This window comes from Mytilus edulis, chromosome 2 (genome assembly GCF_963676685.1).
Source record: "Mytilus edulis chromosome 2, xbMytEdul2.2, whole genome shotgun sequence".
In the NCBI taxonomy this organism is placed as follows: domain Eukaryota; kingdom Metazoa; phylum Mollusca; class Bivalvia; order Mytilida; family Mytilidae; genus Mytilus; species Mytilus edulis.
The window spans coordinates 88926965-88986682 of NC_092345.1; the positions used below are offsets into that span (position 1 = coordinate 88926965).

The 59718-nt window shown below is 31.2% G+C and overlaps 1 protein-coding gene across 1 annotated transcript; it reads left to right on the forward strand.

The window, feature by feature from the left end:
• The first annotated feature begins 7077 nt into the window (after positions 1-7077).
• On the forward strand, positions 7078-43190 carry LOC139510701 (epithelial sodium channel subunit beta-like). The gene is made up of 13 exons (XM_071297238.1): positions 7078-7447; positions 26041-26379; positions 26963-27357; positions 28666-28743; positions 30150-30241; positions 30626-30789; positions 31830-31919; positions 33539-33680; positions 35017-35095; positions 39296-39353; positions 40404-40495; positions 40770-40845; positions 42777-43190. The coding sequence occupies exons 1-13, from the start codon at positions 7313-7315 to the stop codon at positions 42972-42974; spliced, it is 1938 nt and encodes a 645-aa protein (XP_071153339.1). The 5' UTR covers positions 7078-7312; the 3' UTR covers positions 42975-43190.
• Positions 43191-59718: the final 16528 nt, after the last annotated feature.

Here is a 59718-nt window from a genome sequence, read left to right on the forward strand (position 1 = left end):
GTTGATGACTTTAGAATTTATGATAAATGTATTTTCAAATTGAAATACAAACTCCTCATTCATTCTTTATCAAATATATAGCTTTTCAAACTTGTAACAAAAACGCTTCTCAAAATGTCATATTGTATTCTTCAAATTACGTTTTTCCTTGATTTAAAAAAAAAATTAAAAGATTTTTCTGTATTTTTTTGAAGTCAAAGATTGATATTGCGGAGTTTAAGTGCAGTCTGTGTAAAATAGAGACGAGTACATTTGAGGACGTTATCTTCCACGCAATAAATACACTTGTGAACAGAGAAATATGCATCTTGAAACGCAATGGTGACAGAAAAGTTTATAAAAGATTAACTTTCCCCAGTTGTACCCTCAACTGCTTCAATTTCCATATTCTGAAAAAGACAGTTTTGGTAGAACAAGTGTTCTTGACTCGATTGTTGCTTGCATGATTTTAACTGTATAAGGTGAAACGGTATGTGACATAAATTATCCACAGTCATTAAAACATGAAATGTTAGGTGTGGGCGAACTTTTTTGTTTGCATTGGTACGTGAAGTAGAGCACCCTTGATACAAAAAAAAAAGTTATCCGTAATGAACAGCTCGATACCAGAGGAGGATTTAGGGGGACAGGGGGTTACCCCCTTTTTGGGAAAACATTTGGTTACTTTTATATGGAATCACTGGAGCGGGCCCCCTCTTAGGTAGTCATTGGACCCCTACTTATAAAAATTTCTAGATCCGCGAGTGGATACTACCACAGAGGTCAAACAATGCACATTTGGGTAATTGTACACAACATGCATGCTACAATTCATGTTTGATGATCTTAGACCCTTTGGACCTCTATGTGGGCTATTTCGGTAACTTGGTAAAAATCCCCAAACTGGATACAAGGTTAGATTCAGCATGTCAAAGAACCCCAAATATCCATAAAGTCTTTTGTCTATAAAAATGCATGCATGGGATACATTTGTTATTGAAGGCATGACTGTAACAATAGGATGAAGATAAAAAAAATATCTTATTCTGGGGTTTCATTGGGGGGGGGGGGGTGTCTGATCCCTGATTCCGCTTACTGCTTTATCAGATTCCCGTATCCCGCTTCTACTATGCAGTTCTCATTTTTTGAAATTTTCCGTGTCCCGCTATACTTTATTTCTCGTTTTCACGACACAGTCATTTGACTATCACGTGTCACGCTTACAAAAAAATCGTCAATTCCGCGTCACGCTTATACCCCAACGCGACCCACTATTCTACTCTTTTCTGACTCATATTAAGCCCATTATAAATATATTAAAAAAGTGTGTTTTTTATCCCTTTTTATCCCGTCTTGTTTCGGGTTGAGCCACAGATAGATAAGATGTCATATGTGACAATGAGACAACTCTCAAAACGAGTCACAATTTATAAAAGTATACCTTTATACGTCAAAATACGGTCTTCAACATGGAGTCTTGGCTCACACCGAACAGCAAGTTATAAAGGGCCCCAGTGTAAAACCTTTTAAACGGGAAAACCAACGATTCAATCTTTATCAAGATGTATGTAATTAGTGGTGAAGTGTCATGGAAATGGATAAAAAAAAACAAGGATATGGAAATGGATAAAAAAAAAAAGGATAAAGATCCCTATACGATTCATAAGAAATTTTGAAAATGGAATGCATTTGAAATAAATGTTATTTCTATTGAATTTATTTAGAGTGTTTTAAAACCAAACTTTCCTCCGTAAGTTAAATTTTATCAAATCCGTCTCTTACTCTATCTATTGTTTGAGCAAGTCGGCTAAATTAAGGCTTTACATCTAATTTCCTAATGCATGTAAAGCAAAACTTTGGTTGACTTGATTGCTTAGTTTGTATAATTGTTTATACAAACTTTGTAAATAAGATTGACATCTTTAAACAATATGTATCGGCATGGTTTAACCTGTATTTATATAATTATTACGCATATACAATACTAATGAATCGCTCTACAGTGAAAATGTAGGAATAGTATCATTATTCGACAGTAAACATGACTCGCATAATGAAAGCATCATAGTGGAATTCTGTTCAATATGAAGAAACTGAATGACACAACCTATTCTACGTTATACAACTTTAATAATTGTGTTGAAATGAATATTTTTTCTGCAACAACATCTTACCTGTTAGTAATAAAACACCTGCACGATCTGTTCGTGAAATGTCCTAAATATTCACCTATTTTGGTATATATTTCACAGCTATTTAGATTTAGGCGCGAAAAAAAAACCCGTTCGCATCTCTTACTTTGTTTTATTAGTATTATGTGTTTCTTAACATATACTTTTTAACTAATTTTCTTCATTTTCTTCCAAAATTAAAAAAAAATCGTCTGTTTATTTATCATTCTACATCAAAAATTTCTGGCATATACAGTGAAAATGATATTTTAGGATCCGCACTTTACAAACACTGTCAATACTAGCTTTGAAATAAGAGTTATTAAAACAAACGACGAACATACAATGTAGTCGTTATTAAAGTCAATAAGGACAGAAACACCTTGACCAAAAGAAAATTTACTGAAATATAACAGTTTCCATCTATTTATTCGTGACTTGGTACAGACAATGTCCTAAAAAAAACCACGGTGAATTAAAAATGGTTTTTTTTAATTTTTTTAAATTTTATTTTAAAATTTGAAGTTAAAATAGATGCTTTTATTGATAGCTAAGCCTCCCTCTTGTGTGACAGTTGTTTGTAGTTCCTTTATAGGGAGTTACGTTTGTATTTACCTATGTATTTTATGTTTATATTAAAACAAGCGTTGAAGTATACTCTGCATCTTCTTTTATTCATGTCAAAGATTGATTAGTATTCAAACTGATCAAGAGTAATGACATATAAAAAAAAGATGTGGTATGATTGCCAATGTGACAACTCTTCAAAAGAGACCAAATGACACAGGTCTTTGTATGGCCTTCAACAATAAGCAAAGTACATACAACATAGCCTGCATATGAACCACTATGAATCACTATGATCCTTGGTTTTTCCCTTCTCCTTCAAATAAAGAAACTTTTGATGTGCTCAAACCACTCTCGAATTATTTTGATATCCACAGACGTACATGCAGATAGGTAATTTTTGGAAAAAATATTCTATGGCGTTACAACTTTTAAGAAGGTTGTTATTGCTAAGTATAACTACATATTATTGTTATCAAACCTGGAAAAATTGTCAGATGCTCATACTCATTATTAAGTGTATTTACTTTAATTATACTTAGTACTTTTATAATTAGGACAAACAGCTCGCAAGTTCAATTAATTCATAACCCTCCTTGGATATTAAATAATTAAAAAAAATGTTTGGAGGTGTCCCAATATAACGACTTGATAGTGTAAAGAATTTTGTACATAACTTACTGTAAGATAATTTAATTTAGCTAAAAAAACAGATTTCATTCTCCACTTTTTACATGAGAAAAATAAGTGTGTCAAGTCAAAAATATGACAGTTATTATCCATCAACATATTTTTGAGCTTTTAATTTTGCCATTTGATGAAGGACTTTCCGTTTGAATTTTCCTCGAAGTTTGATATTTTGTTATTTTACTTTTTGCAACAGATATATCTTTTTGCATACATAAACTGTATTTAAATTTCTAAACAGATTTAAGCGATAGTTCAATTTCAATTCAAAACAAATTATAGTATGATGATGGATCCGTATAATGGTAAAAGTACTGGCGTACAAGAGAGACGAGAGATACTAGAGGGACATTCAAACTCATAGATCGAAAATAAACTGACAACACCAAGGCTTAGAAAAACAAAAATATCAAACAGACAAATAATAGTACACTAGACACAACCTAGAAAACTAAAGACTTATCAACACGAACCCCACTGAAAAAACTGGGGTGATTTCAGGAAGAGTAATCAAATTCTGCTCGACATGTGGAAGCCGTATGTTTTCGAATTTTTTCCCACCATCACAATATGTATAAACTCTTTTACAACTTTATGTTTTAATTAGTTAGTGCTTGTTTGACTTACTTAATCCACTTCGTCCCAAGGGGGACATAGGGCGACTACATAAGAGGGTTTTCTTCTGTAGTCGTTTCTGTAACATAATATTTTTTACAAGTTAGGGGTGTTGGCCCTAAGCTAAACCTTCTACGTGAAGGGTCGGGTTGTTCTGTAGGGGTTTTCCATCCCTAAGACGATTGCTGTTGCTAACGAGTTCCATCTACCCGGATTTTCTGTTTGGATTCCCAAGTCACCCATAAGGCAGTGCTTGTTTAGGATTAGAGTATTTCTCCCATTTCAATATCGTCCGTCATTAGGTCAAATATTAAATTGAATATAGTATTATATAAAATACAGAATTAAAATATTCTCTTACGCTACGTATATAAAACCGTACGTTGAGTGGTTATGGGGAATTTTAATTTAGCATATTGAATCCTTTAACAAAAATCAATTCATTATCAGATACTGTCTCTATCAAACATTTTCTTTCGAAAAGGGAGAAAATTTGAATGACTTTTTCATACTGTCAGTCTAAAAGTGAAATATAAGTACAAAAGCATATAAAATACAGATTTCAAACTTTGTCTTACGCTATTGTATAAACCGTAAACTGAATAATTATTTGGGGAATTAAAATTGAAATGCAATCATCTAACACAAGAAGATGTCTGTATCAAATATTTTCCTAAGAGAAGGGAGATAACTGAAATGAGTTTTTCATCAATAATTATGTATGTCCAAACAATGTTAATTCAAACAGGTGTGGAAGAACAAATTGATAAATCTAATGAAAATTATGACCCAAAAAAATGATGGTGAAATAAATTAACCTTTGCCTAAAAAAAACATTCAACTTTCATGCGTTACATATACCTAAAGCAGAATCAAAAAGTTTTGAAAAGATAAGGAGAGGGAGATATAGCAGGTAATTGATGAACTGAAAACGAACGTCGACATAGGAACACAAGCATTAACAAGAACACACACAGACCGTTATTGCTTTGAATATATTAAAAGGAAGGTGAGAGATACCAAAGAGATATATAAAAACTCAAAGGTCAAAACAAACCGACAATGTCATTATAAAAGAACAAAAACAAAAAACTACCAATTCTCTTTTGAAACGCTTATATTATGATTTTTCTAAAACTATGAGCCCAACTGGATTTATTGAACAGTCACTGATGAGATCCGTCGAATTGTGTTAGTCATTGCGCATCAAATATTTTAAAAAGCAAAGGCAAACAAAGGGATTGATATATGAGAAAAATATACTCCACCGCTCACATATCCACATGCCTTTAACAGCACATCATATTTAGTGGTTGTTTTGTGTCTTTTCCATTTGAGTTTTTGTCTTGTTGACTTATGTTTTTTGTTATTCATTTTTCTATTTATACGATAAAAACATATCAACAAATTGACAATTCATTCAATGCATACTTCTTAAAAATATTACCTGTTTCCATTTAGAAAACAGAATTGTGGTTTTAAATAATTATGTAAACTTGATAGTTTTGAAATAATTATTATGTTACAGAAGTATCTGTTCAATTGATTGTACTATATCACACTGATAATAACACTTAATCGACATCTATATTTACCGTAAAACACTTTTATAAAAAGCGTGACATACATTGGAAAATAAAGATAATTATACGCAAAAATGAAGATTTTGAATGTGATTATGGTGTAATTAAAGTAACATTTGTATAACCTTAAAAGTGTATACGAGGTTGACGAATCTTTAGTTAATTAGGTTCTTTGTATAATTAAACATTATTACAGAATTGCACGAAACGTGTTTGCATATGCCAAAATTAATAAAGTACTTACAATCAGGCGGACAGGCCTAAGTATTTCAAACATGAACCCTAATACATTATTTTAAGTTGCCAATACATATATTTTGTAATTCATTATAATTACTTGTGAAATACTAAAACAATTGGGACAAAATGATGTTCATAGAAGCGGTGGAATAAGAAAAGTCATTTATAGGCAAAATTCAGTGCTTTGAAATAGGCAACTGATTATTCCGGAACTAAATATTTCCAGCTAGGAATTTCTTTTTAAAAATTGATATTTAATATTTTAATGGTAATATTAAACAGGATGGATTCCACATGTGAAGCAGAATATATACTTAGCCATTCGGAGAACCTACGATCTACCCCATTTTTTTTTGGAGGCTTCGCGTTTCTCGATCTGTGTCCCCAAAAGTGCTGGTCTTTTTCAAAAAATATTTTCATTATATTTGTGTTTTTCATTAATTCAATACAAAATCGTTGTATACTATTTCTATGTAATATCTCTCTTATCTGGAAGGCAGAGGATTACAATTCAAAGTAATTTAATGAGTGAGAAGGTGTGCCAATTTATTGAGTTGCAATAACATCACTGATAGTGCCTTGCTGGAAAATTTGTTAAAAGATGAACGATTTCAACTCGGAATCTCTGTGGAACTTATTCAAATCTTCTTTGTATGACACTCATATATTTTGATTGTACAATTTCCAGTTGTTGTTTAAAAGATTATTGTGATAATTCGTTCAGATTGGTTTTTTTTTCATTTGTCTACTCGCATAACAAATAAGAAAATAGATTGCAACCAAGCATTGATATCTGTTTCTAGTTGTCTAGTATTTCCCCTCATTTACTGAGAATATGAAAAACAAAACAAGCTTCAATTGCCACCATTTCATAATTTGTTTAATTATCTTAAATATTTTCAAGGAATTTCATTGGTTGGCATGGATAAATTGATGTGTTCTTGGTCCTGGTTGACAGATATTACAGAAAATAATATTTTCAGTGAATCACTCTCTTGATGATAAAACAAAGTCATTGTAGTTATGTTTATTCCTTTATATTGTTGCGGCAAAATTAGTTGTTATCTTGTAATGGGTTAGTTAAAAATCATTTCTCAGAATTATATCATATAAATATCTTTCTGTTGACATATTTGTTTTCAATAGGTTACCGGTCATTCTTTCGCATTTACATGTCATTAGCGACCGTTATAAATATGATTTTATATCATATTACCCGAAAGATTCAGTGTCACTTAGGTTAATTGTTACTTTGAATGAATATATCAGAAGGCATTTGTGGAAGTCTAAACAAAAGTATTTGATTAATATTTCAGTATTAACTATCTATTACCATGATTACCAACTAACACTAAGATCATGGCTGTAAGGCTTCAGTTTCATAAATATTGATAGATTTATTTTCAATAAATCACATTTTCTGTAAGTACATTCGCCTCGAAAACAACTATATACGACGTCGTGACTAAAATGACTTTGCAGAAGATAATCGTCAGGAAACTGTCATCTGTGAATATTCCTATGCATGCAGGAGCTGATACTTTTGACAAACCTTTATTTGATGTTCCTATTAAAAATGGATCAACTAATGAATCAACAAAAAAGGTAAAGTACATGTATTTCATTTGATATTGTATTATGGTAAAGTGATTAAGTCTCTGTCACACCGCCGAACCACATATCATGGTACAATGGTTACTTAGTAAGTTTATACACGAAGTTGAAAAACTGAACAGATTCGTATATAGTATATTGCATGTTTTGGCACATATTGTTGCTACATCGAGCGGGAAAAATTAATCCTGTGGAGTTAATTGCTAGGTAAAAGATACATTTTTCAAGGTATCATTTTTACGTTGGAATACGAGTAACTTACCTTTTACATGAGAGCAACTTTTCCGTGATATGATATGTCTGCTAATTCGTTTCTTGCTTCGCTTATATCTGCTGTAAATGTTTGTTTTAAAAATTTTCTTACTAAATTGTATTGTTCTCCCGGTAGACCCTAACTAAAACTTAATGTAATATGCCAACTTTGATCCAACCGAAAGTAAAGATAACGGTTTAAATATAAGAGTAACATACATTTTGATAATAGAATTGCATAGTCTTAACCCTCATATAAGAAAATGATTCCACTAAAGGGACATCCATTGCAGCACATTGTCTGTCTAGAGAGGATTCGTTTTTTATCACTATTCATCTTTTCATAAAGAAATAACTCATTTAGTTCCATTTATCTATATAAGAGGGACTTTTAAAATCAACAACAATCAGGAGAAGGCCTTATTAAAATTTTTATCGACACTTTTTCGCGGTTTGAAAAAAGCACCCATTGAAGTTTTCTTGAAGTATATACCATTTGTCAGTGTATTTTGTTTTCGATTTCTTTCCTCAATGAACAGATAACAAACTCTTGAACGATTAACTGAATACTAGAAATCAAAATTGAGAATGGAAATTGGAAATGTATCAAAGAGACAACAACTCGACCAGTGTCTTCAACCTATGCCAACACTTAATTAAAATATGTTCAACCTTTGCCTACTAACAAAATACAATAGGTTTTGTTTAAACAGTTATTAATTTATATCAGGTAAAAGTAAGTATTTCAAAGCACTTAATTTTACTCTTTAAAAAATTTAAAAGCAAAAAATAATTTTTTTTGCAAAATAAGGTTGCAATTTAAAATGCAAATAAATAATAAAAAATGATTACTTCTTTGACAACTCACGACACAGGTCTCATCTACATTGTGGATGTCCCTAGGCATAAAGACAATACATATCCTTGATCTGTGAATTACAAACAGCAAACCATATAGCAGAAATGTGAGGAATAAGCATTTTTTTCGTCACTTCATTTTTGTTTCTTTTAGCATTTATTTTTCAGACGTAGAATACGTGTCTTCAATTAAAGATTGTAATGTCATATGTACATTTACCTACTTTTAGCATCGAATTTTTCTATTATTTATTTGCAAACGTTAGAAAAATCTGCAGCAGTTCTGAATCATGATATTTCAACTATTAAATAAAAATAAATGACAAAGTTACTCAAGTACATTAAAGGGAAAGGAATATAAAATTTATCAAACCTTTGGGTGAGGTTAGATGAGTTTGTCTTGGCGTATCTTCACATATACAAATTGGAGCCATTTTTTTAAATGATGTCTAAAAAACAAATGTTAAAGTATACTATATCACACTCTTCCCAACAACAAAACACATTATAATAACAAACAGGTCTTTAGATAAACACACTATATAATGCTACTTTTTTTAAATCCCAAAATATAATACATAATGAAAAAAGAACGGGTATGTCGAAACGCTATCATTTCCAATTGATCAGTGGAAACATAGAATTGTTCATCAAATACTGGTCAAATAATGTCGGATTTTATTATTTTCTTGCTTTTGATTTCGTATATTACTTTTTATCCTATTTGTCCTTTTTTTTTTTATTGGCAACATAATAAACATCGTATCAGCCCTATCATTTATTATTTTAAAATACTAGACTTATTCCCATACTCTATTTTGCTGGTTCTATTATTTTACGTTTTCAACTCTTCGCTATTTCAAGGAGGTAAACGATTACTATAAATACTTTTATTAATTTTGTTTTCTTGCAACTCGAAAAAGTTGGAGGTTGTTATAGCTTCAGTCAGTCGATACAATTCCAAGTAATAGCTTACAACTAAGTTTAATTCAAAGATTGTCAACTTCCACCAAAGAAAAGTCCAACTGGTCTTTATTGATCCAAATACAATTCATAATGACAGTAGATTATTTCATGCTTTAGATAAACCTTTTTGATTGTGTCAAGAAATCTGTTGATAGTTGTCGCTGGCAAAACAAAAAGTCTTGGTTTTCATTATGTTATTCACCGTTAAACAAGTGTGTCCCCCTCACATTTGAAAAAGACAGGCAATGTGAAATGATTAACATTTTTGGATGATTATTCACACATTCATGTTAGCTGTGATGAAAACTGTTGTCATCTTAGTCTATCAGTCTAAACAAAACATACAGTTTCTCAAAAAAAGTTCCACTGCAATGGAGGCTAAAATTGTCTTTTTTCAAGATTTTTATTCGGAAGTGCTCCTAGGATTGTTAAATGTTATCTATCTTTCCTAATCGACGTCAAGACTTGCATTAAATAGTAATAACGTTGAAATACAAATAGTTATGTTGTTGCTGTTCCGAATACACGAATATCCCTCGCTTGCGTTTGTCCATTTTTACAGTATTTCTTTCTCATTCGTTATTCATCGAGTGGCATATTTCTTAAATATTGAAAAGTTAACAAACATTGACAAGCAATTATATGACTTTATGATCAACGTCTGTTTCTTCAATCATTATCACATGTGTAATGTGTTAAAACGTGTTAAAACATATTTTCATATTCTATAGTGTGTACAGGAATTTACGTTTGTAAGCATCAATAAAAAAAGTAAAAACAGAACTTTTACTAGGCAAATGTAACAGTGTTTGAGCATTTATGTAATACAGAATGTGATTTTTTTGTCATCATATCAATTACAAAGTAATGTCTATCTTCGTTTTACAATTCTTCCACCTACAACAACTTTGCCAATTTAGATAAACATCCTTACAACATCTTAAAAAAATTTGTTGTAGATAGAAGGTCCAATGTTTCATTATGAAATAATATCTTTGTCCGTGATATGTTGGCACCTACTTTTGGATAATATTTCATGTGGAAACATTGTTTATAATATAAAAAAGAAGATGTGGTATGATTGCCAATGAGACAACTGTCCACAAAAGACTAAAATGACACAGACATTAACAACTATAGGTCACCGTATGGCCTTCAAAAATGAGCAAAGCCCATACCGCATAGTCAGCAATAAAAGGCCCTGATAAGACAATGTAAAACAATTCAAATGAGAAAACTAACGGCCTTATTTATGTAAAAAAAAATGAACGAAAAACAAATATGTAACACATAAACAAACGACAACCATTGAATTACAGGCCCCTGACTTGTGACAGGCACAAACATAAATAATGTGGCGGGGTTAAACATGTTAGCGGGATCCCAACCCTTTCCCTAACCTGGGACAGTGGTATAACAGTACAACATAAGAACGAACTATAAAAATCAGTTGAAAAAGGCTTAACTCATCAGATGGACAAAAATAAAAACCTCCTTTTCATGTGACACAATTTATTTTTGAAATCTTCTCTCTTCTCTCATTATACACAATATGCAAATTGAATAACCTCCCTTTAACAAGACAAAATGGCAAACTATCAATCTATGAGATATTGTCTGTTTTTGAACATTTGTTCTTTTCTGCACATTATTTATGGACAAAATTTGATTTGAATAAAAATATTATTGCTGTAAACATTTCTGTTTTATGATTTGGAAAAAAGGCTATGATCAGGTTCGTTTATGCTCAGGTAATTCAAAAATGGCAAGAATTGAGAAGTAAAGAATATGAATTTGATGTCGTATGTTGTATTTTCCGCTATAGGTGTAAATTTTGAGTTGAAATAATTCAATTTCTTGGAAAACGTACAGCATGAAAATTTTGTACCTTTTACAATTTCGATGTTTGAACCGTTATATTCAAAATGTAGGTTTCTAGGTTTTATTCATCGATCAAAGAAATTGTAATTTTGGTAATGGGAGTAAAGTCTGTGTGCAATTCACCCTAGGGGGTATACAAATTGTATGTAACTGCAGATGAACTATACATTATCATTTCCTCAAAAAAAATTACAATGAAGCACAACAGAATCGGTATTGTGTGCATTAAATGCCTAGAACAACTTACATATGTATGTTCGGGCAAAACTAAGTTTGGGAAAGCAAACCAGGTGACATTTTTCAGACCGCATATAAATAATAAAAAAAGATTCTGAATAAACAGACAAAACCTGGGGTCAACTTTGTTTGGTGACGTTGCATCATTAGCTTTAGTCAAATGACATATGTACTTACCTGACATTTACATACAAAATGAATTGGTAAAATAATGTCAGTACCTTATAACAAGCTACTGTTTTGGTATTGCCAAGCACGAACAGTCAATTACCGATAAAATGAGGATATCAGCATTTGATACTGGCTTTCATCTTCGCGACACTCGTATTACAAAATTTGATAATTGATGTCTTTTTTGTTTTATCTTATTCAACCCCATTTAAATGTTCTTGATGAAAAAAATATAAATTGTCTTCTAGACTAAAGTCTATACAAAATGTCGAGATATAAATCCCCTTACGTCTATGAGTTAAAGATAATTTACACGCCGACAACAAAAACAACGAGCTATGCTCATCAAAATCCCTAAAGGACTTGTTTGAGGTGAAACTAAACGCTCTCATTTTATATCAGTGGAATAATTAACTTTTATTCCTTCATTTGAACACTGATGGATAGTTGTCACATCTCAATATCACTGTATTTATGTATTCAGAATAACGGATAATAAAAATAGGTTTGAAAATACTTAACTTTAATATAGATATGATAGGCAAAACTTGCACAGGTGCAAACATAAATAATACCTAACGGATTGTCATTGATACTACCAGCAAGCTTTAAGTACGTTATTCAAATATAAGAAATTGACATGTCCGTCTATATTGTAAATAGAATCGGTGGTTGTACTTCAGGCATTAATGTCGTAAACATTGAAATCTTGAATTAACTCCCAAAACGCAATGAATGAATCAATGAAATAATTATATTCTGTATCAATTGATCTTTAAAGCCAAAAGCGACACATGATTATATCTATATCTCTAATTTCACACATGACAAAATAACTTTGATCTTACTATGCTGTAATCTGGATATTGCAGGTTTGCATCAAATGATTAAATGTGATGCACAGTTCAATGTACTCCAACTTAAGATTACGACATGCGTGATCAGTTAACGACTTCAAGCTTCAATAAACAGCATCGTTTTGAAATACAAAATAAAATTTAGGCTGCAAGAGGTGCGGAGAATATGGAAGAAACTCTTAAATTTCTTTTTGACATCTGGTATATACATGACATCAACATAAAACACCGATAGATCAAAAAAGGGATTAATCATTTCATTTATATAAGTCCAAAATCTTAGTTCTAGAACACCAAAGACGAAACAAATCTTGATTCGGGTATTTGTTATATAATCAAACAGTTTTGAATTGAGTTGTAAACAGCAATACACTCATAAATTGTATATGCAGGTACATACTCCGACAAATACGCCGTGTAAAAATGGGAGAGGGGACACTTATTTTCCATATCTTAACAGCAATATACCATTTGTACCTCCATATGGGATAATATACATTTATGTGAAAGAACGTCTCGTCCTTTTTCTATTAAAGTACCAGAAGATACCAAGTTCATGTTGAACATGTTCCATATCAACATTACTTATAAAGCATGATGGTCTTGAAATATAGATTCTAGTTACTGACGTTGTTTATCATTTAATTACGAGTTACAATAGTGCTTAAATGGTTTTTTCATATTTCTAATCTTACTGTTTTGTCCATTTTTGGTAATATACTTTTGAAGGTATTTATGTATCATGCCATTGGGTATTGTTCTATGATATTTATAAGTATTCTTGTGTAAAAATGTTTGCTTATGGACATTGTCTATATGCTATTTTCATCTTTGTCGAAATAGTGATTTGTTATTATAGTGATTAATATTTTAGTATAATGTTGTCCCCTAAATTTTGACACTTTTACCCATTATGTCTGTTTGTTTTATTCACACATTGTTTTCAATAAAATGGACTTCTATGCGACTGTCCAAAAGTCACAGGTTTAGCTAGTTTTAAAACCAGGTTTAATCTACCATTTTCTTCATGATGAAATGACTTTAACAAGGCAGGAAATTTACAGCTTTACATTTTGCTTTTTGATAAAGGACTTTCCGTTTTAAATTTTCCTTTAAGTTCGGTTGTTTTGCAAATTTACCTTTAACCGATGAACATGTGCTTTAATTGTCAGCTAGTATAATTTTTTATGAGGATTTTAGGGGTCGCCTGATGTCCAAACTTTTATATTAATTATTATCTGTACAAAGAAAGACTTTATTCTGGATGATTTTAGTTAGAGGGAGATTCTTCTTCACCTAAAGGGTAAAAGTTTCATTGATTAAATTTAATTCTTGGTCTAAATTGAGTCCATGTAAAACAACAACATGGAAGATTATAATAAGTCCTAGCCCTTTTAAGATGAAAAAGAAAGATAGATACACATATTTAGATATATCATAAAGGCTTGTGTAGTAGCAAAATGGATAAAGTTGAAGATAAAGAACATTTTATGTTACTAGAATGTCCAATAAATTATTTTTGAGTAGAATTTCATCACTATAGAACAGAAATACATTATTGTTACATGAATATAATTTGTTGGTAAAAATACACATGATATGGAAAAGTATTTACCAATATGTTATAGCAAATAGAATTTTTATATATTTAAACTTTAAATGTATTTTGAGAGTGAACTCTGTTCTGGCTATGGCTTCAAATTTTATCAAATAACATGATTAACTTTTCAAAAACATTAGAAATAAGTTGTATTTCATTTTTTCTCAATGATATATATATACTCACTTGGAGGTGTTACCTTTAGGAACCATAGGTTTTTATTTGAAAATACAATTAGCGTTAAGGCATAAAATAATTACCTGTGAAAGGTCGTTATTTATCTAGAATAAAATGCGTAGTGCACTTTCTTAAAACAAGATTCAATTCTATTGATGCGCAAATTTGGAATGTAACTCTATGCAGAAATAGTTTTCTTCTACCATTAACTGGGTCTTAGGAAATAAGGATTCTTGAATCGTATTTATGGTTATCGTGTTGTGTTGCTAATTTTAATGTATAATTTGTCAACTACAAAAGTAGTTAATGGTTTATCTTTACTTTGGATATTAGGAAATGAACACGAAAAACGTCGTAAACAACGGTCCTTTCTTTTGCACCGATTACCATTTATTTGCACAAAATAAACGTGTCATCTGCACCAAATGAATAAAACAAAAATATTATGTGTATGATTATTTATTGATAAATTAAGCTGTTACATTAACATTATAAATATTTCATTTGTATCAAAAATATATTTAAAATAAATTATTTAGAATTATTGTTCTTTCTTTTCTTTGCTATATGTATTTCCTGTTCTTCTTTAAAAATTGACAATCAGAAAAGAATGTTATACCCCAATTAGAATACAGGACTGTTTAAATATAGAACATAGGAATATTGGGAAACAAAGGATAGAAGGTTATACTTCTATTAGATTGCATGACTGTTTAACTATAGAAAATGAGAATGTTTGGTAATTTGATGATGGAAAATCACGAACTAGGACGAAGAAAAAAATAAAAAATCGTAATAATCATATAACACGAAAATGGATATTCATAGGTCATTCCGATTACCGACACGATATGAATCAACAAAATTGTATACGTTAGCTTTTTTTCTAATAAAATAAAGCAATATGTGACATTTTCTATAGTTAAACAGTCATGTAATCTAATTGAAGTATAACATTCTATCCTGCGTCAATTTTTTAATAAGAAATGGGAAAAACATAAGAAGGGAGAGAAAACAATAACTCTGCATAATTTATTTTAAATTGTTCAAAAAATCAATCTGTTTTTCTGCGATAAACATGTCAAATAACATTATTACTTAAATGATGCTACGATAATAAGTTACTTGGATAGTGACTTGTATTTCTTATACACCACAACAATTCATTTAATGCTATGTAACAATTCAGTTTATGAATTGAGAAATGTTGGATTTACCCAAATATCAACGAATTTTATGGATTGTCGAAAAGGAAGAGAAACTGCTGCTTTAGTCAGAGGTATGGCTAGCTAAAATAACAGGTTCAATACACCATTATCTAAATAAGGAACATGACAGTTAATCAGTTGATGTGTTTGCGCTTTTGATTTTTCCATTTGATTAGGGACTTTCTTTTTCGACTTTTCCTCGATCAGTATTTTTGTGAATTTACCTTTTATCTCTAAATCATTACACATGTATACGCTTTATGTTACTATTCATTGTCATAAGATTTTGTTCATGGGATAAGGTGTTCATTTAACTGTACAGGTTGTATAGACCTTTTGCAATCCGTTCAAGACATTTGAGTAAACTACTTTGATATTATGTATACTACTCATTTAGCTTCTATGTAATGTGGAAATATGTACATGTATGTGTCTGTTACTTGTAAACGCATGCATTGTGCATCTGGGTGTATTTTGAATAAACAGTAACATCTATAGTGAGTTTTATCTCACGTTAGGCGTGGTTATACCTCTATATATTAGAAAATAATATCCTACTTTCAAGTACAATGGGATAGAATTCTCCATTTATATATGACAATTCTTTTTTTATATTTTTTTTTGTATAACTCAAATATAAGTATCAGTATTGATCAAAGAAGTAAGACCTCCCCATCTCGTAGCTGTTATGTGTACACTTATTTTCAATTTCTTAACATACACGTATTCGTATAAGAACTTGGAGAGGGTTCATTTTTTTTTCCATTTTGGTCATAAGTGTCAACACTGAAAATAGTACGTTATTAAAATATTGTCTTGTAATCATTAAATCCTGGTAGCCGTTCTAATAATTTAAATATCAGAGATTTTCGTTTGTTTATTCCAGCCCTTGCTTCATTTAACGTCTTTTGTACAATGTTATTTTCTACAACATTGATATTAGAAAACATAATTTAACCTTTTTTATTATATGACACCAGTCACTATCCAAAAGGCATAGGTATGCCTGGCACAAAGAAAGTCAGAGTATGATTGTAATTGTACCCTAAGTATGTTTTGAAGTTATGTTTACCTCAAATTGTAGATTTTTCTAGTCACATTTGTATTTAGTTAATCAATTCAAAATTAATCAAGTTGCCGTCCTGATTTTTTTTTTGGAAGCTCATATGGGACCTATAAAACTTTAATTGGTGCCATCAAAATTTCTACTTTCTATTATGAATGATATCCTAGAGTTAAACAATAACATATTGATAGTCATAATAATGAATTCTAGAAATAACAGCCCAGAGAGGTCTAATTGGGATGTGAGAATATATGATAGGGAATAAAAACTACCAAGATACAAAGATAACAATCAAAAACCAATGATAGAACGAAGGCAGAAAATTAGATGACAACAGTTGAAGGCCTAACAAAATTAACAAAGTCCATTACACAGACAACAAGGAAAACAGGACAAGATTATGTAAACAACTATGAAAGTAATATAGACAATATAATAGTTCCATGTTATAACAAACGGGATACAACCAATAATTGATTGCTTGTTCGACTGATGTTTAATGTCACTTACAGCACTTTCGTTGCGGTTTATGGGTGGAGAGAACAACCGACCTTCTGTACAAAATAACTGACAGCACAATATATTATGACTGAAGTCGCGCATACCTTCCACGTGAGGGGCTTGAACTCACATTTCCTGTATGACACGATTGTGATACAGTAGTAAGACTATTTTTTTTCTTGAATTATTTCGACTGCTTAGAACACCGTTATTAATTAGAACACCGTCATTAAAGGTATACAATGTCAACTGATAACGCCAAACAAATAAAGGCAAGAGAAGTATATCGCTGTTCAATAGTCATAAAGCGAAAACAAATCCAAGTTACAAGCGTAACGAGGGAAACACATCAATTTAAAAAGGAATACAACGGAACAATATAAACACTGAACTGCAACTACAAAAAACACTCTCTTACATAGAAACGGGGTATTCATTAACTGTTATATTCCTGACTTTGTACAGGATATTTAACGAAAAATAGTGGGTTGAATCTGGTTTTTAAAATGACCAATATGGTACTTGTAATCCCTTCCACCCCAATGATATATTTCGAGTATAGCATAATTCGAAAGAGTTGAATTGGTGTTACAGGTATGTATTAGCTTTCAGATATGAATGAATTCATTTGTGTCACAGATAAGAACAACCCCAAGGGTTGATGGATTGAGATATTTTGTCACCTGAAGTTCTTACAAGTAAACAGTTAGTCACATGCTGAAAATGTCACATGTATGTATGTGAGGTGTATGGATACCGAGTATTTATACTTCAAGACTTGTGAAGTTGATATGGAATATTTGTTAATAATCTCTTGGTATCTTCCGATGAGTTTGTTAGGGAAAAGGACGAGAATCTTTGACATTGGTTCATTAAAAAGTAAAATCACAAAAACTCCGAGGAAAATTCAAAAAGAAAAGTCCATAATCAAATGGCAAAATCAAAAGTTCAAACACATCAAACGAATGGATAACAACTGTCATATTCCTGACTTGGTACAGGCATTTTTCCTATGTAGATAAGGGTGGATTGATCCTGGTTGTATTGCTAGCTAAACCTCACATTTGTATGACAGTCGTATCAAATTCCATTATATAATTTACGACTCGTGAACGGACACAATAGGTAAAAAAGTCGAAAATAAAATAATGAGTTATCATTTTAGTCACTTTAAAAACAAACAAATATAAAAGAGAAGCACAAAAAGGCATACATCAGATGGTAAAAATGAAAAACAGTTAACATGATTTAAAAAGAGTGTGTTCTCAGCGTCAAAACCTGTATATTACTTGAAGTACATACGATAAAACCAATGAAACGTCTCCTCACCATATGCATAGACTGACCTACCGACAAGTGGAGCATTATTTAAATAACACATGGCTGTGAGGGTGATAAAGCAGATTGTTATCCCGAGAAAACATTGTCAACCGCGGCTTAGCCAATGTTTGACCATGCTTTTTCAAGAGGTACCAATCTGCTCTATCACCCTCTAAGCTATGTGTTATTTAATTTATTATACTGAATGTCCTATCAGTATGGTCTTTTACTGATTAATTTTGTTTTAAAGGTATTTTCTATGAAGTCACGTACATAACAACATTGTTTTTAATATTTGATGTGAATTCAATTCATTGTCCTTTAAATTATCAATTTTTGCTTGGTCTGAACGAGAGAGTAACTTTTAAAAAAATTGTCACCCGCTCAGCCTGGTGATAGAGTGACGAGAAGTATAATAAAACTTTACGTTCCGTTGGTCGATTTGCAATAAACAACATTACTACTAAAACAAATGAGATTTTTACATATGAATTTTACAATTAACCTGTATCTAAAAATTGGACAATTTGTTTTGTTTTTGTATAAATTGGACAATTTGTTTTGTTTTTGTATAAATTGGACAATTGGTTTTATTTTTGTTATTAGATTTTGTATGGAAACACAAAATTATTGCATACTTAATCAAATGTTTAAATTTGATGAAAAGGAATATACTGTTGATATTAGTTTTATACGATTGTTTATGAAATCATGTTATATTCATATTTTATATTAACAAAAGGAAACCATGGATGGATGGTAACAAAGATGAAATATCTATATATGTATTTTTTTGAAATCATCACACGGGTAACCAATACATTTTACATAAACCAGTCACATACATAGTTATCGAACCTAATTATGACTTGAATAGTTGCATATGATTATTATGTATATTTCTGAGTCTGCGCTAAGTAAAGATATATCAAGATTTTTCACACGGTGTTGTTTACATTGCGAAGGAAGCACGTCATATTAGACTTTTAAATAATTAACATGATTGGAAGTACATATACATCACTGGGGTAAAGCTGATGACCGTAACTGCATTCACGGTCATCCCAAGATGTCGGATGAAAAATTAGGTCAGTTTCTGTATTGTCTGTTAAAGTGTTTCTATATCATTTTCTTTACAAATCATACATTGAAACGATGTAAATTTATAAAAGAATCACTCGGAAATCACTAATTACTTCTGAGAAATGTGCATGAAACGGGAAATTCGATTTGAAAAAATCGCCAAGATGACCGTAAATCACAATCGAGATGACCGTAACAAAATCAGCGATTCATAACAAGGCTGACCGTAACTGCTTTTAAGATGACCGTAATTTGTAAATGATGACCGTAACTTTTAAAGGATGACCCTCAATTCTAAGAAATATCCGTATTTATATAACCATCTTTTTGTATCAAATGATTAATCGTGTTGGTATACACATATTAATATGAAAGTTTTATCCTATAGGTAGAAGAAAATAAGACGTGCTTCAAATGCAAAGATTACCATATGTATCTTTTTTTACAGTAGAGGGTTCAATTTCTAAAATGAATTTGCCAAAAGACATGCGGTGCACAGCCTTCAACTGCTCGACAAAAGATGTTTTTTTTTGTTTCTGGGATTCCTTTTAATGACATATAATAAATACACATTTTTAAAAATGCCAAAAAATTGCATGTACACCCATTGATATTATATCGTCTTTCATTTTGTCGTGCAAATAAAATAACAGAAATATTTTGAAAATATCATTCGAATAAACTAGTGAAGGTGAGCTCCAGCAAAGTAGATCCTTAAAATAGTATTGTACGAAAAGCGTATCACAAGGCGGAACGTTGTCAATTTGTATATATACAGAAATGTTATTCATACAGTCAGGATTCTACTTCTTCAAAATTATCTCCCCATTACGCCAGTTCATGCTCACAGTCGTAGAAATGGAAGCCATTGTAGGGATGACGCTCTGCCAATTTTGCTCTTGAAAACTGATAAATTTATCCACATAGCACCATTACGATCGATCGTTATATGTCAGTTATATTTTAAAATACAAATGTATCTACTAGCTAATGAGCATTAGTTAATGATCTTGTCTGCATTGATTCAACTTAAAAATATTGTCTGTTTGGATGTCAGATGGAATTTTTGAAAATTCTTAAGCATTTAAAAAAATTCTAATTAAATATTTCGTGGAAGGGCAGACTAAACATTTTCAGTGGTTGAAGATTATAAACCCTAGTTATCACACACACATTTTCATCATCAAAATTAAAAGACTGTCGTCAAGTACTTTTAGAAAAAATAGCTATTTGAACACACCTACTCTGTTTTTGTGATTCATTAGATAGGTATCTCAATTGACCCATATATTTCATCTTTTCGTACTGTCATTTTTTTACGTTATAAAGTCAACCTGTAGCTTTGATATATAATAATGATAGAATCTGAAGCGAGATGCTATATAAAATACTTTTGCTTTGTACGTTTTAAAGACAAAATATACACCCCAAACATGCCCTAACATAAAAAGGTGCACTCGATTTTTCTCTTTTCGATACAATCGTTACCTGTTTTGGGGAATTTTTTCTTGATTCACATAATGAAAGGGCAGACACGAAAATTTCTGAACTAAAAGATTGATATGTTCTCCGTCCGTGATAAAAAAAAAATCGGAGGTTATGCATTTTCTACATCCAACTTATAGATCATTCTATATATAAAAAAGAAGATGTGGTATTATTGCCAATGAGACAGCTATCCAGAAAAAACCAAAATGACACAAACATTAACAACTATAGGTAACCGTAAGGCCTTCAACAATGAGCAAAGCCCATACCGCATAGTCAGCTATAAAAGGCCCCGATAAGAACCATGTCGTCGACTTGATATCTTATTGTTTTGCATTACTATGTAATAGATACATTGAAAACTTATGCAAATGGTGTTTTTAAAATAAGAAAATTGTCGTTTTATTTGTTTCTATTAACTTTTTAAAATTTTGTTACTATATTAAACATTACAGTTAATATTTATCGCTTTCTCGATAAACACAGAGCTTCGATTCTTTTGTTCTATTTCAAAAGTGTTTCCGCCTGCATATATCAAGACAAATTAAGATTTTAATCTGTTTCCTCTGGACCCATACACATGGGCTCGATTACCAAATATTCGTATGTATTATTAATGTTTTTAATGCTCCATTTATTGGCATTATGTTTTTCTGGTCTGTGCGTACGTTCGTCCGTTCGTCTGTTTGTTTGTCCGTTTGTCCAGCTTCAAGTTAAATAAAATTGAAACTTAGTACACATTTTCCCTATGGAATAATCTTTTTAATTCTAATGCCAAATTACAGTTTTATCCCATTTTCATAGTCCACTAAACATAGAAAATAGGGATGGCAACGAGTACTCGAGTACTCGGGTACTCGATCGGAAGGGCGAGTACTCGAGTACAGTTTTAGTACTCGCATACTCGTTTGCCTGTTATACATCTTGAGATATTTCTCTTCACATTTTCACTCACTTTAGTTCCGTTGAAATATCCCCTTTTTAAAATACTAAATAAAATCAGTTTACAACAAAAATATGTTTATCCTGATGCTACTAAGTTATAGTAGTACCAGCAACGTCCTTTCGTCCGAGGTAATGTTTTCATTTGCACTACTTGTAACAAAAAATAGAAAGTCAAACAGTCTTTCGTCTGAAATTGTTGACAATCATATTTCTAAACAAGAATAAAATCAAAGTGATCTGCGGTGCACCCCACGCAACTGATTAGAGAAATTTTTAACGGTGTTTGGATACGGATCAACACCTTCATGGATTAATAATTAACTCATCACAAGCCGTAAAAACTTACCTTTGTTTGTTAATCAGACTTCTTGTAAACGTGATTGGTATGATATGTACATTTGAATTAATTTAATTACTCTGTATTTGAAACTTAACTACTATTGTTTATTTTTTACAATTTAAAGATAGGAAAAAGTACGAGAGCGACATTCAAACCCAAAAGTTGAAAATAAACGGACAACGTTATGGTTAAAAAAAAAATATGACAAACGAGATAGTGCAAAAAAAAAAAAACACAGAAAAAAGATAAGACTGAGCAACACGAAAAAGCACAAGTAATTTGAAGTCCAATATTGTTTTTGACAAATTAATGGACAAGTCGTATTATGAAAAATACCAACTCATCAGGAACAGATGATACATAAATTGTCTACTTTGGCGGACTTTATATGCAAATATTTTTGAGTTTATTTGAATTAGGTTCAGGAACACATACACAAACAATAATTGCTATTTTGATGGGTTATTTATAGAACAGCGATCGGTAATTCATTGTTAAATTGACACAACAAACAGAGGATAAAGCTGTGTTTTGGTACGTTTGTCTTTCGTTAATATGTTTATGAAAGGTACTGACAAAAACACTGCATCCCGCCTACAATCTAAACTTTTCAATAGACGTAAAAGATTCATCCGAGTACTTGCGAGTACTCGAGTATCATGACCGAGTATCCGAGTATTAAATTTCAGATCTTTTGACATCCATAATTGAAAATGATAGTGTAGATGAGGCATCCGTGTACTAGGGACACATTCATGTTTCTTCAAATTTTCGTCGTATCGCTGTAAATTTGTGTTAAAATTTTAACGTCGATATCAATAAATATTTCATTGTTTACGAGAAATATGCAATTTACTATCATTGTTATAAATCCTAAATATGGCCAATTATATTATAGTTTAAAAAAAGAAATTTATGAAACATATTTATATCCTCTAACCGAGCCCCTATTGAGATCGACAAACTCAACAAAAAAGCTTTGAATACAATACGGATATTTCTTAGAATTGATGGTCATCCTATAAAAGTTACGGTCGTCCTATATAAATTACAGTCAGTCTTTACAAATTACGGTCATCCTTTACAAGTTACGGTCATCTTTTTACCAATCACGGTCATCCTTGTTTTATGTTACGGTCATCTTGAAAATATTGTGATTATGATTTACGGTTATCTTAACGATTTTTTCAAATCGAATTTCCCGTTTCATGCACATTTCTCGGAAGTAATTAGTGATTTTCGAGTGATTCTTTTATAAATTTACATCGTTTCAATGTATGATTTGTAAAGAAAATGATATAGAAACACTTTAACAGACAATACAGAAACTGACCTAAATTTTCATCCGACATCTTGGGATGACCGTGAATGCAGTTACGGTCATCAGCTTTACCCCAGTGTACATGTAGTAGACATTCTGAAATTTGAAACACTTTCCTGTCATTTAATTTGTTTTTTCTTTGGTTATAAATTTTATAACGACTTACTGTAGGTATACATGAATTAGTTTCTAACGTCAAATTTATGTACTTTCGAAGTTGCAAATATTTCAGATATGTGTTTGAGATGGGTTTAAGGTTGCAATTTTTTAAATATAGACAATGCAATTTCCCATTGGGACTGGACTCCTTGTGTGGCTAAACTTGTGTCACCTTTACCATAAAGTTCATGAAAAATTCCCAAATTATGTCTCTATGAGATTAAACACAGAGATGATATCTTGGAACCAGTACGTAAACAAATAACATATGTATGAATATATCTCCCAAAAAGAGGAATGGCTTGTGAAACAGCAGTACTTACAAAGTGCCATCTTAATATGTATACATTTGAGTCATGTTTTTTTAATAAAAGTTTCATGTAGATTTATGTCGTACTTTTTTACTTTTGTCGCGTAAGTTTTGAACAATTAGTGATTTTATCAAAAAACATATCCATTCTCAATTGTATTCAACCGTGTATCTGTGCATGCATATTATTAGTTTCGATTTGTCTCTTACTTCTTCTAACATGATAAAACCAAGTGTCCTTAGATACCTCTTTTGAATTCTTAATCTTTTAGTAAAATAGTAAGAAAAAAAGAAATAAAAAAATTTGAATGTGTTTCTCAATCTTTAACATGGATATTCCAATAAATTGCATGTTTAAGTGTAGAACAAAAGTGTATCTTTATTTGTTTTTATCAGATCGATCATTCTAACTCCCAAGATATCTGTATCCAGTACTTCATGGCGAATAACATCGACATAATAAACACTTATACTTCCAGACGACTTATTGTAAATATTTACGATGTATCTAAGATATTAAATTACTATTTAACCTCCCCATTTATATTTCAATTTAGGATTTTTTATTAATCACACTTGAGTAAACGACGCTTAGATATTGACTATAAGTATTCCCCATATCAGTATGCTTGGGTAAACGACGCTTACATATTGACTATAAGTATTCCCCATATCAGTATGCTTGGGTAAATGATGCTTAGATATTGACTATAATTCTATCCTGTATCAATAAGCTCATATAACAGATCCCATTATTACTTCCTTTCAACAAACACAAACGGTTCAAACATAACAGCAAATGCCAGATGATGGTCTCTGTCGTATCAACGTATTACATTACCTTCTGACACGAATAACACGGTTTATCAGATGGATCTCACAAATCACTTTAGGTTAACCCAGCCGACCAAAGTTACAACTTAGTTACAATTAACAAGAAAAAGATCAGGAACAATCTGAAGTCTAAACTAACAGAAAGATATTGGCACTACCATTAAGATACAATCTACAAATAAATCTGACAGATTACATCTATGATTAATTGAAAAAAACAGCTAGTTTTTGTACACAGATTCATAACGTTACCAGTACCATTTAGAAATTAATATTGCTGAACAGAAGTTAGGAGCCTGTAATTCAGTGGTTGTCGTTTAACAAGGGAACAAATCCAGTGACAAGATTCCAACAAGTTATAAAAATGATATCTTTTACCTTACTCAATCATGGATAAACCATATGAAGAAGTAACCAATTGCTTTACATGCATTGGATTACTTTTCCAAAAAACAGTTTAGATAGAAAAATCAAAGGATTTGCTAAATTTTATAACATATGCTGCTTGATCATAACATTATCAGCTGGTGCCTGGAGATCTTTTGATAAATTATTAAGAAAAAGGAATGAACAAGACGATAAATAAAAAAAAAAGTTTTGTTTTATTTAGATTTTTTATTATCCTTTAGTAAAAATTTCCAATAAATGATGTTTAAAAATTAGTTTGAAGATGCTATTGCATGAAGTTAAAGCAGAAAGAGAGGTTTTAAACATTTTTTTAAATATAAGAAAATAAAAAAGAAATCTTTAGTTATTTCGCTAAGGAATAAAGTTATTTTCATTTAATAACACTGATTTTTTTTACCATGTTACTTCGACTAAATCAGATTTGTTTAAATGTATTTGTCGTGAACCAAGGCCAAAATATATGTATTCTCTATATGCATACTAAGCAAAGTATATATGTTCACAAGTGTGTCAGAAATATAAACATTTTATTGTTTACGTTTATGTTTATGCGTCGTATGTCTAATATTTCAATCGATTTTCTTAAAAATGTTTTTTGTTAGATCAATGGCAATGGTGGACCTAAGGAAAAAACTTCATTGCGGAAACTTCTTTCGAATCTAGCAGGGCAATCAAATGTACATGGTATATCTTTTCTGGCTGGATCTAAATCAGCCCCTTTGAAATGTGTGTGGACAGTCGCTTTCCTTGGTCTTTTGTCATTCGCCGTATACCAGCTTTATACCATTGGAATGATTTATTATTCGTATCCAGTTAAAACCAACGTGAAGATGGAATTCAAGCCTCTTCCCTTTCCAGCAATTACTATTTGTAATATGAATACAATACGCATGTCCAAAATACATGAAATCAAAAGTGAAACATTGCAACAGATTCTCAATGTAAGTAAAATTGTTGAATTGACTTAAAATGAAAGAAAAAAACTACACAGGTAAGTTTCTGGACTTCTTGATTTTTTTCAGGTTTTTCCAGGTTTTTTTTCAAATAAACTTCGGGTTATCTCAAATGAGGATATTTTTACCTGTTTAAAACACAAAATGTATTCATTTTATCATTTAATTAGTTCTACAAGGGGAGATAAACAATTTTATCGATGATGACAAATTGGACAGATTAATTATTGATCATACCAGTATAATTGTCTTAGACAACCTCAAAAGAGATTCTTTAAACGTTCAAAGTGTGTTTATTTTTAAAATTACAGATATTACATACGATAGGCATAACAGACTGATTCCTCTTTCTTGTGTGAGGAAATAGGTAAAGGAAGGTTAAAAGCGATTTTTTTTATTTCATCCATGAGATCTTAGATACAAAGGCAAGATATGTCACTAGCGAATGAACAATGTAAACACATTTCAAATTGTAGTCGTGGTAGAATAAATGTTATATTCTTGTTTTAACATTAGAAATTAATTTGAAAGTAACATCGAATCTAAACAGATTATAGTTCTATTATATTAGGGGACATACGAACAGCCATCACCAAATTATTCAACGCATAGTTCCAAACAGCAATCAAAGACTACCTCGATTACCACATCTGGTCGTACTGCATCATTAGCATCAAAAACAACTGCCTCAACAGCTACACAAATTACCCCTTATTTTGACTATACATCTGTAGTTCAATCGCCTCATGATACGTCTAAATCCCATAATTTTACCACAACCACAATTGAAGCGGATCACAAAGATTATGGATTTGATAGTGACTTCTGGGATTATTGGGATTATGGAGTTCAAGATACAAATTATGATTACTCTTGGGATCCCTGGCAAGATTACTACTCATCTCCCTTGAATCATGATGCTACTCAGTATGAATATTTTCTAGAAGAATACTTGCAGATTGACAGGTACATGTGTAGCTTTGTCAACGTATATTTGTTCCGCCTAACAGAAGTTCCAATGATAACTTTGTTGTAAACATTGTCGTAATTATTCCTGTTGGAACAAAAGTTATATACCATTTATTCCGTTAGAAACATATACTGTAATATTGATTCCTCTGGAAATAATATTCCAGAATATTCTTTTCTTTTGGAACTTATGTTATGAAGGAACTTCTATTCCGTGACAGCTTGTATACATAATCTCAATTCATAGAATCACTTCTAACAATTAAAGGAGACGGACAAAACGCATTCATAGAAAAGTAGCCTATCACAAACACATGTGTAACATGAGCAACACGACGGGTGCCACATGTGGAGCAGGATCTGCTAACCTGTCCGAAGCACTTGAGGACACCCCCAGTTTTTGGTAGGGTTCGTGTTGCTCAGTCTTTAGTTTTTATGTTGTTTCTTGTGTACTAATATTTGTCAGTTTGTCTTTTTAGTATTTAGCCATGGCGTTGTCAGTTTATTTTCAAGTTATAAGTATGACTGTTCCTCTGGTATCTTTCGCCCCTCTTTTACACTCAAACCTTAAACAACACCACTGGTCAGCAAGTAGTCTTTACAATAAATTCATGTTATTTATCTTTTTGAAAAAAGATGATTCACACGCTAAAAAATGTCGGGAATGATTTTTCTTTCACCTTATTTGATTTGGATCAGTTGACAAAAATATAAATAGAAGAACAACAACAAATGTAAATATGACAAAATACTCAACCATACCGCACCATACAAATTGAATGCCTACAGTTTCTGAAATCTATCAGATGACATAGTCTGCTGCTGTAGAAATTATGACGCCTTACACAAATTATATTTCGGTTGTTGTAATAATATTTTTAGAAACAGATGTAGCCAATATCCAACTTGACAATTTTAAGTTTAAACTTGATGTCTCTCGAGCTTACATTTATTACTTCTTAGTTAGAACTTCGAGATGGCAACTTGTAAACCAAATTACCTGTGTATGTAAATTTTGAAATGAGAAATGCCGAGTCGGAAGTAAGAAATATAATGTTTGAATAAAAAATGTCGTAATGCAAATAAAAAAATAATATCCTTATCAGTTTCTACTTATTTCCGATTTTTTTCTTACAAAATCATAAGAATTTAAAAAAAAACAAAGCACCTGGATGAACATGTGTACGCTAGGTATTACAGTTCAGTATTATAAAACGCAATACGTATAGAAGAATTGTAATGTTGCATAGTTTTGATATAATTGATACATGGGAACTGGTAATGAAAATTTGTATCTCATTTAAGGAAAGAAAAAAAGAAAGTTGGTCATCAGCTTAAAAATATGCTCCTTGACTGCCAGTTCAATGGAAGAAAATGTGACCCGTAAGTTTTAAATCATTTTTGCAAACGAGAAAAACGCATAAACATAAGAGGATGTATGTCTTTTATCTGTGAATACTCTAACGACACAATATATGCTTTCTCAGTGAACATGTTATGAGTAAGTTGGTAATTCAATTAAACGTAAAAAAACATTGAAAATATAGACGCTTTGTTAGATTTAAGATATATTCTGTTTGTTCTAAATTTTAAAAAAAATAAGAAGTCTACCTTTCAATTTACAAATACGTTAATTAGAAACTAACATTATTAAAACGGCCTAATATTAATATTCTCCTTGTACGTTTCGGCAAAACAGAAATAAAGTTATACGACACATGTTGCTCACATTCTTATCTGAAAAAATCGCGCAACGTGATTGCCGATTTATTTAAGCATTGTTTTGTTCATTTTAAAAAATACTATGAATAGGTGGAAGTCGTTCTGCCTCGTCTGTATTTTTTTCTAAACGTTTAATGTTCAAAGAATGTCCCTTATCAAATAGCAAAATCAAAACCTCAAACACATCAATCGAATGGACAACAACTGTCATATTCCTGACTTGGAACAGACATTTTCTAATATATAAAATGGTGGGTTTAACCTTGTTTATAGCTAGCTAAACCTCTCATTTGTCTGTAAAGACATACTTAAAGTTATATAATGTTGATGAAACATTGGCCTTAGAACGGAAATGTATGAATAGCAGGTAGGGACATTTTTACTGTTACTGAGATAGTTCGACTAGAAACTTAGATAGTTCGACTTGGAACTGAAATAGGTCAACTTGAAATTGAGAAGAAACGAAACAATGTATAGATAAAAAAACATAGTACCAACATAAACACATTAAAGTTTAGAGCAGTTATGAATTTTTCACTGCAATCAAAACTCAAAAATTGTTGAAGTTCAATAGCATCGTAAATCAGAAATGGATTCTTTCTGATTAAATGCACATCTACATAGACATTTCATTAAATATAAATATATCATTCTGAAAAAAAAACTTAGTTAAAACATTGTGATACAGAAACATAAGGAGCTCCTGCATGACGTCAGCTTCATATGAATAAAGGAACAGGTCGACAAGAAGAGTAACACATATTTAATCAATCAAGAAATCGAGTCGATAATGTCAGTTTAAGAGTTTTGTTTGATCGTGATGTTTTACAAAGTATGTTTTTATTTAACAAGGCAGGCCCACTTCTTATTGTGTCCTTAACTTGATTAAAATGGTCGAAATATTGATTTCTGCACTTTCAACATTAACTTCTCGTGACAGTTGTTGTCCATTCGTTTCATGTGTTCGATCATTTGATTTTGCCATTTGATTAAGGACATTCCGATTGAATTTTCCTCGGAGTTCAGTATTTTTGTGATTTTACTTTTTTATCAATCTACCTTTACAGATCAATTAAAGATGTTGTTACCTATGAATACGGTAACTGTTTTACAATCCAGTCATCAAAGTTTATTGCTGGAAGTACCGGACCAAGAAGCGGTTAGTTGTTTTTGTACTTCTAAAATCGTTTTATTTAATGTACTAATTGCAACATGTTCCCAAGTTGTACACAAGCGGTATGTTACTTGAAATAAAGGATAAAAGTTGCGAAAAAATAATATATAATAAGCCAACAGAAAATAAAAAGCAAAACAGTAACCCACCGATACAAATAATAAAAAATCATACTGTTTTCAGTGCAAGTCCTCTCATAGAGAAGAGTTGAAAACGAATAGGAATAATCAAAGTGGAAAATATTCTGAACAGTTTGTTAGTGGGTTTTTATTTTACGGCAAAGAATATTATTCAGAACAGTTATAAAAATATAAAGCTTTTTGCTCTGTAAAACATCTTTATTTTATTCGATATTGAAATATGTTTTAGGAATGGTGCTTACAATTAATTTAGAAAATCACGAAGCAATAGAAGATCTTACTGAGGGATATGGTATGAGGATGGTTGTTCATGAACCTAAAAGCTTCCCATTACCCCTGGAAGAGGGATTAACGGTATCAGGGGGATATGAGACTTCAATAGGATTAAAAATGGTAAACACAGACAAAATATATAATTTGAAAGCTTTTAAATTTAGGCAATAGTGCTTTACAAATGTTCGAATCTTATAAATCGATGAAGAAGAAAATATAAGTCACAAACAGAAATTGAGGAAATCAGAATAATTCCAAATGGAGCGAGACAGGAATATTCAAATCTAATAAATTGATGAAGAACAAAATTAAGGTAACAAACAGAAATTGAGAAAATCACATTAATTCAACAAGGAGCGAGCTGGTTGAGTATACATGTTAACCCTCTCCTGCTATGCTAAGTTACACCCACCATTAAATAATACACGTATACTGAGATCATTATTTGGGTTTTGCAACGGTCGTCTTTCTCACAACTACAATAGCCAAGTCTGTATTTACAGTTATATGCGACTCAAAAATTCATCCCAGTTCTCTCGTCCATCTTTACATATTTGAACTTAGTTGGGTTTCTTGGGTTGTGTTTTCATGTTTTCGATCTTGTCGTAGTCATTATATTGATAGAAAAATTAAAAAAAAACATAATAGAAGTCGTATTATTCATGGGCATGTTATGGTTAACGATTATTCAACATACAGATGTGCTACAAATTCAATAAAAGTCGTATCTTCTTATAGTTCTTGAATTCATCAACTAATCTTTATAATATCTTCATCCTGATAAAATGTCAGTATTCACAAATTTTATTATTTCGGACGTTCTTATGTTCATACTAAGTTTAGCATAAACCAATATTTTCGTTTCACTTTTTTGTTCCAGTTACTTTTTGTGATTTATTTCAACTGTAGGTTTAGGTACCACAAAAAATAACTTATTATTTTTCTTGATACAATTGGTGTCACTATTCAACAAATCACGAACTAAATACTTTTCAATTGTTCGACAATGAACAATTCTGTTTAAGTGAATGTCGGTAATGTGATTGTTGAATGATTCAGGATTGCCATTTGTCGGCTTAATTCACTGTAGTATTTTCCCTCAAATATGTATAGGGACAGCTTTATGTACATGTACAATCGAAGCAATACATTCATTTCAGACAAGAATCGAAAGGAAAGGTCAACCTTATGGAACTTGTGTTGATCCCAAAGAATACTTTAAGCAGAATGGAATACGCTTTTCAACACAGGTATTAAAGTCATACATCATATTCATATTATACACTATTTATTGATCGTTGTTTAATTTATTTGTACGTCTGTATTGGTGGATGTTGGTGGTTAAACTCTTTCTGTGGTCTGTCCCGCTGTTTGATATTTTTGATAAGTCCTGATATTCTTTTATGATACGAACATAAGAAAACTGTTGGAAAAGAGAGAAAATTAGTCTGATTCTAATTAAAAACTAACAAAACATTGCAACAAATGTTATGTTCATTTTCATTACTTTCAAATAATTATCAACTAAAACACACCCGCGAAATCGCGGGCATTTAGAGCTTGGTTGAAAGTATGTAAACGGTTGTAGTGAGTATTTTTTCTAAAAGATTTTATGTTTGGAGAATTTCAGAAAAGGTATCTAAATTCATAGGTATTTGGAGACCTTTTTTAAGTCCTCTCCTTTTTTTCCAAAGTCCGGTATTTTTTTGTTTTCTGTTAAATTTCATCATTTTCGCGTTTCTGTATACTATAAACATGCGTTTACTATAAATAAAGTGTATTTGATATTAACTATCAATTTCAAGTTTCTTCTCCAAGGCGATAACTGCTATATTATAATAAAGAGTCTCTATCAACGCGAAAATAATGGTCCGGTTCCCGAGTACTCTTATGAAAATTATGTGCAAGTTAAAACCGTATTTGCTATTAACTATCAATTTCAAATTTCTTCTCCAAGGTGATAACTGCTATATTATATAGAGAGTCTCTAACAACGCAAACATTATTGTACTGTCCCCGAGTCACTCCGGAAGTCTTGTATGACTTAAAAGTTGGTCTGATGACGAAACAATATCCGGACGCCTTTATTTTCGTTTTTTTCCCCAAAATAGCCAAAACTGAATAGTCAGAAGAATAGATGACAAATTCGACTATGCATGGTACCTATAGAACACAGAGGCATGATGATTAGCTTATTGTGAAAGGAAGAGAAACGAAACACAAAATGAGGTTTTCTCGTTTAATAGTATAGATACATTTTTTACTTAGCTTAACCAAAGATTTACATCAATATACGAGTAGCCGCTTGTACTGATTTTGCACTCAGAAACTTGACAATGGGTGTTGTTGCTTCTCCGCTACTCAGAATGCTTTGGAACATGAGCCAGGACTAAATTTAGGTTGGCATGTCATCTACCGACCTGTACATTTGTATAATTGCATGTTTAAACTACGGCTCAGTGTGTCGTTTTTAGTCAACAACATGATCTTCATATCACATTTACACGTTCTTTTGCTGGTAAACATGTACGTAATACCACTGGAAGTTGAACAAAAACATGCATAAATAAGATAACAATAATATACATCTCAAACAGAATGTTAAATCTGTCATTTCTGGCACCATGTTTCAATTTAATAAATAATACCATAAATGAACACAAACATTACCCTATCATGGCTTGTTTTATACAAAACAAAATAAAAAGGGCAACAAAAAACTTTGTTTTGCTTTTGGTAAGTATCGTACTTAAGAAAGAAGTTAGCCAAAACCTGCTCTTGGTCATTCGGTGTTCCATTATAAAACTTTAGTACTCATGTATTATGTACATATCTCATATCTCGTCTTCAATTATTTATTTTTAAACAGGCATGCATTCAACAATGCTGGGAGAATCTGGCATATGCGAGATGTGATTGCCAAGTTGGAAATGTTCATACTGAAATTGGTCTTTTCAATGACCAAACGGAAGTTAAAATAGAAACACCCAAAGGATGTTTTACTGAATCAGGTGTGTACTTATACCCAAAGGTTGTTTGTTTATACTCTAAGGTTGTTTTTAGATATTAAAATTGAGAATGGAAATGGGGAATGTGCCACAGAGACAACAACCCGACCATAGAAAAAAAACAATTTTAATACAGGATTGTCATCAATACAGTTAGTAAAAAAAGGGTAATTGACTAAGTAGAAATTGAAACAAGAACACAAACATATTTTATCTTAAACCTTTCTCTGTGAATATATCTTTTCCGACCGTTTATTATCATAATCTTTGGCTTTGTTTACTTTAACTTATTGAAATTAAATTATAAAATTAACAAAGTTTTGTTCCATTTTACCAATATAACAAAAGGTGACAATGTATAATTTGAATCTAGAGTATGCGGAATTGGCAATTTAATAATTGTAGCAACTATCTTTGCAAGATTTGCAGATTTTAGTAACTATCTTTATTTGAAGAGCATCTTATACAGTGATAGGACCAATATTTATTATGTTTTAAAAAGGATACTATGTTATCTTACTCATAACTCTCATATACTAGTATGTCGCTTAGTACTTTTGATAATATAAAATATTAAGATATATTATTCTCCTTGGAAGAGTTATCACATTCGTTCTTATGACAGCTTTCTCGCACGTACGTCTATAAGTTATGCTTTAAAATAATCTGTATTTACAGCACAAGATTGAAGCACCCCAGCTTAGTGTCACTATAATGCGATTCGATAAGTTTCTGATTTTGAACATTGGTCAACTACTGTCGCTTTAACTTTAGTTCATGTTACTTATTTGGTTTTCAAATGTTTGGTCCGGAGTACACATAACGAATGATATTCAATAAACACTTGACCTTCTCAATGAAACCAATGCCAAAATTTATTTATCTTACTCCATCGCATGACAGATTAAAAGAATATCATTTTTTTTTATCTTCGTAAAGATGTTCGCTTGTCATGTTTTGGAATTTTTGTCAGATTTTCGGACATCCTGTGGTTTTATCCATTTGAATGCCTAAAAATAATGCCCATTGACCCCCATTTTTTTTATAAATCTTTTACATGTGTGATAATAAGCCATCTGTGAAAATCTTATACAATTTTAATCATTTATTAATACTTTTTGACAACTTAAACTTGTCAATGCTATGAAAAGTCAAGAGAGAATATCTTACCGCCAAAATTTCTATAGCTAATATCTCGGAAATAAGCATTTTGACCTATATATTTGTTTTGCTCTTTTTATTCCTTTATTAATCCCCTATCAATATAAACTAGTGTTTTGAAAAGCTTATTTTTTTAAACTGAGAAGCGAAATACCTTAAGTGGTCCGTTTTTTTCCAGAAAAGAGATGTTCAATTGATGTCAGAAGAGATTTGTTATCAGATATAAATAGATATTGTGACTGTCCACAGCCTTGTCTGTAAGTATTACTTTTATTTTGATTGCATGGATTGTTTTGGTTTTTTTTAATAACAGCATACATTTATGACAACTTCTAAATCCCTCTGTTCTATATATAAGTACAAGCTGCCAAAGAATAGAATTGCTCTTCTGAATTTATTTTTCCCAAATAGAAAAAAAAAACTATGCTTCTATCAAAAACCAAAGTTCGTGGTCAAATTGAGTTACTGTCCTTTTTTAGAACTAAAAGCATATTATTTCAACATATTTGTTTGAATTGATTAAGAAAATACATATTTAAGAATTTTAAGATACACAAAAACTACTTAAAACTTCTTATAATAAGTACACAGAGTTAAGTTTGATCAAAAAGAAAATATTCATTGATATTTTCCACTTGTATTACATGTTTTAAATTCCCGAACGAGATTTCAACGAGACTGAAACATAAGAAGAATGCATTCTTTAAGAATAATGATAACAAAAAATGTCTAAAAAATACTGGATTACATTAGGTAAATATACTATCTAAGCAGTATTGGAGAATAATTGTTCAGATATGACTTTAAAAGGTGTCATACCACCAATTAAAAGTCCCTATCTGTTCAACCAAATTTTGCAATTTTCACAGCTTTCTAAATATTTTACCTTAAGTTTAACTTCATAGAAACTAGGTATATCCTGAATTGTACAGGTGTCACCTTTCTGCATGCCAATTTTCAGTATACATTCTAAATCATATAAGAAAGAAGAGAGCTTCCGAAAGGAGGTACCACTAAAAATAACCCCTGGTTTTCTGAAAATCTTAAATTAGTATACCATGGAGTGTATTAATCCTCAATTTTAAATGCAAACTCCTAGACAGATAAAATTTGGCTCAAAATGGTCTTGATATATTTCTCTTTCAACAAAAGTTTCATTTCTGCAAATTTATTGGTTAGTTTAGGTGAACAATGACATCAAATGCACTTTTTTTTGTCCGAGTAGGCCTACTTTCACATACGATCTAAATTTGAGGGAGTAATTGGTGGTATGACACCTAAAGAGACAAAAAAGTTGATTAGAAATCTTTTGTTTTGCTTTATTCTTAATCCTTAGTCAATTTGAAGTTAAAAACAGCCTTTCTGAGCATAATGCAACTTATATTAAAAATTTCACAGCTCAATTTAAACTGACTGTAATGTATGGCTTTGATAGAAAATACTTGAAAATTTCATTTTGGGCTACAGGAACATAAACTTTCAATATCAAGATCAGTTTTTGCTTATTTTTCCTTGTTTGTTCTACTACTTTAAAGACTTTCAACAGTTTTCGCAATGAATTTAGTAAAAAATCCAAGGTATTGAAGTGTCATGGAATATTGACCCCCCTTTTTTTCATCTGGTGTCAGTAAAGTACTACAAATTGATCAAAAGTGCAGTCATGGTCATTAAACTGTTTTTATTTACATCAGTTAATAAAATTTAAGATATAAAAATTTCATTTGGAATAATAAATGGTATTTTTGTGAGTTTCTGCAGTGTTTACATTAGGCTATGCTATCTTCCAAGTAAATAGTATGACGCAATGAAATAAGGGGTAAAAATCAAATTATTTCATTAAATCTGCATAACAAAATTTTTTGGGGGTAGTAAATAACCTATGTTTTAATGTTTAACACCACAGATACAACTTTCTGTGCATTTATAACAATTTAGGACATTTTTTTATATTAAAGCATATTGTCAGGGTGAGAAAAGCTAAAATAGCACAAACTCAAGTTTTAGGCTCTAAATATGCAATATGTGACATTTTGCCCCCAAAAAGATTGAAATGTGCCTAGTATTATTTATAAATATCAGTTAAGACAAAAAAAATCAATTGTTTTCTGAATTTGATGTTTCACCGCATTTCGCTTAAAGAGACAAAAAAGTTGATTAGAAATCTTTTGTTTTGCTTTATTCTTAATCCTTAGTCAATTTGAAGTTAAAAACAGCCTTTCTGAGCATAATGCAACTTATATTAAAAATTTCACAGCTCAATTTAAACTGACTGTAATGTATGGCTTTGATAGAAAATACTTGAAAATTTCATTTTGGGCTACAGGAACATAAACTTTCAATATCAAGATCAGTTTTTGCTTATTTTTCCTTGTTTGTTCTACTACTTTAAAGACTTTCAACAGTTTTCGCAATGAATTTAGTAAAAAATCCAAGGTATTGAAGTGTCATGGAATATTGACCCCCCTTTTTTTCATCTGGTGTCAGTAAAGTACTACAAATTGATCAAAAGTGCAGTCATGGTCATTAAACTGTTTTTATTTACATCAGTTAATAAAATTTAAGATATAAAAATTTCATTTGGAATAATAAATGGTATTTTTGTGAGTTTCTGCAGTGTTTACATTAGGCTATGCTATCTTCCAAGTAAATAGTATGACGCAATGAAATAAGGGGTAAAAATCAAATTATTTCATTAAATCTGCATAACAAAATTTTTTGGGGGTAGTAAATAACCTATGTTTTAATGTTTAACACCACAGATACAACTTTCTGTGCATTTATAACAATTTAGGACATTTTTTTATATTAAAGCATATTGTCAGGGTGAGAAAAGCTAAAATAGCACAAACTCAAGTTTTAGGCTCTAAATATGCAATATGTGACATTTTGCCCCCAAAAAGATTGAAATGTGCCTAGTATTATTTCAAAATATCAGTTAAGACAAAAAAAATCAATTGTTTTCTGAATTTGATGTTTCACCGCATTTCGCTTAAAGAGACAAAAAAGTTGATTAGAAATCTTTTGTTTTGCTTTATTCTTAATCCTTAGTCAATTTGAAGTTAAAAACAGCCTTTCTGAGCATAATGCAACTTATATTAAAAATTTCACAGCTCAATTTAAACTGACTGTAATGTATGGCTTTGATAGAAAATACTTGAAAATTTCATTTTGGGCTACAGGAACATAAACTTTCAATATCAAGATCAGTTTTTGCTTATTTTTCCTTGTTTGTTCTACTACTTTAAAGACTTTCAACAGTTTTCGCAATGAATTTAGTAAAAAATCCAAGGTATTGAAGTGTCATGGAATATTGACCCCCCTTTTTTTCATCTGGTGTCAGTAAAGTACTACAAATTGATCAAAAGTGCAGTCATGGTCATTAAACTGTTTTTATTTACATCAGTTAATAAAATTTAAGATATAAAAATTTCATTTGGAATAATAAATGGTATTTTTGTGAGTTTCTGCAGTGTTTACATTAGGCTATGCTATCTTCCAAGTAAATAGTATGACGCAATGAAATAAGGGGTAAAAATCAAATTATTTCATTAAATCTGCATAACAAAATTTTTTGGGGGTAGTAAATAACCTATGTTTTAATGTTTAACACCACAGATACAACTTTCTGTGCATTTATAACAATTTAGGACATTTTTTTATATTAAAGCATATTGTCAGGGTGAGAAAAGCTAAAATATCACAAACTCAAGTTTTAGGCTCTAAATATGCAATATCTGACATTTTGCCCCCAAAAAGATTGAAATGTGCCTAGTATTATTTCAAAATATCAGTTAAGACAAAAAAAATCAATTGTTTTCTGAATTTGATGTTTCACCGCATTTCGCTTAAAGGTGTCATACCACCAATTAAAAGTCCCTATCTGTTCAACCAAATTTTGCAATTTTCACAGCTTTCTAAATATTTTACCTTAAGTTTAACTTCATAGAAACTAGGTATATCCTGAATTGTACAGGTGTCACCTTTCTGCATGCCAATTTTCAGTATACATTCTAAATCATATAAGAAAGAAGAGAGCTTCCGAAAGGAGGTACCACTAAAAATAACCCCTGGTTTTCTGAAAATCTTAAATTAGTATACCATGGAGTGTATTAATCCTCAATTTTAAATGCAAACTCCTAGACAGATAAAATTTGGCTCAAAATGGTCTTGATATATTTCTCTTTCAACAAAAGTTTCATTTCTGCAAATATATTGGTTAGTTTAGGTGAACAATGACATCAAATGCACTTTTTTTTGTCCGAGTAGGCCTACTTTCACATACGTTGTAAATTTGAGGGAGTAATTGGTGGTATGACACCTAAAAGTTAATGTTCAGATTGTTCAGTTTATGTGATAGTTAAAATTTCTATATTAAGATTAATTTCTTGTGCTATTGGTGATTTTATGTTAACTCATATTGGAGTCTTTTAAATAAAACTCATGAATATTTCCAACAGGGAAAATACTTACACTACTACATTCTCTGGGCGGATATGGCCACATGACACTAAACTGGTAATTATATATGTATTGAGTATGTATTACACAATCAGAATTGTATTACTAGTATTACAATAATATAATGTCGCCATTCTAGAAAAGTTTAATTTAAATCTTACCATATGGATGAACCGTTATCCCAGTATGTATATGCGTATCCCGTATCATCATATTATATTTAAAACAAAACTGATCTTCTTTCAAAACTTTATTACCTTAAGTTACATCAGTACCATATATATTTTAGATTAAACTAACGACTTATCATAAAAACACACTTGCAAAAAGACCATTTTACAAAATACAGCTCTGGTTACATAGACCCATTTTAAGTTGGCACTGGAATATTTCTTTATGGCAGCCAGGGCAATCATTAATATTATATATCATATCCCTTACACAATAAGAAACCTTGTATTTTTAGGAGTAATTGCAACCGAAAACCGAAAACGCTACCGTTGGTCGTTTCAACTCCTAGAATATCAACTTTCAATTGTATGCACTAGTGTATGTTTAGATGAATTATAATTGATATGGTCATTGTCTGTTAATTAAGTGTTCATAAAAATTTGAAAAATTATTCGAAACAATAAGATTTGTTTACCCCTTACACAGTTGACTTAAGCTATATTTGATCGACTTTTAATACCTATGTATATATATGACTATGTTTACTACGAGTTATATAACCGTCGACAGTCTTCGGAAGGTCACCTTGGTAGTTAATTAGTTGGCGACTAGAATAAAATGTTGATGCATAATTTCGAGTTTATCATTTTGAATTCTTTATTTTGGACTTTTTCATTTGGATATACGTTAAAGTATGTTTTAAAGCGAATATGAGAATTAGCGTCAAATTGGTGATCATAAATTTGACGTCTAGTGCCCCTTTAAATTTTTGAAGAAAAAAATAATTCAAGAGAACTTAAAGTAAGAGGGCTAACTTATAAAGTCAAATGATCAATTTATTACCAATACTTGACAATTATCATTATAAGTAGTCCGTTCATTGAGAACATATTATTATATCTATATAGTATACTTATTTACATGTGTCTTAACTAGAACGAACTAACTGATCAGGCATGTGAAACCTACGAATTATACAATACAACTGGGAGTGATCATTGTGATTTAAGACACTGGCACAGCTTAAGGTAATATATACAGTTATTTTATAATACTATTATTATTGCATCAAATGGATGATAAGTATTGTTTTTTTTGTCAAAGTCAGATTTATCGCAAGACAGAGTAGGAGATATAAAAAAAGAACTTTTAAAAAAATCTAATTAAAAATAGAGAAAAATCTGTTTTAATAGCAAAATGAGGGACATTCTTAAGGATATTATAGTGAGAGAACATCTGTATTCAATGTATATAATCATAAAGTAACGAATTAAATCAATTAATACATTTTTCTCTTTTTAGTTATAATTTTTTGAAAGTTAATATCTACTTTGAAGACTTAAACTATGAAGTTATTTCTGAAGAGCCATTATATGACGTAAGTTATGTTCTTTTCTGTCTTATTTGTATTGTCGTTTTAGTCACTGGTATTTTGTTTGGAAAATGAATTACATTTTCTTCGAACTCACACACAAATGTAAACAAATATGTCAACCAGTTTTAGTTGTATCATCAGGGAAGTCAACCTGGATTTGGATCCGAAAATTAAACAACGTTATGCATTACATACGAGCCTTTTGTAGACGAAACATATGTTTTGTGTACACAATTTTAATTTATATATCTAGAATGGGTATATATAAAACAAGAATGTGTCCCCAGTACACGAATGCCCCACTCGCACTATCATTTTCTATGATCAGTGGACCGTGAAATTGGGGTAAACACTCTAATTTGGCATTAAAATTAAAAAGATCATATCATAGGGAACATGTATACTAAGTTTGAAGTCGATTGGACTTTAACTTCATCAAAAACTACCTTGACCAAAAACTTTAACCTGAAGCGGGACAGACGGACGAACGGACGGACGGACATACGGACGGACAGACGGACGGACAGACGGACAGACAGACGGACGGACGAACGGACGCACAGACCAGAAAACACAATGCCCCTCTACTATCGTAGGTGGGGCATAAAAAAAATTAAAAGCACCAAACTTACCGAGATATAAGGAATGATAGTTATATGTTGATATTGATATATTTTATCTAACTGATTCAATGTTTAAGCTAAATAGTCTTGTATAACGTTCTACATAATCAGTATGCTGTTTTTAAAACTAATGACATGATCTTATATAAATCATGTATGTGAGAATAGCTGACATATAATAACTGAACACTATTTTTATGTCGTCTAATAAGTCCAAAAAAGTAAAGTAACAGAAAAACACACATGTTTGTTATACATAAATGTGACGTTTAAATTTTCTGACTCCAAACACGCAAAGCAATAAATGTGTTTTTTAATTTGATAGATGCTTTTTGTGCTTTTTGTAAGGTTTGTTTGTTTTGAGATTGTAACACAGTAATGTAAACATATTTTGACTATTTTACCGATTATCTTTTTTTACGCATCGTTGTGAAAATACCGGAATTTGATACGACTGTCATACAAGCGAGATGTTTAGCGCTATCAAGCCAGGTTCAATTCACAATTTCCTACATAAGAAAATGTCTGTACCAAGTCAAGTAGACGACTTTTGTTATCCATTCGTTTGATGTGTTTGAGTTTTTGATTTTGCCATTTGATTAGAACTTATATCTTGAAATTGACTATGAGGGTCGGTTGAAAACAATATTTCACGGCAATCGAGATAATTTCAGCTTCCCAATTGTGACCTTTTAAATCAAGAGTTCCAAACGGTGAACTTGAAGTCATCACTACGTACTTTTTACGGACGCCATCACGAGTTTGTTGACTGTTATGGAAGATCTGTTTATGGATTATATCGGATATGCTCCTTATGTCGTAACTACAATCCCGTTCCCTTTTCACGATTGTGACCTACCGAATTAGACAATTTACATGAGCGACACGGCGGGTGCCACATGTGGAGCTGAACCTGAAATCACTCCAGTTTTCGTGGGGTTCGTATTGTTGTTGTTGTTCTATTTTTGACATTTTGTTTACGCATCATTGTCAATATAATGGAATTTGATGCGACTGTCGTGAAAGTGACAGGTTAAGCGCTATAAAACCAGGTTAAATTCACCATGTTCTACATTTGAAAATGCCTGTACCAAGTCAGGAATATGATAGTTGTTGTCCATTCGTTTGATGTGTTTTATCATTTGATTTTGCCATTTGATTAAGGAATTTCCGTTTTGAATTTTCCTCGGAGTTCAGTATTTTTGTGATTTTGCTTTTTATCTTATTTTTGTCATTCATTTATCTTATAAGCTTTATATTTATCTTTATTGTTTTGTACTATAAACAGCTAATATCAGATTTGAATTATAGGCTACACAGTTGATATCAGATGTCGGTGGATCACTTGGACTGTGCCTTGGAGCTTCACTGTTATGTATCTGTGAAGTGTTTGAAGCTCTAGTTATGATAGTTGTGGTGATGATTAGGAAAATCCGTGGACATTCAACCGTTTCCAATGTCAATTTGGAGAGAAACTCATTGGATGAATTTCGATCTTCTAAAGCGTAATGAAATACATTGTGGTTCTACATGTCGGTATAAAAGAACGTTTTTACATTAAAACTTACTTGAGCGGGGTCAATGAATCGGTGGCATGTATTTTCATTGATTGGTTGTGTCTGTATTGGTTTCTTTAATTATGTATTCTTATATATATGATACATATACTTACATAATTTATACGCTTATAAATAATAAGTTTGGAGCCTAGCAGATGACTATAACCATACATTTCTTTAAAATAAATACTATTTAATTTTAAAGTCTTTCATTCTTTAAAAAAAAAACTCGAAACAGTGTATAGCCTAACTCAATTACTAACTTTTCAAACTGAGTGTAATTTGAATATCAACTTGCAATTCTACCTTTGCGAAAATATGCACCATATTCTTAATATCTGATACGACTGTTTATATGCTTACAATGCATTCCCATATATTGGTTGCCTGTTAGCTCACCAAATTTAACCACAATCATTTCTGAGGTATCTAAATGTGTCCGATGACCCAGCCTGCCAACCAAAAAAAGAAAATATAAGGGTAGATACAAGTTGTGTCTATTATTTTGAAAACTTGATCAGCAAGTCATTTACTACAATAAAGATGTTATACAGGAAATAGTCCACCTTATTGGAGTTATTGATTTTGTAATGTCGATTTTCACTATTTTTTGGCATTTTTCTGTATATGGAAATGTTAACCACTTTAGATCACACAAATGACCAGCAAGTCAAGGTCTGCTAACAACTTATTTTTTGCTGAGAAAGTTAGTAGACCTTCATTCTTTCTATGAGTGATTGTATTGAAATACAGAATGTTCTACATGTGAAAATACCTGTACTAAGTCAGGAATATGACTGTTGTTGTCCATTCGTTTTTTATGTGTTTTGTTATTTGAATTTTGCCATTATTAGGGACTTTTTGATTTGTTTTTTCTCTTAGTTCAGTATTTTTGTGATTTACTTTTTACCCTTTTGTGTTTTGAGCAAATACTTAAGAAGATAGCTAGAAAATAAACAGATTAAATGATTATCAATAAAAAATCAACAAAACAAGAGATTTTTGTCATAAATTATATTCTCGTCTATAATGTTGGACAGTGTCCGTTATTGAATTTGCACGTGTTTATTTTGAATGTGCACATAGTCCAAGATGAGAGATGAGCTACATAGGCTCTTTAGGGCCTCTAGTTTTTTGTCTGCTTTTTTTTTTTTTTTTTTTTTTTTTATCTCGGTGGTAATTTCCAAAGTTTTTAAAAACAGATTTATTTTCCAGTCAAATTATCATAACCTTGGCATGAGTATATGTAACAGGTTTCATTTCAAGACAACATGTAAAACAGAATGTCAGTGACGTCATACTGTTATGTTCTTAGAAATTGATGACCAAAATAGTGATAAACGGTCAATTTCGATTTCAAGGTTATTTCATAATAGTTTCAATTAAATGCATTGTATTTCACAATACATTTATAACAACCTCTTTCAGATATATGTTTACTCCTTCTATTGAAAGTGAATATGAGAAGTACGTAAACATCTACGAGACATTAACCAAACAACACAAAAATCACAAATGACATCATTAGTGCAATATACGTTGCAAATAATTGACACGTTTCTATGCAAAAAGGCAAGGTGTAAATAACCAATATACGAAGTAAAAAGATTTAGAGAGCATACCAAGCATCTACCAAAGAACAAAATTCTAATTATACCTACAACAAAATCTGTCACATTTAGATAGCATGTTCAAAACGTCTTCTCTCGGCATATAAAGCTAAGTTGATTAAATTGGACGTACAAAAATTCAATTCAAATGTATAGCAAAGCTTACCGTTTAAATGATTGAAAGTGTGAATATACCTATGGTATCTTTCGCCTCACTTTTCAGTAAATTTTATAAAATGGTTATTGAAAGTTGGCTTGCAGTCGACTGAGTTTCTTTGGATATAGTAAAAAGATATTGCAGGCTAAGTTAAACGGCAGCTCAAAATGTTGCATGACTAAACTCTAAATGTGTAATTAATCATTTGACGATATTTTTGGCACTTGCGACCTTATACTTTCTCTTCAAACTACAGTTTTAATAATCAAACTGTAAACAAAAAATCAATAGACATAATTAAATCAATATTATGAAAAATTTACAGGTAACATCAATTTCTCATTTCAGAACTCATAACCGTCTAAGACGGGTGACTTACACGAAATCACTTTAGCTGGTGATCATTAATAAATCGTCCCACAAGAGACCAAAGGATGCGATTTAAATCTTCTTAATAGCGCCTTTTGGTCATCTATAATGTACAAAATCCATACCGTAAAGAAAGCTATTATAATATGATCAGGCATATTCAAAAAAGAATAATAATAACGGACTGATATATGTTACACAAAAAGACATTTTGTTTTAATGAATCCGAATATATCTTCTTTTTGTTATTGCCTTGATAGGCACATGAGGAGGGAAGGTTAAAAATTACACTCCTTTTTTTCTAGACATATAAACGGTTTATTCCTAAATATTTCCTGTATACAGTTACCTTAGCCGTCCAGGAACAAGCTAAGGATCCCTGTTTACAAAATTAACCATCTATCCAGGGGAAATAGAAGGCAATAAAATGTAGTCCACCCTTTACCTTGGATTTACAATGAGTATAAAAAAAATATACATATAATGTTAGAAGCATCTAACAGTTCTATTCTTGATTTTCAAAATAGTAAGTACATGTAAATAATAAGATACCCACACCAAAGATGTGCATTTACTACAATAAACATGATAGTTTAACTTTTTTATAATTTTTTGTTTATGTTAAATTGAGAAAGGAAATGGGGAATGTGTCAAAGCAACAACAACCCAACCATATAGCAATCAACAGCCGAAGGCCACCAATGTGTCTTCAAGGCGTCCTTCAGCTGGCCCCTTAAAATATGTATACTAGTTTAGTGGCAATGGACGTCAAACTAAACTACGAATTATACACAAAAAAAATAAAATTAAGAATCATACAAGACTAACAAATGCCAGAGACTCCTGACTTTGAACAGGCGCAAAAAAGCGGCGGGGTTAAACATGTTTGTGAGATCTCAACCCTCCCCCTATACCTCTAGCCAATGTAGAAAAGTAAACGCATAACAATACGCACATTAAAATTCAGTTCAAGAGAAGTCCGATTCCGATGTCAATAAATGTAACAAAAGAAATAAACAAAATGACAATAATACATAAATAACAACAGACTACTAGCAGTTTACTGACATACCAGCTCCAGACCTCAGTTAAACTGATTGAAAGATTATGTCTTCATCATATGAATATCAGACACATTCCCTCCCGTTAGGGGTTTAGTATCATACTATCATAAAATATATGAGAAGAACATGACCCGTGTCATGTCAACAACTGTTTTTAGATAAATGTGAATAGTTCCGGTACTAAGACCCTATAAGTGAATCAATATTAAAGCCACAATATGCAATCTTTAATGACCTGACAACAATATCGTTACTATATCGCTTCTTAATAAGTCTGTTTAAAGGTTTTGTAAGCTTTTGAGGTGAATACTGAATTTGTGCTTTGTAAAGAATATTACCATAGAAGATTGGAGAGGAAATACCTGTACGTTTAAGATATCTACATGTTGAGTTATATTTACGAATTATTTCCTTATACCGATGATTAAGTTTGTATAAATTGATAAAATCGATATTCTTATACGATAAATCATGAAAAATGCACTTTGATTAAGCTTATACTATATTTACTGTCTATATTTTTCATTATTACCGACTCCAATTTTGTCTTATCAATGATGTCAACGCCTTTCAAAAGAAGAACAAATTTTAGATTATTTTTCAAGTTTTGTTTCCAGATTTTTATAAATATCTTGCGGTGCTTTAGGCATTTGGTTAAATGTTATTGAATTCCTAATTTGCCATAGTGTCCATTTAAAATATATGATAATTATGTTTAGAAAGTTTTCATATTTTAGTTCTCTCGTGTTTTTACCTAACAGAATGTCCTTTTCAACAAAAGAATATTTTTTTCCTATGTTTGATTTGATAATTAAGATTGAGATTTTTTAAAATTAACTGTGATGTACTACAACTAAAAAGTAAGTGTTGCAGGGTTTCTATAGTACTGTCATTTTGACAAATGTAGCATTTTCAATTTGAATCTTCATTTTTTTAATCTTTCTTCAGTATATAAAATTTTGTGCATGGATCTCCATTGAAATTCTTTTACTTTATTTTCAATTTTCAAATGTTTTAATCCCGACCATATATTTTCCTACGGTATAGTTGTTCCAAATTGTTTGGAGATACATTTTTATTTAAAACCGTACGAATATATTTGAGTTTTAACTTTGATGGTTTAATTGTTTGGTTGATTAAGTTAATGATCTCAAGGTCATTTGATATCTTTAATTTACTTTCATAATGTAAATTCTGGTTTCCGCAAGATTTCAAAATTTGCACGAAATCTTGAGGAATTGTCAGTTTAATTTTTGAAAATTCGGAAATACAATTTCTCCGATCGATCAGCTTCCTACAAATTTCATTACAGCCTTCAAAATCTGTAGTTTCTGAATTCCAAATGTCCTGGATAGTTGTGATATCGCTTTTTAAAAAAGAAGAGTAGAACAATAGTTTATTTTTTAAACGAACAGAAGAGTTTCCAAATATTCTCGTATTTAAAATATCACTTTTATTTGAAGGTGTATCAACATTATGAATGAATCCTGACCACGTATTTATAATTTTCTGATAAACTTGTGGCAGTTGGTTCATATCTAAACACTTACATACAAAAAAGGCATCATTATATTTTTCATCAAATTTCCGCAGCCAATACTTACCGATCGCATTCCAGCTTTTCAATGGCGTCTGCATTAAACGATATACAAGTTTTGTTTGTTTTACTTCTGATAAACGTATCTTTACTTACCATTCCCATCCCCCCTTTTATTTCAATGAAACAGCAGACATTTCGATCTACCTGATTATCTTTTCCGTTCCATATAAAGTTCCAAATTATGTTAATTAGCTCTTTGGTATATTTATCCGGAATTCTCGTAATTCGATCTCGTACGAACAGAGAGAAAGTATCATATGTTTTACTATAAATGTTGTACCTGTAAATGTAAGCTTCCTACTTTTCCATACGTGTAGACAATTTTTAACTTTAATTTATATTTTTCTCCAAATATCATTGTCATCTATTTCATAACCATGACACACCCCTTATTTTTTTAACATTGCCTGTGATCCATTTGATTTTATCAAATGTAATCGTTTTCTTATAGAAGCCTCTTAAAGTAAGCCATTTGTTTTCTCATAGTTTATTCTAGAACCCGAAGCTTTTTCGTAGAAAGACAAAATTTAAAAAGTATTTTCTACAGATTTTTCATTTTTATTACAAACATTACACTACTTTAAATTTATAAACATCACAACAAATTGGTCGATCTATACGAAGAGTCTGTGTCTAAACTTAGTTATGACATGTTTACCACATCTAAGTTTGTGGTTTAACATCTATGTAATTACCAAATGTGACCTATCTCGAATATATGGTTAAATAATGTGGTAAGTCTTATCGTTTGTAGTCCAATTAATAATACAATGCTTTTCAATACCGTCATTTCCATGATTCTTGTTTGGACTAGTGAAAATAATAGAATAATAATGAATTTCAAGATTATATATCCGGTACAAAAAAACGTCACTGTTTGTAATGTCCTGTGCGTTTTTCTGTGATGAGTGTTCTTGCGTGTGTTTGTGCTGCATTTATGTCACGTATTGGTGTCAATTTGAATATTGTCATATCAGCGGAAGGTTTGGCTAGCCATAAAACCAGGTTCAACTCACTATTTTTTCTTACAATTTCCTGGACCATGTGAGCAATGTGGCAGTTGTTATTAAAAAGTTAAATCACAAAATATTGAACTCCGATGAAAAAGTCAGAACGGAAAGTCCAGGTTCAATCCACCATTTTCTACATTTGAAAATGCCTGTACCATGTCAGGAATATGACAGTTCTTGTCCATTCGTTTTTGATGCATTTTGTTATTTGATTTTGCCATTTGATTATGGACTTTCCGAATTGATTTTCCTCTGAGTTCAGTATTTTTGTGATTTTACTTTTTCCCTAATCAAATGTCGAAATCAAGAGCTCAGACGCATGAATAGATTGTTTCGTCATATGTTGTCATTGTTTTTGTTGCTCATCAGTATTTCTGATATTTCTTTGTTTTCCTCTTATAGTTAATGTGTTTCCCTCGGTTTTAATTTGTTAACCGGATTTGTTTTTTTCTGTCAATTTATGACTTTTGAAGAGCGGTATACTACTGTTGCCTTTATTTAGGGAGCTCGGTGGACAAAGATACGATCCTTGAAAAGAAAGAGAGAAAATGACTGATAATACAAAGGAGTCAACTAAAATTTCAAATAAAAGGCAACAAAATTTTAAACGACGAAAATGAAAAGAGCAATAACGAAAAATTACAGAGATAAAATGGATAATAAACTACCGATCTCAAGGTAAATGCAAAAAAGAAAAAAAAACCATAAAAACGGACACAATCAACTTCAAATTTAAATTATTACAATATCAAATATTTACAATCAACAGAAAAGTGGAAAAAAACAACTGTCTCATTCCTGACTTGATACTGGCATTTTCCGAAGAAAATGGTTGGTAAAACCTGATTTTGTTTTGTAAGCTAAACTTTGTCATTCTATGATAGTTTTTTGTCTGTTAATTAAACTAAGAGAGCAATTCAAAAAGACATATAAGATAATTTGAGTAGACTATGTCATAGATCACAAAGGTATTACACAACGGACTTAAAAGTATTACACCACACATACAAATGAATCTAACAAAGACTCGAACAAAACCTTGGTAGTTGATAGTAAATTTGATAATAACGTCGACAAAAAAAGTGTTTGACCATGACTCAACAAAAATAATTTTTTTGGTTGAAAGTTTATTGACAAAAATGCAGTTAAAATAGTTTTGATTGTTGATAGTACATACCATAAAATATGTAGTATGTACTTTCTTTGTACAGTAGAATTCAAGTGAAATATAGATACAAGGGTGAACAAAATGGACATAACACTGTAAAACCTATTGCAACCGAATAACAGACGAGGCCCCACCTGCACCAGCAACGCCCAGTGTGAATAAACACAAATAGCGGGATGCATAAATACCCTATATCGTCATCCACCAAAAGGAACATTATAGCATGATGACAAATAAAAGCAAAGCGACTCGAATGCCTTTAAAACGAAGCTATTGCTTTGAAGGGTAAGTAGTTCCAGTTCAACATGTTGTATCCATTGTGTTGTTCTTGTAAGTAAAAAAATATACGTACGGTAGTAATCAAAATGATGACAAAAGGTGAGGTTTAAGTCAACGACAATTTGAACATAAGAATGATACTTTCCGAAACATATATTCTGTAATGGTAAACCAAAACATGATGACTTCCGTTAAACTGTCGAACGGATGATCTAACCTCTACCCCTGGTACCCGATATGCAATTCTTTGAAAACAATTGCCCTCTATAAAGGACAACATTGTCGGGAACGCAATTCCTGAAATATCGTATCCACTGAGAAATATCTACTCCATATGCCGTCACTTCTGAATGTTGTTACACAAAAATAAAAAGCCCACAAATGAAAAATGTAATCGTCCTTTATATTGTATAGTTCGTTTCTCTCAATATTTTCAATCCTTAGTTGCTTTCTAAGATAGGAGAGTATCCTGAAATTTAAGTTCCTTTACGGTTAGAGGCAGTCAATTATTTCATAAATGTTGAATCACTCAGCGACAGAACATCAGCTGCATAGCAGAACGTGGAGATAAAGGATGATGTCAGCAGGGGTTTTTTTCCTTAGAAGACATTGTACAAAGTCTGTCTTATGAGAATACAGGTTGGTAGGCAGATGGGCACTGTAATTTCCCATAAGAATTCCAATTGTCTGATGAAAACAAGTACTCAAAACGTAACTGGTATGTTGTAAATAAGTAAACCGCTAATTTTCGTGATGTTTAACGCTTTGACTAACTCGGCTGTGAATTTTTATATGCTGGTTTTATTCTGTAGTTTAGTCACCAGTTCGGTTTTATCATGTATATCTATTATATAGTCATTTTATAAAAACAATCTGTTTGCTAAAGAATGAATTATTCTAAATAATAAGGATGTTCTTATCCCAGGCAGAAAACCCTAGCTGTATTAGGCACAACACTTTGGAACGTTTGGTCCTCAATGCTCTTTAATTTTGTACTTGTTTTGACTTTAGAACTTTTTTCATCTGAGCGTCACTGGTTAGTCTTGTATGGACGAAACGCGCGACTGGCGTATTAAATTTTAAACCTGGTACCCTTTGTTAGTTATTTTTCTTGTGTTTCTCTGTCCTATATGTTCTCCCATTTATTTGTATTTTAGTCCAGTCATGTAATGATGCCATTTTAATGTTATATTTAACATTGCCATAAAGGCGCGAGATTTGGCATGCCACAAAACTAGGTTCAACCCATCATTTTTGTCTTCAAATGTCCTGTACCAAGTCAGGAAAATGGCCATTTTATATTATAGTTCGTTTCTGTGTGTGTTACATTTTAATGATGTGTTTCTGTTGTGTCGTAGTTCTCTTTTATTTGATGTGTTTCCCTCATTTTTAGTTTGTAACCCGGATTTGTTGGGTTTTTTTCAATCGATTGATGAATGTCGAACAGGTGTATACTACTGTTGCCTTTATGTCAATTTCATTGAACTTGTTGTTCGAATCATATTGGATTTTACGACATATTAATTTTTCATTCTTCTTATTTGTATTACTTTTGGTTGCAAATATGTTGATCTAGAGAATCATTATTTGTCGAAATATGCATATGGTGACGTAAGTTGGTATCGTTTATCTTCTTGTATTTGCGTTGGCCATTCTGAATGAAACACAGTAAGAATAACTGTATCACTCTGTTTTGCATGAAAAAACCTGATACTTGACGAACATAATTTGATGTAAGTTTTCCAGCATATATTGATTATTTTAATGTCCATTACTGATTCATACCACCCCTTTAGCAGGTAGTTCAACGGTAACTCTAAATCTAAGTTTTGATTTGCTGATAACATATAAGTAGATAGTTGGGAAACATTATACGTGGACTTGAGTTCTGGAGTCAACATTAATGTGTTGACAGGATAATTTATATGTTTATTTTAGGGATGTCAGCGAGTGCTCGAGTATCGATTACCAAAATGGTACTCGACTAATCATTTTCCTAATATACTGTTATTGCTTTCTTAAGTTTAAACAAAAGATATTTGTATTGAGAGCACCACCGTGGACGTTATATATTATTCATTTTTTTTAAAATTAGAATACGATTCGAATGTTTGTATTTAACTGTCATTTAAAATACCTTAAAAAAGAGGTATATGTAGGATATATGAACAAGAGCATGTTTCCAAGGCTTACAATTTTAGCTTATCTTTTTTTTTTCACTCGCTAATATTCTTACTTGTCCACATAATAAGTACATGTATAAAATATCCTATTAGTTATGGTCTAACATTATTTAGACTATAATCCAGTCCTCGGTAATAATGTTAAGGGTTTAACGATCATACGACAACGACCTACAGTACATATAGTTGATCTAACTTTGGGTTTCTATTTTGTTAATGTATTACCGAGCAAGTACTCGAGTATCGCTCGGTAAATCCCACGAGTAATCGATAAGTAAATCTTCACCGAGTTGACATCCCCAGTTTATTTCTGTTATATTTACTTCTGTAGACATGCTGAATAATTCGAAACACTACCTACTATTTTTTCAACCACAGAGAGAGATTGCCTTAGTCGTATTTTAGAATAACATTTTTGAAATTTGGTTTTTAATGTTTTTCAACATCGTATTTGATATTGCCTTCCAAAGTTTTTAGAATTTTCCGCGGAGTTCAATATGTTTTTAATTTTACTAAGAGTGACACGGATAATTCGTATCGCATTTCTGGTGTATCCTATTAATATTTTCTACCCCTAATGCCTTAGCCCAAGTGAAACCCATTTTTGGGACTCTCTAGTTGAGTGCTCTTTAATCTTTTAAGTGTATTTAATTGCGTTGTGAAGTGTTTTGTTTATTTAGCAACTGATGGGAATAACACCGACATAAAAGACCGACTATATGTTTTGTGTCCTGAAGTATAAGTCTGGTATCATTTATTTTTTCCTTAACAAAACTTTTTTATAAAGGTGAGTGAGATCGTTGAATATTGCTTTTAGTGCAAGTAACTAGTATTTGATTAAAGTTTATTACCTTGACATATAAATAACATAAGATTGGTATCCGGTTATACTAGAACTTATGGTTCTCCATCCTATTGGTACTTTAAAGAGGACGAAAGATACCAGAGAAATTTGTAAGCTATGTGTTCGAAGCTCAGATACTCAAAATTGCGATTTTTTTTACATTTTGAAAGAAATCACATTTTTTTAAAAGATACAGCATGCAAAATTATCAGTTCAAAGTATTATTGGAAATATTTTACTTCATAAATGTTTTTAAATATTGTCAAAACATTGTGAATGGTAACTCAATATTGTAATGCCACAGTAGGTAATCAACCATCTGTAACCTCTGCTCCAACATTTGCACCACCTTTTCCACAAGTATATGAGTAGCTATGCGTTAATCCATATGTATTATCAAGATATCTCCAAAACCTACTCCACATGCAAAACTTATAAATTCAGTTAGAAAAATGAAAGAAGATATCTCCGAATGTGTCTGTGCATTGCTCAAACATGGCAAACATGTCTGTGTTTACTCAAACCACATTATTATTTCTAACAACCAGACTTACGAAACTGCAAGTCTAGTTTATTTTATAACCACTACTCAGCCGAACTGTGGTATTCAATAAGAAGGATTCACTGAACATGCTTTGTATTCACGCACACAAAAACATAATGCACCGCTTCCGAAGACATTAATGTGTCGTTTTACAAAACAAAGATTAAGAACAATTATAATATTGAATTGAAGCTAACATTTTTAAATTGGTCACCAGATTAATGAACAAACAAAAAGACAACAAATAAAATCAGGAAAATTAGATTAATTATTCCTTAAATAGTCGAATGATTGACAAGTTCAACACTTGTTTTTTCATACGTTAAGAATACTGAATTATATATTATGTCAAGCAAAACTGTCTAGCTGAAATAGAATTTGAACTATACATCCATTCCGTACGATGTTCATAATTTTGTATAAGAAAACGTCTTATTTCTTGACACCATGAACATGTTAGATGAAGCTTATTAAACAGCTAAACTTAACGTTGTCTAAGAGCGTGAGAAAATAATTTTGAAAACAGGTGCTGACATATTTTCCATCATTACATTGCAAAACTGTCAGCAAATCCATATCTTTCAACTCAGAAGTGAGTATTGTGACTAACAGTGTGTTCATGAATGCATTAAATATTCGCAAAAACTATTTAACGTCATATGAAGCGAGTGACCGGTGTAAAATAATGTTAATTCAATTCTGAAAACATATATCATAAACTTAGTCTTCTTTGAACGATTTTATCATTATTTTCGCTTAAATTTTGTACAATTGTCAAAAAATATTTCATTCGGTCAGTGCTGTTGTGAAAATATGGCAGTTAATTAATAGTCGAGTTTTGAAGCCGAAGTTGAACGATTGTCACCCGTTTGTAAACAATCAACAAAGAAGAATGGATATTCAAGTAAGCACGTGTATAAATTAGTAACAGGTACAATAAGATATAGTTCATCTTGATGACGGCGCGATGTTTACGTTTGGTTTTCTATTCGCACTTGCGTATCGCGGACACCGAAAGCTGAAAGCAAGCAATTAAATAGAAAGTAAACTTCTTCTAAATTTGGACAAATTATGGAATTTTCTTGAGAAAAACTAGCCATTAAGTTATAAAAAACATATGCATATTTTTTTTTTATTATTATTTGAAGTTTCATATGACTTTAATTTATGCCTTGTATACTTGATAAGATGGGCTTTTATTATCTGTGAATGGACAGTGCAATTTATAAATTTTGTACATCTGAAGCGCTTTTCTAGGTCTATCTTCATTAAAATCGATTAGTCAGTTCAACTAGCCTGAGAGTTTAAACATAAGTTTCTTATTGATTTCTTAAGTTACCTATTCATTTCTTAATTTACCAATTGGCAGTGTTGGGATGCTTACTTAAGATATGTCGTGCATGTAAGTTAGGCATAATTTAATTTTTCAACATTTTTATGAGAATGGGAAATTTAGTTTGTTATACGTTTTCTTTTTTATAAACATTAAAAAAGTATAATTGGTACTGTAAATACCTACACATTTTATCCACCGACGACAATATATTTTTGTGATATTCATATCTAGACATTTTGTCTTGCACATAAATATTGTCTCATTGTATCTTATTTTAATAAAAGAAACCCAATAGGATCAATCGAGTTGCTAATTTTAAAAATTGAGGATTAATTAGGAAAAAAGGAAAATAAGATTAGTATTTAATGTTAATGGTGACTGTGAATCACTTATCTAATCCCGTTTGATATACTTCACTTGGTGGTGTTCGTGTTGTCTGGTCTTTAGTTTTCTATGTAGTGTGTTGTGTACAATTTTTGCTTTGTCTTTTTTGGTCATGGAATTGTCAGTTTGTTTTCAACTAATGAGTTTGAATGTCCCTCGGGTATCTTCTCTCTTTTTCTTAGTAATGGTGTTGTCAGTTTTTTTCAACTAATGAGTTTGAATGTCCCTCGGGTATCTTCTCTCTTTTTCTTAGTAATGGTGTTGTCAGTTTATTTTCAACTTATGAGTTTGAATGTCCCTCGGGTATCTTCTCTCTTTTCCTAAGTAATGGTGTTGTCAGTTTATTTTCAACTTATGAGTTTTAATGTCCCTCGGGTAACTTCTCTCTTTTCCCACGAAATCTCAGAAGTATCACTAGAGATTCATAATTCAATATCAGGAATATCCCATCCTTAAAACACAATTTTTTCAAAGCTGTCATATGATTGGAAAAGTTGAAATCATCCCTTCGTACCTTTTATGGACACCGTCACGAGTTGGTTCACCGTTATGGAATATCTGTTTCACATATGATAGCAGACATATTAGACTTATTACCGGATTTGTACAAACATGAGTAACACAACGGTGTCACATTTGGATTAGGATGTGCTTACCTTTCCGAAGCACCCCCCTCGCCGTTTTTGCTTGGATTCGTGTTGATAGGTCTTTAGTTTTGTACTGTTTATTTTGTGTAGTATTGTCTATCTATTTGTCTTTTTCTGTTTTAGCCATGGCGTTGTCAGTTTATTTTCGACTTATGAGTTTAAATGACCCTCTAGTTACAATTTATGACAAAAATAAGCAAAGACCCATCGAAACAACATCTGATAAACAAATTTAATAACACTTTTAGATATTTGGATGATATTTTGGCTCTCAATAATGACGACTTCAGTATGTATATTAAAGAAATTTATCCTGTTGAACTTACTTTAAATAAAGCTAATACTAACAGTGACCACTGCCCTTTCCTCGATCTTGATATCTATATCACTAATTGAAAGCTGAATACTAAAATTTGTGATAAAAGAGATGATTTTTCATTTCCTATCGTTAATTATCCATTTTTAGATGGTGACGTTCCCCTGTCACCAGCTTACGGTGTTTATATATCTCAACTTGTAAGATTCGCTCATGTATGTAACAATGTTTTAGATTTTAACGAGAGAAATTTATGTATTACTGAAAAATTATTACACCAGGGTTTTCGATATCACAAACTAGTCAAAACATTTACTAAATTTTATCATCGGTATAAGGACATCATTCGTAAATATAGCTCAACATGCAGACTTCTTATACGTTCAGGTATTTCACATCCAATCGTTTATGGAAATATTCTTTATAAAGCACAAAGGTGTCAGTATTCACCTCAAAAACTAACAAAACCTTTGAATAGACTTATTAAGAAGGGACATAGTTACGATACTGTTGTCAGGTCATTAAAGATTGCATATTTTGCTTATAATATTGATTCACTTATAGGGTCTTTGCATCGGAACTAAACACATTTATTCAAAAACCAGTTGTTTGCATGACACGGGTTATGTTCTTCTCATATATGTTATGATGGTATGATACTAAACACCTAACGGGAAGGATTGTGCCTGATGTTCATATGATGAAATCATAATCTTTCAGTCAGTTTAATTGAAGTCTGGAGGTGGCATGTCAGTTAACTGCTAGTAGTCTGTTGTTATTTATGTATTATTGTCATTTTGTTCATTTGCTTTGGATACATCTTCTGACATCAGACTCGGACTTCTCTTGAACTGAATTTTAATGTGCGTATTGTTATGCGTTTACTTTTCTACATTGGCTAGAGGTATAGGGGGAGGGTTGAGATCTCATAAACATGTTTAACCCCGCCGCATTTTTGCGCCTGTCCCAAGTCAGGAGCCTCTGGCCTTTGTTAGTCTTGTATTATTTTAATTTTAGTTTTTTGTGTACAATTTGGAAATTAGTATGGCGTTCATTATCACTGAACTAGTATATATTTGTTTAGGGGCCAGCTGAAGGACACCTCCGGATGCGGGAATTTCTCGCTACATTGACGACCTATTGGTGACCTGCTGTTGTTTTTGCTATGGTCGGCTTGTTGTCTCTTTTGCACATTCCCCATTTCCATTCTCAATTTTTTTGGTGCGTCTCTTTATTGACAATCCTATCAAAGAATTACAGATTGTCCCAAGCAGTAAATTATCAGAAAATATCAAAGGATCAATAAGAGGATATTAAATCAAAAACCATTATCTCTCAAAATAAAATTCTTCATAAAGAGTTTTTGAATATAAATCTAAGACAAAATAACTAAAACTCTGTTTGTTATAATACTAGCTCCAAAGATTTCCGTTCAAAAGAATGGTCAGAGTACATGCAGATATCAAATATGACTTATCCCCAGATGTGTTCTTGTCATGAGCAACCAACGTGAACCATTGTAGGAGCAGTGATTGTATTCGTCCCTGTGTACTCGAAATAAGGATTAAATTTTTTTTTTTATTATATTTTTAAATCTTTTTTTTTTTTCTCTTTCTCTTTCACTCTCTCTCTCTCTCTCCTTCTTTCTCACTCTCTCTTTCTCTCTTTTTTCACAATCTCTTCATATAGAAATATCTATAGATTATTTTAAAATAGAAGAAAAAAAAAGAAGGTTTACATGTGCTATGCATATATTACATGTTGTTTGCTCTGTTCCATAAATAGGTCAAAAAGATATATATATTGATATAAATTTGGTTGTTAGATTACCATTCAGGATAAATAATTAGCATAGGGACCCAAAGTTTTTCAAGTTCAAAAACTTTGTTGTATTTTCTTGCTGTATATAACTCTAAGTTATAAAAGTTTCTCAGTCTATTTTTTAATTCAATTGCATTTGGAAGTTTTTCTTCTAGCTTGCATTTATATATGTATTTTTTGGCAAAAATTACAAGAAAATTTCAAAATAAGCTTTCTTCTACAAAACCAAGAAAAAAGTTTTTTTTGTTAAAATCAATGTTAACATAGAAATTTTTCAGGCAAGCACAAAACAAATATAAAAAATTTGATGTCACTTGACAATCATAAAATAAATGTCCAATAGTTTCATCTTCACATCTACAAAAAGAACATAACTTTGTATCTTTGATTTTAATCTTATATAAAAATGTATTTGTAGGAATAGTCCTATGTAAAAACTTATATTGGAAATTATACAAATATGTATCTCTACAACATTTCTGAAGTATACAAAAGTATTTCTTCAAGTCTTCAATGTAAGAATGCAGCTCATCCTCCCATTTTGAAAATTTTACAACTGGAGGATGTGCACATTTTACAATAAGATTATTATATATGAATTTGATATTTTTACTGCTAGTAATTTTCTCCAAAATTTTTTCCTGTGGAGTAAAATTTTCTAAGTCAGTATCAGTGTTTTCCCTAATACACTGTTTTACCTCCATAGGGATATTTGATATTAAACTGTAATAGTGCATATAATTATTTGTCTGAACTTTTTGTTTAATCTGATCAAATGTGAAAAAATCTCTTCTTTGATGGTCAAAAATGTGACAGAGGTTTTGCACACCGGCAACTCCCCATCTGTTATATAATGGGAAATCTTCTGTTTTCACAAAATTCAAGATATCCATCGAGAGACACTCCTTCAGTTTTAACATGTGGTTTAGATGAGTGTAAAGCTTGAAAAACCTCTTTCCAAAAAGGATTGCTGAGTTGATTTCCAATCTCTAACAATTTGATGTTTTGTAAAGAAAAAGATCTTGCACCCCCAAATTTTTTCAATATCAACTTAAGAATATTTTGCCAGTCCCCATTCAAATTTGAAAAAAATCGCCTCACCCAACCGACTTTAAGATAAAAGTTGAAAGATTGTAAATGAACCATTTTCAAACCTCGCTCCTTTTTATCTGCAATCAGTGTATCACGTTTGATTTTTTCTGTTTTTCCATTCCATATAAAATTAAAGAATAATCTGTTGATTTCATTCAACATTGATTGACATATATTAGGTAAAGATGTAAGCAAATGAATCAATTTCGGAAGTGCAAGAGTCTTAATAACAGTAACCTTGCCAAGTAGTGTTAGCTTCCTATGCTGCCA

Coding starts and splice junctions, on each gene's coding strand:
- LOC139510701 (XM_071297238.1), top strand. CDS start 7,313: ATGACTTTGCAGAAGATAATCGTCAGGAAACTGTCATCTGTGAATATT. Junction 30,790..31,829: donor CTTCAATAGGATTAAAAATG/GTAAACACAGAC, acceptor CATTCATTTCAG/ACAAGAATCGAAAGGAAAGG. Junction 39,354..40,403: donor GGCCACATGACACTAAACTG/GTAATTATATAT, acceptor TGTCTTAACTAG/AACGAACTAACTGATCAGGC.